Source organism: Glycine soja, chromosome 11, assembly GCF_004193775.1.
Source record: "Glycine soja cultivar W05 chromosome 11, ASM419377v2, whole genome shotgun sequence".
Taxonomy (NCBI): Eukaryota; Viridiplantae; Streptophyta; class Magnoliopsida; order Fabales; family Fabaceae; genus Glycine; species Glycine soja.
The window spans coordinates 3,055,467-3,127,555 of NC_041012.1; the positions used below are offsets into that span (position 1 = coordinate 3,055,467).

General features: G+C 30.8%; 5 protein-coding genes, 2 long non-coding RNA genes, 1 other non-coding gene and 1 pseudogene across 11 annotated transcripts; 5 read left to right on the plus strand and 4 right to left on the minus strand.

Annotated features, from left to right (window-relative positions):
- The first annotated feature begins 4,147 nt into the window (after nt 1-4,147).
- Nucleotides 4,148-9,111, plus strand: LOC114377517 (tobamovirus multiplication protein 2A-like). The gene is made up of 7 exons (XM_028336058.1): nt 4,148-4,329; nt 4,894-5,209; nt 6,145-6,244; nt 6,442-6,522; nt 6,614-6,718; nt 7,551-7,763; nt 8,669-9,111. Exons 2-7 carry the CDS (start codon nt 4,965-4,967, stop codon nt 8,774-8,776), a joined length of 852 nt encoding a protein of 283 aa, XP_028191859.1. The 5' UTR covers nt 4,148-4,329; nt 4,894-4,964; the 3' UTR covers nt 8,777-9,111.
- Nucleotides 9,112-19,281: 10,170 nt separating this feature from the next.
- LOC114376118 (type I inositol polyphosphate 5-phosphatase 2-like) lies at nt 19,282-25,177 on the plus strand. Its single transcript, XM_028334047.1, has 12 exons — nt 19,282-19,567; nt 20,028-20,384; nt 20,474-20,579; nt 20,682-20,780; nt 21,264-21,357; nt 21,449-21,553; nt 21,992-22,796; nt 22,997-23,184; nt 23,281-23,389; nt 23,751-23,899; nt 24,058-24,307; nt 24,694-25,177. Exons 2-11 carry the CDS (start codon nt 20,355-20,357, stop codon nt 24,263-24,265), a joined length of 1,893 nt encoding a protein of 630 aa, XP_028189848.1. The 5' UTR covers nt 19,282-19,567; nt 20,028-20,354; the 3' UTR covers nt 24,266-24,307; nt 24,694-25,177.
- Nucleotides 25,178-25,877: 700 nt separating this feature from the next.
- On the plus strand, nt 25,878-26,603 carry LOC114376119 (annotated as a pseudogene).
- A 1,230-nt stretch (nt 26,604-27,833) lies between these two features.
- On the minus strand, nt 27,834-27,925 carry LOC114377738. The gene has a single exon (XR_003659175.1). It is a non-coding gene; the product is annotated as a small nucleolar RNA Z101 (small nucleolar RNA).
- A 1,424-nt stretch (nt 27,926-29,349) lies between these two features.
- Nucleotides 29,350-31,787, minus strand: LOC114376300. 2 transcript variants are annotated; one of them, XM_028334366.1, is made up of 2 exons: nt 30,579-31,787; nt 29,350-29,679 (listed from the first exon to the last, which is right to left on the minus strand). In XM_028334366.1, exon 1 carries the CDS (start codon nt 31,696-31,698, stop codon nt 30,583-30,585), a length of 1,116 nt encoding a protein of 371 aa, XP_028190167.1. In that variant the 5' UTR covers nt 31,699-31,787; the 3' UTR covers nt 29,350-29,679; nt 30,579-30,582. The 2 variants fall into 2 exon arrangements, with proteins under 2 accessions (XP_028190167.1, XP_028190166.1); XM_028334365.1 differs by having other exon boundaries at nt 30,573-31,787.
- LOC114376301 lies at nt 31,663-36,812 on the plus strand. Of its 3 annotated transcripts, XR_003658940.1 has the most exons (5): nt 31,911-33,550; nt 33,907-33,969; nt 34,448-35,691; nt 36,320-36,428; nt 36,516-36,812. It is a non-coding gene; the product is annotated as an uncharacterized LOC114376301 (long non-coding RNA). The 3 variants fall into 3 exon arrangements; XR_003658938.1 differs by lacking the exon at nt 31,911-33,550 and adding an exon at nt 31,663-31,795 and having other exon boundaries at nt 33,907-35,691; XR_003658939.1 differs by having other exon boundaries at nt 31,906-33,550; nt 33,907-35,691.
- A 796-nt stretch (nt 36,813-37,608) lies between these two features.
- Nucleotides 37,609-44,340, minus strand: LOC114373096 (protein NRT1/ PTR FAMILY 7.3-like). Its single transcript, XM_028330640.1, has 5 exons — nt 44,180-44,340; nt 43,841-43,955; nt 39,668-39,885; nt 39,015-39,577; nt 37,609-38,807 (listed from the first exon to the last, which is right to left on the minus strand). Exons 1-5 carry the CDS (start codon nt 44,210-44,212, stop codon nt 37,946-37,948), a joined length of 1,791 nt encoding a protein of 596 aa, XP_028186441.1. The 5' UTR covers nt 44,213-44,340; the 3' UTR covers nt 37,609-37,945.
- An 18,099-nt stretch (nt 44,341-62,439) lies between these two features.
- LOC114375831 lies at nt 62,440-65,435 on the plus strand. The gene is made up of 2 exons (XR_003658856.1): nt 62,440-62,652; nt 64,979-65,435. It is a non-coding gene; the product is annotated as an uncharacterized LOC114375831 (long non-coding RNA).
- A 1,265-nt stretch (nt 65,436-66,700) lies between these two features.
- On the minus strand, nt 66,701-68,469 carry LOC114375832 (glycine cleavage system H protein, mitochondrial). Its single transcript, XM_028333693.1, has 4 exons — nt 68,257-68,469; nt 68,034-68,122; nt 67,442-67,612; nt 66,701-67,037 (listed from the first exon to the last, which is right to left on the minus strand). Exons 1-4 carry the CDS (start codon nt 68,363-68,365, stop codon nt 66,909-66,911), a joined length of 498 nt encoding a protein of 165 aa, XP_028189494.1. The 5' UTR covers nt 68,366-68,469; the 3' UTR covers nt 66,701-66,908.
- Between the last annotated feature and the right edge of the window lie 3,620 nt (nt 68,470-72,089).

Consider the following 72,089-nt stretch of genomic DNA (forward strand, 5'->3'; position numbering starts at 1 on the left):
ATATAGTTATATAATTTTTTTTTCTTTTAACTATAATTCTTATAATTTTGAAATGAAAGAGTTGGGTCTTAAAAGAACAGAAAATGTTTCGTACGCATAGAAAGAGAATTTGCAACTGATGGAAAAATATGATAAAAATATCTATTAATAATGAGTAGATAGGTATCCATCATTAAAAAATGGAAAATAATTTTGGACAAAAAGGTTTCTTTTGGGTCAACGGAAAGAAAAATTATTGCGGCTGAATTAACGGTCAAACAAAATGAACAGTATTACTTGTTACACACAAATTATGTGGGCCAATGATAATTGATAGCCCATACACCAAATTAGAAGGGAGTTCCAACTCGCAACTCCATTGCTATTGGTTCCTACAAGTGGTTGAAATCTTTTTGTTTTCCAAAAATACCCTTTCCACGGAATCACATTTCTATTGTAGTGTAGTGGGTGCGAATAAGATATAAAATGGAAATGTGATTCTAAAAATTGTGCGTGGATTGTGTATTTGTTTTGATTAAAAAAACAAAACAGAAATGTGATTCTATGTAAAAAATGATAGAATCATGATTTCGTTTCAAATTTTGTACGCAGAATCACTTTTCATTGTGTATTTGATTTGACTTAAAAAAAAAGAGAGGGTGTGGCGGATTTGAATTAAGGGATGAAATAGTCTTCTCCAGGATTTTAAAAATTGGTAGGGGTTAATAGTAATTCTTATATGGGTCAATGGCAACCCAACTACATGTATTGTCGGTTTAGACACCGGGTCCATATACGATACATGATGGATAACAGTTCTGTTTGGAATTTGATCTTGCAATTAGTGGGTGTTTGGAAAAAAAAATTCCACAGGATAAAAAACGTGAAGCAACAGCTAGCTTCTTCTGTGAATACGTTTTTCACGTTAAATGAGGGTAAAATATTGTTTCCAAACATGCTTTAATAGTTGTATTGATTTTACGTATATGCACGCATGCGTTGGAACTACTCGAGTCAAAACCACAGCTTAAGTCCTAATAATTAACAGCCATGCAGTATTGATTTAAATGATGAACAACTTTTACGTTTAGGAGTTGATAGGCGGCTTTTATATTCTAAAAAATGATTTTTATATATAGATAGTATTATAAAGCTTTTGTTAAACTAAAAAAAGTAAAATAACATAATAATGAAAGCTGACTAAATTATTAACTGAATCATTGTTAATTTTCATTACAGGCCATTCTGTTAAAAAAATCATTACAGGCCATAGGAAAAAATTAATGGTCCACGATTATTTCTGTCCACAAAAAATCGTGGACCATTGTCACTAGGTTGATTTGAACCATGTTTTTTTTTCGTTCCCCTCCTGAACTTCAACCTTAACAATAAGGTATCTCTTTTGCACTCAATCTTGCTATTTATTCTTTGTTTACATCATAGTACTGGTAACACTGGTGCGAATCCGCGAGGACGATGGTGCGGCGGCGATGCTGCTTCGCGACCTGATGCAACGCCGACGGTGCCACGACGAGCTTCGTAGCCAACACTATGATCATCATTGGATTCCCCCCCCCCCCCTTTCGTGACCATCATTGGATCTCTCTAACCCATTTGCTTTATTTATCTCAAAGATTGAAATTTTTTGTTGTGAGGGTTTTTTCCCTTGATGCCTTTGGGGCTTTTGGTTGATTTGGGGTTTGATGGATTCTTTTGGATCCCTGGATTTGGATCTGCGCTTTTTGATAATTTGTTTGGGTTTGTGGAAAGTTGTTGAAAATCTAAGATTTGGATCGCAAAGGTCACGTTGAATTTTTTGTTAGTTGTTTTTTAAAAATAAAAACAAAAATAATGGCGGTCCCTAATCGCGGCTACTTTACATTGATTATTTTGAAAGTTGAATGTTGAGGGAGTGTTAACATTTTGCATGGAAGAAGAAAAAATATCAAAAATGAAACTTTCAATAATATAAAGGTACAAAATTAAATGAATTATAATTTAATGTAGCAAAATGAAACAAATATAAAATTTAATGAACCAAAATTAACATTAATCCTTTAAATAAAATAGGTAACGACATGTACATAGATATATATTTCTGTCACCATTTAAAGAATCATGTACATAGATATATATTTGTGGATTCATGTGGTTTGTATTTTTTTTGTCATTCCTAATTGAAGAATATTTATATAATAAAAGAGAATTTAAAAACATTCAATTTATAATATTGTTGAAAAATAAATTTTAATAAATATATTTTTAATAAAATGCATTTGTGATCTTCGTTGTCAATAGTGATCTTGAACTTAATTGTCTTCTATAAATAATATTTGAGTTCCTTAGCATGTACTTATATGAATTATATGAAATATTGAAAAAGTATTTTTATTATAGATAATAGTCTAAAGTCGAATTGTCTTTTGTTAATGATAATTATGATATGTACAATAAAAAATTATAATTAATTTAATTATGATACCATGAATAAATTAATTTAAAGATAGAATCAATATATTACTTTATAATATATATATATATATATATATATATATATATATATATATATATATATAGTGCAACACTTTTATCGAAAATAAGATTAAAAATAAGTACAACACTTTTACAATCAAATTATTGATTCTGTAACTAATAACTGAAATGTTTATTTATCGAAAATTATATTAGAAATCTATTATGCATCTAAATACATAAATAAATTAATCACTAAAACTATAATTTTATTTATGTTAATAATAAAGATATGTTAAAATCCTTTTAGTATATTTCACCAACTAAAGTAATCTTTATACTAAAAATTTCCAAAAAAATAATTTAATTAAATAAATTTATATTTATAAACTAATTTGGTCCTATGATATTATTCATACAGTATTTTTTATAATTTTATGTTATTTATTAAATTATTATTAGAATTTAAATTATTTAACTATAAAACTAATCAATGTGTATTTTAAATTTTTTAGAAAATATAAAAATAAATTCTTATATATATATATATATATATAATATTTTTAAAAATCTTATGTATATATATACATGTATATTACATTATATTATATGCTTATATACAGGGACAGATCCGAGGGGTTTCCCTTTGTATAAAAATGATGAAAAAAAAATTAAAATTAAAGAATATTAATAAAATAAAATATATAAGAAAAATATTTTTTTGATTTAATGATTGCTTAAAATTTTAGTAGTTTTTGAATATTGAATTTTTTTAAAACTTATTATTTATTAGAAGTAAAATATTTAAATAATTATGTAAAAAAAATTGGTCCCCATTAATACACTCTTGGGTTATATATTTATATATTCTAAAAAAAATAAAATGTAAAAGAATAATAAGACAAAGACAGGTACGGGACAAATAATTGTATATACATTCTTGTTTAAGAAAATAAAATAATATTCGTACTTAATCAAACGATTATTCTCCTTCAAAGTCATAACAAGATCGATTGCGTACCTAAAGGTTCATAATTCTTTGCCATGCATATTTTAAAATCTCAGATATTATAACATCCAATGCTAAATTCAAAATAACAAAAATTTTACAATCAAATTATTGATTATATAATTAATAATTGAAATATTTATTTATTGAGAATAAGATTAATAAATATAATATTCATCAAAATACATTAATAAATTAATCACTAAAACTATAATTTTAATTATGTTAGGCCTTAAATAATCAAGTTATGTTAAAATTCTTTTATTATATTTCACCATTTAAACTAACCTTTATATTTCAAAATTTTTTAAAAATAATTTAATTACCAAATATATATTTATAAACAAATTTGGCCCTATGATATTATTCATATAGTAAAAAGACATTCAAATATTTTTAAAATAATTTTTATTATTTAAAATTAATAATCATTATTTTTCCATTTAAAAAAATATTAAATAGTTAAGCATTTATTGTTGTTCAAATATTTTTTTTAAAAAAAAACATGTGGTTAACAAATGCATTTAATTTTATTAAAATTATTTATTATATTTTGTCATTTTTTTGTTTCTCTTATTCATTCTTGCTGTCATTTTTGTTATTAAATATTAGTGATATATTTATGTTTGGCGTATGAGCTTTGTAGTCCAATGGTTAGTATTTATCCAATCTACTATTAAGCCATAGGATCAAATCCTTTGTGGCTGTGTGTCAGATTTAGAATTTGAATTTTTTTATAACACAAAGACACCCAGCGCGTCTCCCAAACTTGGAATAATTAAATTACTATTTTGGACAATTGTCATCAAACTGAAGAGGTTGGAAAGCCAACCTTGGCAAATTTCAACCCGAAATCGTCGATTTCTTCTGTATGTTCTGGCAGCTTAGACCCAATCACTCATCTCTACTCGTCATTTATTTGTTTGTTTATTTTTCGTTTAATTAATAGCCGAAGCTCTTGTTAATTTTCTGAACTACACTTTACTGTGTATAGGGTTCAATTGCATTCTAAGCAACGCCAGCATTTTTTTTCAGAAAAAAAGGAATTACGGATATAAATTTGCATTTATTACGTTTTAGAAATGGTTTTCCTTTTTTTGTCTTTTGGAAATCAAACATTTAAAGTTATGTTAGGATAAAAGTTAGAGAAATTGCTTTTGCGAATTCTAATTCATAATTCTGAATTCCAGTGCACAAAATGAAGAAGGAAAACATTGTTATTTTGGGAGTAGAAGTACTTTTGAGCTCTCTCAATTGAAATTCAAATATGCATATTAATTTCTGTCTTTTTGAGACAGTAAAGTGTAAACGGAGAAGTTGAAGTTATCATGTCTCTTAAAATTCTAATTGAACTGCAGGTGTTATCGTTGATGTTATAGTTTCTATTTATTTCTTATCTGATACTATAGAGATGTGCCTGTCTGTTTCTGCAGAAAATATATACAGGGCATTGGTCTCCTTTTTGAATTGTGGTTGAGGGATTAAAGTACTGTTATTGGTAGAGATGGCATGTAGGGGATGCTGGGAATGCCTTTTGAAGCTTTTTAACTTCATATTGACCCTCACTGGTCTTGCCATTGTGGGCTATGGAATCTATCTTTTTGTTGAATTCTCTAAAGCTTCAGATGATGACAACATGCCGGCAATTTCTCCTGTAAGCGATGATTCTTCTCTGATTCAACTTGGCCGGCCTGTGCTTATGGCCGTGTCTCTATCCAACGACTTTTTTGATAACTTGCCCCGTGCTTGGTATGTATGCTGCTCTCTCCTTGCTACTTTTGGGGCATATAGATTGATTTATGTTTATTCTTAACTAGCTAATGGTTTAGTTTTTGGTTATATTTGCTGCATCAGTTTGCTATCTGTTATCTAGTTTGGCTGCAGGTTGTATTCATGCTGACAAAGCTTTTTTTTTTCCCAAGGGTAGGGGGGAATTAGCTTGAATGACTCATAACCATGTAATAATCAGTATTGTATGAAATGCATAGTTAAGTTAAAACAAGTTTAGCTTGCTTTAGAAAAAATATGGTTAAAATGCATTCAGTACTTTATGCCAGAGATAACAGGGCTTTGGAGTTGGAATCGACCTCTTAATTAGATTTTAAGGCATGACCTCTAGTTTTAAGTGTGTACTTCTATATCATTATGTTTGAATTTGGTGACATTTAGTGAGATTGTCAAGGTGAAACTTTTGGAATGGTTGGTCAATAGACTGTGGACTTGTGGTTATGAAAGAATTGGAGCTTCAAAAGGTAAAGTTGAAGGCTAAGCATGCTTGACCTTTCATTGGCGTAATTGGTCCATCATTGATTATTCTTGCCATTGACTAAGAAAAGAAACTTCAATAAAATTTATGCACTTTTTAGAATGGTGCACAAAATGTGAATTTGAATTATCTTTTATTTTTTATGGTGTAGTATTTTTTTACTGACTAATCTATTTGTGTGAGAAAAAGAAAATGACCAATAAAATATCACATGTAGTATTTTGTCCTTTTATTTCTTCTATTATTTTGTTCGTTCTTGAGTTATGACTGATATATTACATTTATATATGATAAACTGCCCCATTTTTCACTCATAGTACATCACTAATCAGTTAGTGCACATGCTCAACACATTTCATTACTTTTGAAGTGGACAAAGACCAATCTCACTCTAATTCATTATTTCATTTTTTGGCAGGTTTATTTACTTATTTATTGGTATTGGAGTGGTTCTCTTTCTTATTTCTTGTTTTGGTTGTATTGGAGCTGCAGCACGAAATGGATGCTGCCTGAGCTGTGTATCCTATTAGCATGTCTTATGCTACAGTAAAAAATATTTCATGGTCTCATAAATTTGCACTCATATACAAAGAAAACATGAGTATTTGTTTATGCTCTTTTTTCCCTGTGTATATGTGCAGCTGTGTGTGCATATATATATGCATTAATCGTACTAATAAAAGGAATTGTTATTAAGTTCCTTAAGCCAATAAAGTATTCAATTTTGGTGGCATTATTGATCTTGGTAGAGCTGGGATGTGCAGCCTTTATATTCTTTGACAAAAACTGGAAAGAAGTAAGTAAAATTGTCTGTGGTAATATGTGATCTGAAATTAATGAAAGATGTATATATCATCTTATAATTATATTTCATAATTTTAATTCAGCAAATACCAACTGACAAAACTGGAGAGTTTGATGCGATATATGGATTTCTGATTGAGAATTGGAATATCATGAAATGGGTTGCTCTTGGAATTGTTATCTTTGAGGTAAGCTAAGAAGTTGTATGATTGGCAATTGAAAGAAAGCTATATTGTTTTGCAGTCATATATGTCTTTGTGCTTGTGCCCACAGATAAATAGTCTCTAGGATTATAATTCACTAATCAAACTATCCATTTTATAAAGGATTTAACTAGATTGGACCAATAACAAATTGAGAATGCTTGAACTCTTGATAAGGAGAATACACTGTTTATTTTATTGATAATTTGATATTTGATAGGAACATCTAGATACCAGGAAGACAAGGAAAATGAATTGATTATTACCACCATCCTGTTAATAATTTCATGGGAGTCACTCGTCATCGACATTCAACAATAGGATTCCCCTGCCCCCTATCTCCCCCTTTCTTTATTGACGAGAAATGAAGTGATAGGGGTATATCTAGGGACTTAATTTCTTGACCCAAAAAAATGAAGATGCAGTTTTGATACCAACATATTTAGCAGAGAAAGAGAAACCTGGAAGAGACAAAGTGAGAAAATATCACGGATTGAGAAGGTTGAAATATGCTTGTCAAGTAACAATCAACTTTGAAATTCAGGAATTTTGCAAACAATATGCCTGTGAGAAGCCTCACTTTGTTTGTTGTGATATAATACAATATTACTTCTAGTTCTCAAATGTACTTGAGTAGCTTATTGAAAATGTCTTATCCTATCCCCACTTACCTACCACCAGAAGAAGAGGGGAGGGGCCTATTATAATGAAAGCCTTATACGTGTGTGTGATGTAATTTTCCTATCATTATGTTTGTAGAACATAAAATTTGGTAGAATTCTTATCATATATCTAAGGAATGTGTATGAAATTGCAGGCCCTTCTTTTCCTGTTAGCCCTTATTGTTAGGGCTGCAAATAGGCCAGCAGATTATGATAGTGATGAGGAGTTCATTAATCCAAGGCAGCAAGTACAACAGCCATTGCTCAACAGACTACCAGCAGGCCCAGCAACAGGGATACCGGTTGCTGGAACAATTGACCAGCGTCCAAGCAGAAATGATGCATGGAGTACACGGATGAGGGAGAAGGTGCAATCCTTTTCTCTTTAGTTGACTTTATCTAATATTGTTATGCCGTTTTTTCATGTGAGGCTTTTGTCTTAACACACTTGAGTAATCCTGGATTGTGCTGGATAGTACCATACTTGTGTGTGTCTGGTGCAATCCTGACTTTTTAGCCTTGTGGTTGCCAAACCTTTCCCCCATACAAACACAGATATTTGGCTTCTCAGGGTTGAGGTCATAAGAGCCAATAGATATGATCTTTACCCAGGATGTTTATACATACATACATAGATATAAAGGAGCTATTTAGGTGATAGTAATTTAATATTATAAGAAATGAAAACAATGTATGAATATTAATCATTGGATATAATTTGAATGATCAAGTTTAAAAGATAAATTTACATGACTTTTTGAGTGGTCATTTGATTATGGAATAACTTTAATTTTGATCATCTATATATACAAGTTTCTTTCGGTCTATGAATTTGTTAAGCATTTTAATTTTAAAAGAGTTTTCTGATTATAATATTATTCCATTTTCAGAAGAATATTGAAGCATTAAAATAGCATTGTTATAGAATTTCATGTGATTCTATGTATGAAGTTTTCAATCTTCATCATTCTGTTAAATTCATGTCTTCAAAGATTGGCTAAACCTGTATATCTAATGTTTTTCTGATGTCACACAAAGTGCAAAGCGGGAAACCTCTTTTGCATAGGACATGTTTCAATAAACTCTGTTGGTTAGCAATCAGTGTTTTCAAATTATTCATTTAGTCTTCCTGTTTTAAGCTATCTCTTATTGTTTTTACTAGGATTCATTGAAAAATACACATGCATATACACACGTTATTATTAGTTTTGTTAGTTGATTATGGTGTTGTATGTGGTTTTTACTGTCTAACACTATTATTGTTGTTATTCAGTATGGGCTTGATACTTCAGAATTTACATACAACCCATCTGAGTCTAACAGGTTCCAACAAGTAAACTCACAGCCAACTGAAGAAAAGAGCCGCTGCGCTATAATGTGATCTCTTTCGCTGAGTTTGTGTACACAACTCGCACTGTACTGGTTCACTCTATGACATGGCCAACACCATCTTCATGTTAGTGTGCAGTATTGTGCTGAGACGTCAAAATTTACTGTGGTGTTGCTTATGTTCATAGTTAGGGGGAGTGAGTAGTGAAGTCGTTGATGCCCCCATATTGTTGCTTCAAAGCCAATGTCTTCTTTGGCCCATGTTTTGCCCGTGGTCATTACTCGCTTGTTGGGAAAACTATGATTTAGTCCTTAAAGGTTCTGATTGAGATTAACTTGATTTACATCATTATCACCATCAATTTAATTTTCTAAAAACATTGATTAGTTTAGTCTTTTAATATTAAAAAAATAGCATCAATTTAGTCCCTTAATTATAGAAAATTGGAATTGTCTATTTGAGAAAGGCTAGGAACATATTTTATAATTGAAGGGTTAAATTGTATCTTTTATAGGACAAAAAAAGTTAATCCAATCTTTTCAGAAGTTGCATTAATGTAAATGTTTATTTTTGGTTAGTGATTTTATGAGGGGATATTTGCAAATATGCCACCTGAATAGCTGTTTTATGTGTGGTGATAAAAAAAAATATCTTGTTTAGGATGACGTTTTAAAAAAAAATTATACATTGAGGTGCTTTAAAAAAGAATGTAGTATAGTTTTTTTTATTGGTAAAAATTGAAGATAAATATAAGAAATTTATAACAATGTATGTATTTACTAAATTAACTGAGTTAAATTCTGTTTTAGTACATAGTTACTCATAAAATAACTTATGATCATTTAACCAACAAAGTTTAGAACCGTTGATATTGATAGATAGTTAAGTTTTTTAAGCATGTGGATAGGAGTTTGATTTTCTGGTTGCATGTATGAAGATTTTATTGAGAGAGATAAAATTTACTTTGGTGATTTTTAAGTCTCAAGTTAGTCTCATGACTTTTGGCTGTGTGAATATTTTGTTTTTAGCAAAAAAAAAAGAAGAGATTTTTTAGAGATACATTACACCTCACTTGCTTAGGTTTTCTTATATGACATGAAACTTTTCATCTCACTTTGCGAAGATTATCTTTAAATGCAGTAGATAAAACCCTAAAAATGGTTACAGTTTTTTTTTTACAGAAAAAAGAATAAAAAAAAATATTTACGTTCGCATGTTGGTTGTTGATTTTCTGCCTTTTTTTTTTTTGCTGTGAAGGATTTTCTGCTTTATAACAGCACAATTTGGAGTAAACTGGCCTTGAATTACATTGCAATGCAATATGATCGAGTTGTAGGAGACTAGGTGAACTGTGATTGAATTACAATCTGGACAATTTTTAATTTATTGGATGGATTGATCTATTAAATTATTGAAGGAACAACTAGTTCTCCAAGAGTGGTAACGGTAAAGACTTGGGCTAGCTGTGTTGTCTCAATAATATTTCCCGTTTCTTTCTTGAAGGTGTGAATTGTGAGTATGAAAAAAAAAATAGTGGTAAGTATACTTTTCTTTCGTTATATATATGAGATTGAAAAATAAACACAAAGAAGTACCAAAAGAAAATAGTAATAATAATATGAGGTCGAAAATGAATGTCCAGGTAGAAGCAAATTGGTTTGAGTTTAGAAGTTCTGCCCTATGCCGCCAAATAAGTATTTTGGATTATGAATTAATTAAATATGTCTGAGGAGGCTCTGGAACGTTATTATTCTAAACATCTCATCTCTTTCCGCGTTCGTCTAGAAGAATCTTATGCACAAAACAGACAATTGCTCTTCATAGAGAAATTATCAAGTATGCTGAATGTTTACGTTATCACTTAATTTTTTAATTAATTTTTGCACGAAACATGCATCATATGTCCATGGCATGCATAATACAATATTTATTATGCTCCTTATGGACTCACTCACGTAACTCAAGCTACGAATCACATGGTAGCAATATACTATTTATTTTCTAGCTAGTCTACTGGTTTTCTCTTAGGTTTCTTTAATCCATTTTATGCGATTCTTCCTTGTAAGAGGAGGACATATGCTCAATTTTTATTGCGCGTGTAACGGTGAAGATGTTGACCCCTTATTTTTTCTTTCACGTGGTTTTGATTAGTGACAGGTTGGCTGAATAACACTTCCAAATTTATTTTTCATAGTCTTATATATCTTTTGTTGCTTTTTATATAATTTAAAATTTATTTCAGAGGATATTTTTATCCCGATATTCTTTATGTATGGGTTGCTAGCTAGCATCCAAAAACATAAACAAGTGGAAGACAACATTTTAAAAAAGGAAAAATAGAGAAGAGTTGAGAATGAGTCAAGTTTAATATTGCTAATGATGGTTGATTATGTTGTCAAGGTTGAGCTGTGTTTATGCAAAGATCTTGATTTGATTCATGTATTGTCAAGCATTCACTAATTGTATAGCCAGTCCTGTTTTAATGATACAGTAACCTATACATTTCCCCCAAAACAATTCGATTGCAGCCACACAGATATAAAATTTCCCTCTACATCCTTGATATTCTGACTAAACACTCTTTCAATCAAAGAAGTCAATTGTATAAGGAGAAGTTGAATGAAAAGATCTTACTCATGACATATAGAAGTATATAGACTAATGTAAATTGACCAGAACAAGTTATATTCAAAAGCTACATATAATTTTTTTTAGTGTTCTAAATTGTAATATCTATCTAATAAACTCCCACACGTGGTAACCAAGTTATATTAGATTTAGAATCCTTGATTTTAATTTTTTAATTCTTTTATTGATTGAAATTTGAAAATTTGGAATTTATAAAATTTTATTTTCGATAATAATATATTCAGTGATTTTGTTATGCTATTAACACTACAAGTCACACTGATAAAAAAATTATTACTTAAATTATAAGTAATTCCATTAATTTTTTTAAACAGTAATATCATTAAATACAACTATTATTTAAATCATTCATTCTATGTGTATTTTTTAAATTTAAATTTATGATATTATTAATTAAAATTAACTAACTTAACTACTCATATTGATATTAATAAATTAATGAGATATTTGTTTTTTTATGGGACTATAAGTAATATTATTTTGACAAGTGATATATATAAATATTAGAGTGACCTTGGCTTGGAAGGCATGTTTAAAGTCTGTGCATGTTTGGATCCACTTGAGTCTTGATATATGTAACTTTAAATTTGATGCTCATCCGACTTTATAAAAGTAAATCTAAATACATGTTAAGGGTTTGTTAGATAAACTTTTTTTATAAATACTATTAGAAGAAAAAAATAAGAATAAAAATGAAATGGATGTCTTTATAAATTTAAATTAATCTTTACATACTAATATAGTATGACATGATTGATATATAATTTAATTTTTTAAGCATGTGATCAATTGGTCAAGAATTCAATTCTTAATGTATGAAAAGTTCATATATTAGAAGAGATTAGTTTCTTAAATATATCTTAATACCTCAGTAAATTAGTCTTTAGCTCTTGAGTGAAGGGTATCCTAAATTCACAAAATAAAAAATAGTTTATGCAAGTTAATTTGTAGATCTCTCCCGTATTAACTTCTCTAAAATATAGTTTTTAAATCATGGAAAAAATCATTTTTTTATTTATTTCTCCTAAAAGTATTTATGAAATAGTTTATCTAAACAATCACAAAGGCTCGAAATGGGAAATCCTAATTTTTAATTTAAAAAACGGTATTTATTTTGTGTGAAGAAAATTTTAATTGGATTTCCCATTTCTCTGCACTGATCAAGCCATCGTCGCTCTCAGTAGCTTCCGCTTTCAAATAGAGTATTGTAGGTCATTGATTAACCTAGCTTGGTCGGTTATCAATATACACATTTATAGTCGAATTTAATTTGTTTCTTTCCGTTTTGTTCTATTTTGGCTGCAGGGCACTCTATAGGAATGACTTGAAGCAAATTACAATCACTAAAACGGACTAAGATTTTAAAAAGGAAAAAGGAAAAAGGAAAAAGGAAGTGCACCAGCCACAATGTCACATGACAAGTCCTTATCTTATACTTGACAACTACGATGCTACTTTGCTTATTGCACAATAACATCACATATTACATCTCACGAGTTCCATTTTTCCTTATCTACCCGTGATTCATATATAAGCCACTAATTAATGTCTAGTTTTAAGAGGAAAGTTATTTACTTAATTCATTGCGTTCATCTTATAACAAATTTGAAAGTGCCAGTAGCACTAATCGTAATTGAAAAAACCGAGTACAAATTTAAAATGAATAAACTGTAAATCATCAAAATAAAAAAAAATATTACAAAATAATTAATTTGGATTTTTTTAGATAATAAAATAAAAAGTTGATCCAATTTTTTTAAAAAAATAATGTATATATTGTTAAAACAAATTTTATTAAAAAGTTCATATTAAAATCATATATTTAGAAACTTCTATATTATATATGAAGTCAAACTCAATTTCTTCTCTTGAATCCGGATACGTATAGTAGGATTGAAAATAAATTTAAAATTTAGATTTGTCTTTAGATGTATTTTAACGAACTTTTCTCAAACTTGCAGTTTAATTTATGAGCTCTTTCTCCTTTTTAAATAAGAAACCTATTCATTTGTATTTTGCGCATGCCATTAATATTATCCGTGGGTCCAATACTCATCAAGTTGAGAAGCACGTAATTGACGATGGCTCTGTTTCATGCTTTCATTGATTATTTGGCATTTGCTTTGATCTTCAAACTTTATGCGTCGTTTCCCTACTTTCTCTATTTCTCTTTGATCGGTAGATATACAGAAAATGAAAAAAAAAAGGGGGGTATATACATTTTTTTTGTGTGTGTGTGTAAAAGGTAGAAAGAATAAATTAACAATAAAAAAATAAAGAGGGAGAGTGAAAAATGTTATAAAAAAATTAAAATAAAAAAGATAAGAATATTGTGTAAATGCTCGAATAATCATTATCGCTAGATATTATTTGTGTGGTTAAAATCATTGATTTTGACAAAAATATACATATTTGAACGTATTGATTCTTTTTTAAAAAAAGGAAACAAGACATTCATTTATAGGAATAATAAAATAAAAACCTTCGTATTCGAAAGGTTGCAAACGAATTTATTCTTAACAGAAGTTGCTATTTAACAAAATTAACGGATAAACTAGTTTAAAACTAAAAAAAATCAATTAAAATAAGTTAACTTATTAAACTATAAATTCTTAACAAAACTAGATGTTAAATTAATTAATAAATACGACAAAATATTACAAATGATATAAAAGAAAAAATATGATAAAATAATAAAGATATAACTGAAAAGACTAAAAAATTATAAATTCAAATATTACATAAAATAATGTTTCAAAAATATTAGAAATTACTAATTAAAATAAACTCCTTTATTAAACAAATATATTTTAATTAAATAAATAAATAAAGTTAAATAATGTTAACACATACAGAATACAGATCTAGGTTAGATTTTCTCAGCCATTATATTGCTGTGTAGACAGGAGGCATCAACAGGGTTGTCAATGCCATAAACCTCGTAGCTGAAGATGCTGTGACAGCTGCTTATTCGATCAGTAGCAATGGCATATACCACGCATGCATGCATGTGCTACTTGCTGCCTTTATTGTTGAATTTAGTGAAAATGTTTAACTAACTATGATATGATTTGATTTCATAATCTATTTTTCTTGGGTGAGTTCTGACTTGCTTGGAAGTCCACTTTATTTCATCAGAACAAAAGAGTTTTGTGAAAAAAGATATATTTTTCAGAAGATACCGTCTTGGGATACACTGTTTGATGTAACGAGACCACTTTATTTCACTGGACGACGCTGATCAATCATTTCAGCGGATGAAGAATAAAGTTTCTTTATAATTTTTTTAGTTGTAACAGTTTGAATTAATGTGCATTTTCAAAATAAAATAAAAATTAAGTCTACACCAATGCATATATTAAGTGATATAAAATTGTTTTAGTTAATGATTTCAAGTTCAAACCTAAAATACGTAATTATGTTAAATAATTAGAGAAAATCTTTTGATTACCCAAACAGTGAAATACTAATTTGGAATGATTTTGATTACATGACAATTATCTCGTTTTTATGCTTTGGCCACGGGGAAAAGGTGAAAGTGAAAGAGCTATGTGATTTCGTGTGGCCAAAGTCCTAATCCTAAAGATTTATATAAAATCTCACGTTTTAATCCTTTAAATCCCTATTAAGGGAGTCAATTCAAGCCAATCTGGTGTTTCAAAGGTCAAGCGTGAGTTGTATCCCAATGATTAATGAATCAAGTATATATTTGGGATTCGATTTAGTATATTGCTCAACTTACTTTAATTTATATTTTTATTAATAAATATTAATTATTAATTTTTATTTGTGAGAATTTAAACTTATTACTTATTTTTTTCTTCATCGTTTATCATCAAATCAATCTTATATCTACTTAGTTTATTGATCTTGAAATTCATTTACTTTTATATAAACTATATCTACTTTTTCAAATTTGATTAGTTAATTTAAAAATGAATTTATATTAAAAATTAAAATTAATTATCATTTAAAGTATATCAATATTTATTTTCCGTTAATATCAATACTTATATTATTTCGTCATGATGTTTATTGACTTTTGAGCTAATTCGGTCAACTGCGGGATGACTTGCTTTGAGCTAAGCCGAATGAAGTCAGGCCCAAACTAGTTTTATAAATTACAACTAAAGATTTTATACATTTAAGAGTCTATTTCACAGATGAAATTGGAATTGTAATTAATTTAAAATCAGAATTTTAATTTCATTTCTTTTAAAGTTGAAATTGGTTTCAAATATTTTTCACTTTAAACTTTGTAAAGAATTACAATATACATACATACATATATATATATATATATATATATATATATGTATTATAATGACAAGTTAAATTTTAATTTCATTTAGACACTAATAAAGGGATATACTTGCATGTCAAACTATGTATCATTTGAGTAGAAAGAAATTAATTTACAGGTGATTTTTTTTTTGTCATTATAATATTAGTTAGAAGTTTCTACTAGTTTTACTCAAGATTAACATTTGCTGGAGATTAATGATAACAGTAATAATACTAGTAAAAATTGAATGAGTTATAATGCCAGTGATAACAACAATAAATATAATAATGGTGATTAATAACAATGATAATATAATAACGGAATAAAAGATAATTATAGTAATAATAATGACGATGAATTTTAGTGATTGATGGAAATAATGGTGGGGAATGACGATTGTGGTTAGCAGTGACACCAATAACTAACGAAATGTAGTAGAATTGATAAGGAAAAAGATGAGTGGTTGTATTGGTGTTGACATTGATGGAGTGATCTCCAGTAGTAAAAATAGTGGTAGAATGAGTTTTTGTTTGTTTGTCAGCAATATTAGTAGTGAGTGGCGTTGACATTAATAAGTGATGAAAGCAATAAGAATAAATTTCAATGATCATTGTAAAAAAAAAAGAATGTCAATGATAGTAGATGGAGTATCACAAAATTAAATATAGTTGCATTTGAGGTTAATTAAGAATTATAATTTATAAAATATGGATAAAAATTGGAAATGTTAGTTTTAGTTATATTGAAATTCTATAAAATTAATCAGATCTTAAAGTTATGATTCTAATATTTATTTTAAAAAAACATAAAAACGTATAATTTCAATTTTAAGATCCAATTCTGTTTTAAACCTTAATTTCATGCCTAATTCTACGCATCAAACAAACAGTACTAATGATACATACAAAAATATAATATAAATTTAATTCCATAAATGAACCTAAATAACCTCAGATTAATTATAACTCAACAACAACCAGACACAGGCACAGCTTGCCGACAAGTCCATCTAGTAGAAAATTGTTCTTGCTCATACCATGGTGTTTTTTGTGTCGAAATTTGCAATTAATGCAGCGTGCCGTGATATAAACTACTGTTCAAAATATTCTTGCTCTGACTATCTGGGTTTGGTGGCATGTAATAAATAGTTCCTCAGATCAGAATCCTGTTCCATTTTGAGAGACGTAACTTAAACAATTGTCAATTTGTCATCCAAATAGAAGACTGCGTAAAGCTTGACGGTGGTTAATCTTTATCATATCCTGGTAAACTAGTCACTGACTTCAATAAAGTCATATCATCATTAAATTATTTACCGGTAACGCGATTTAATTAGAGTTGCCGTATTTCGAAGAATTTGAAGGCTCAATCTCAATCTATCTACCAAGTGGTATATAAAAAAGCGTACGCTTCAAAAAGAGTAGCCGTCTCGGGTTATACACACACTTGTGCCGGATATATCCTTTAAATAATTTTAGTTATCTGTTATAATTTTACTTTTAAACCTCTTTTTCATTATATATAGTGTTATAGATAAATAAGAATATCATAATAATTATAATGTTTTTAAGTGTTATTTTTATGCAATGTAAAAAAAAATTACACCAACCAATAAAAAATATACCACTAAAAATGGTAAAAAATTAACACATTTATTATACTTGACAATTTGTAAATACATGACTATAAAACAATAATTTTATTAGTGTGTAAACTATTTACTTATATTTTTTTATTATATTTATCATGACAAATTATCAAAACACTATTTTTCTTTTTTTAATTTTGGAATATATATATATATATATATATATATATATATATCAAGCATAAAAAAATTATATTAAGTAGCACCATTGTGATGCAAAAGAAAATTTTACAAAATAAAAATTTTGTCTCTTTAAAAATAATCTAAAAACAAACTTGCTAATATATTTAATAAAAGTCTCATCTAAAAAAGTATCAAGATAAATCATCATAATTGAAAAATAAATAAAAAATTGTTAATCCTAATCTATCTAAGTTCTTCCTCTTCCTTTTTGATCATCATCGTTGAAACACGCAATTTCTAATTATGGTTCATCAAGGGATAAATTAAGCAACTTCAAGAATCTTATTTTTATCAAGTGATCTAAACTCATCTCCTGTAATGTCCCACGTTTTAGTTTCTTCTTAATGATAATATGGGAAATTTCTTGAAAGAAGCGAAGATTATTATGAACAAATACTAGATCCTCTGCTCGATCAAGATTCATCTTGTTTCTTTTGATTGAATGAATGAAGGAGTAAGTACTCAAGTTTCTTTCACATCATAATAATGAATAAGGTTGCCCTAGTAACTTAAGAGCAATCTTTTGAAGTGTTGGTGCATGAGTACCATGAACTAGCCACCAAGACTTTGCCTCCATGAGATCTCTATCCCTTAAAGAGTCAATATCATCAAAGTCTTTTCTTTCACCATAAAAATTTACAAACTCTACATTCATTTACCTTCTTTCATTATCATCGTCAAAATACCTTATGAAGCATTTCAATTTTTCATGAGTAAGTTCTCCATCTTGGTGTGGAGGAATTCTATTTGAATTTTCACTTACGAGCCTATGAAAGATGAAGAAAAAATTATAAAAATTAGAAAATAAAGAAAAGGTGCAAACCTTACAAAGTTAATATGCACTCAACCAAAACCAAAATAGTAAGTCAGAATTCAACAATCATAAAGGACACAACAAACAAGAAGTCAGAGTAAGCAATTGTAAACCCTACGAAGATCATAAGTTGAACGAATGACAACAGTAACAAACTCAAATCAGTAACAAATAGACATGAACGATGTAACTAATAAAGATATACATAAATGAAGCAGTGACACGACTCATGTGAAGGTGAAACGTTGTTATTCTAATTTGATTTAATTTAAATTCTAATATGTTATTATAATTTAAAATATAATATTTTTATCTTTAAGATTTTAAAAAAAGGAAGCATAAAATATGTGAAGAGAAACCTGAATAATAAAAAATCTAATATATTATTATAATTTAAAATCTAATCTTTATCTTTCAAGATTAAAAAAAAATATGATTTTGAAAAAAATAAATAACAAAAGCCGTGATTTATCTGGTGGCTTCCCGTGTTCAAGGTAAAAAAGCTGGACATGGCAAATGCGTGTCCGACATGTTTCCTATTCCATGTCCGTATCTTCGGCCTATCGGAAACGAGAACACCGCGGCTGTTTGGGGTCGTGTCAGGAGTTTTATTCTTAATCAATTCTAGATGGTGTCCCTTTCGCCCTTCAAATCTCACAGGTTGATCATTAATGTAGTACTGTTGACGTTTCCATGTGGCCATGAACAAAAATGAAAGTTTTCTTTCTTTGTTTTTTTTTCTTGCTCGATTTCACACTTCCACTAGTGCGTGGTTGTACTTTTCCTATTACTCAAAAAAGTTTTTAATATTCTTTTCATTTAAGCAAATCATCATAGTCAAAGGCACGATTTATGAGAAGTAGTACTATTTTCTCTTCTCTTGTCTATTCTCACAACGCGTTGCTTCTTCATTTGCGTGGTTTTAACATTTGAAAACTCATAATTCTTTATCTTCACACATAGCGCTAGTGCGCTGGGCCTGCATCTGTGGCCTCTCTATTCCTCATCCTCATATTTCTTTCACTTTGTGGGTCAATGTCTTCTTTCTTCTTCTCTTATTTATTTATTTATTTTTATTAATTACAGAAATTGTCAGTTTCTAAATCGGTCCTAGCAGAGAGAGAGAGAGAGAGAGAGAGAGAGAATATAACTATATAAGGTGGATCACTCAGCAAATGAATGGGTCTACAGCTGTCCCCGACATGATGAAATCTTAGTTTACTAAGTTGTCCATTTGAGCTAAGCAATAAGCATTCATTTAATGTGAGTGTCAATTTCTGTTTTGTTTAATGATAAGGTTGTTCCATGTTACTGACACCTTCTCATGATGTGGGGTCACTTCCACATCTTGGCTATGATTCTATGTTTTACTTTTATCCATCTTTGGTTTCTTCATTGCAATTCTTTCATCACTTTTGGTGTCTGCTATATGCTAATGTGTACTGTATTCATTAGCTTATGCATTTGTAGTAGCATGGTAAATGATTTGTATTATTATTCCAAAATTTTTATTTTAAAAAAAAAGCATTCTGCTGTGATAATTTTCTGTTAGTTAATATGTAACATTAATATCCTATGTTTGTAGATGCTCTGCCCCCTCCTCATTTTATATTTTCATAAATTGCTACGTAAGTGTGGTGCTGAAAATGACATATGGTTTTATTGGTCTTGTAAAGAAATTTCAACTACGGGTGTTGTGTTTTATACTTTTTATTATTATCAGAAAATTGCGACGTGGTGTGAGGACCAGCAGTATAATTTTGCTTCATCAGCAAAGCAAGTTGCGGTTGTGGATGTGCTGCTGAGATGTTCACACATTTTCTGTCCTTTTCTGTTTGGTTCTAATAGGGAACTTCCTCCTCATCGACATTCAATTAATCCCCATTTTATGTATTGTTACAATAGCCTCATATTTTAAACATTAACTGCCAAATAGGGCCAAATAAATGTCAGTGACTGATTCCATATTTAAGAACTTGTGCTTCCATAGTCCAGCAAAATACGCAAGTGTGTTTTTGGATTCTGTTGTTGTGGTCTTTGACCTCAAACAATGAAAGCAAGGAGAGGAAAACGCTCAGAGGTAAGGATTTTAACATTAACATGCTTGAAACTTACTTTTGACTGGTTGGTTGTACTTGCACACTTTCTCATTTCGTTTTATTTATGCAGGCTTTCTGGCCTTCCATTGTGATGAAAAAATGGTTAAACATCAAGCCTAAGGTGAATGATTTTAGTGAAGATGAAGTTGACACTGAAACTGAAAGTGAAGATGATGGTATTATGCTATCAGATTTATTTTACCATATTCTTTTTCCTGTTTTAGCTGGATTGTTTTCAATTTTTTTTTACCTTATTGGTTCTTTCAATTTTCATCCAGCTTGCTCAATTAGAGGCTCAAGAATGTGTGTGCGTGAAGATAATCCACATCCACTTAGAACAGAAGGGGTTCAATCCATATTCTCAAGTCTAACATCAGGCAATTCTCCATTCCTTCTCAGCAATCTAGTTCTTTTTCCAAGACAAAAAAAAGGAAAAAGATTCAATTAGTCGTGGTTTTAAAATTGTTTGACCTTTTCATTGCTCTTATAGACCTTCTGCCATGGCTTACTGGTTAGAAATTTATAATAGTTGATTGTTATGAAATGAAGAATCTGAAAACTAATAACATCTGGTCATGGCGTGCATAACTTGTTTTTAACTGGAGTCAAACTTGGCCAAGCTAGTGCTACACATAACTTTTTTTATGTTTTCATGTTTTGGATGCAACTATGAGCTGAAAAAAGTTCCTTTGGCAGAAAGCCAGAAACGAAAGGTTGTCTGAACTCTGAAGCATATTTCCATGTGTTATATTATCAAGACAAAGAGACTTTAAGTCAATCATCTTAGTTAATTTTATGAATTCAAGTGATTGCTTTTATCACCTGACACCATCATCCGTGATTTGATATTTGTAATTCAGATGCATCATCTCCTTGTAAAGGCCGCAAGACAAGACATAGAAGAGGAAAGTCAGAAACTCTGCGTGCTCAGTACATAAACACGAAGGACGTGAGGTCTGGTGGTAACCTGTTATGAAGCATCGCATTTGAGTTATTAAATTTAATGATATCAATGAAATGCATCTTAAATTTGGTTATTCTTCAGGGTAACTATTGGCTCTTGGAATGTTGCTGGAAGACATCCATGTGAGGATCTTGAGATGGATGACTGGCTATGTACGGAAGACCCAGCTGATATTTACATTATTGGGTGAGTAGTTTTTGAAGTTTCCCATGCTTCATCATTTCTATTGAATCTTTATGTTTTCTTTACCAAAGTCACAGTAAATATCTTTCAATGGTATATTGTACCTTTGCCTGTTTTGTACTTTGATGACATTTGTGTGCCCTATTTTATTTCTGACTTCTGACTATCATGGTCTTGACTAATCTTCATATGATACGTAATGGTGTTATTAATTCTTTCTTGTAAATTGAAAAACTTGAATATGTCACAGAGAGATTTTCTGGTACCATAGATATGAGGTGGTTTAGGACTATCTAATAATTTCTCCTTACATTCGTTTTATGCATGGTATATGCATGTAATAGTACCTTTAGTGGCCACCTCTAATGATTGTAGTTGTCATTGCTTGTATCATCTATTGCATGGTCTTCTGATAACTGAAATCTTTGTGGTCATTCACAGTTTCCAGGAGGTAGTTCCATTGAATGCTGGAAATGTGCTAGGAGCAGAAGATAATACACCTATCCCAAAATGGGAGGCAATCATTCGAAGATGTCTAAACAAATCTTCTGAGCCTGACAGTAAACACAAAAGCTACAGTGCCCCTCCTTCTCCAGTGTTAAGAACCTCTTCTGCTGCTGATCTTCTAGCAGACACAATAGATGCTGATAATCCAATTCCAATAGATATGACGATTGAGGAGTATGTAGCAACAGTTGATAATAATGAGGTGGAGCAGCAGGAAGTGAAAAGCATAATTGACATAGAGAATAACTTACAGTTGAGGAGAGTATTTGGCATTGATATTGACTGGCCTGAACGTTCCTTAGATGCAATCCCCCAAATTGTTGATTCCAATTCAAAGTTGCGGAGAGTACTAAGCAGCTCAGCCAGAATTGGCTTTAACAGGACTGAGAGTAGTTTGGTATATGGTGTTGGATTGAAACGTTCACACCGCAGTTCTGGAAATTTGGGCTTGTTATGGCAACAACAACAAGTGATACCTGAAGTCGTTGATTCCTTAGAAGATGTCTCTGATGTGTTATCAGCTGAGGGTGGTGATACTTTTATTGTACCGAATGACGAAGATGAAGATGAATTTGGTACCACAGAATCTTGTCCAAGTACAAGGTATGTCCGAATTGTGAGCAAGCAAATGGTAGGGATATATGTATCTGTTTGGGTTCAGAGGAGGTTGAGAAGGCACATTAATAATTTAAAAGTTTCCCCGGTTGGAGTTGGACTTATGGGCTACATGGGAAACAAGGTAAGACATGTTTCACTCTGAATGTGACATCTTAAAGCATTCCTGGCCATGAGGAATTTCACGCCAAGTTTTACTCAACTAGGCTTCATAAACACTAGAGAATTAAGTACTAGTTAGTATAGTATTTGACACATGTATTAGCAAAGTCTGTTGTGTATTTTAACATGAATGGATGTGATGACACATTCTCACTAATGCAGGGGTCAGTTTCGATTAGTATGTCTCTCTTTCAGTCACGTATGTGCTTTGTTTGTTCCCATTTGACTTCTGGTCAGAAGGAAGGGGCTGAACATAGGCGAAACTCTGATGTTCATGAAATTCTAAGACGCACTTGCTTCTCATCATCTGTATTTGACGCAGATCAACCACAAACAATACCATCTCATGAGTAAGCTTTATTATATGATGAAAGATTTTCTTTTCAATTTATGGAAAGTTTTCCTTGAAGATTATGTGTTCGTTGAGTGTTGTTTCCTGCTAACAGCCAGATTTTCTGGTTCGGGGATTTGAATTATCGTATCAATATGTTGGATGCTGAGGTTAGAAAATTGGTGGCTCTAAGGAAGTGGGATGAGTTGAAGAATTATGATCAGGTGAGACTTGTGCCCGCAAAATATGCTTAGTTTTCAGTTTTTACATATAGCTGTTCTCTTTTTCTACAGTTTTTACAACTCCCTCCACAAACCACCTCTTATTATTTTTGACTTTATAAAATATGTCAGTTGTTGGTTGTTGATGATATGGTATTTTTATTAACTAAGCAGTGAAGGGTAAATGACCATTTTTTTAATCAATTAATTAATCAGTAATCACTGTTAGCTGCTTTCATCTTTCTGCTCTTTACAATGTTATTATGGGCAAGATAGGCAAGTGTACATTTGTATATTATGTTCTTTATAATTAATACAATTTATCCTATATAACTTCTAATTGGTTAACCTAATTTGTCTGTAGCTAAGCAAAGAATTGCGTATGGGGCATGTATTTGATGGATGGAAAGAGGGGTTGATAAACTTCCCACCCACTTACAAGTATGAATTTAACTCTGATAGATATGTCGGTGAGAGCCCAAAAGAAGGGGAAAAAAGAAGATCTCCAGCCTGGTAAGTGCAAGATAGTGTTACAAACCTATGAATATTAAAATTGGTGCATCATATATTATAATAACTATCTTTCCCTAATCTAAACTTTTCACCTGCCTAAAAAGCCACTATTGAATAGGCAATGTAATATGCAGTTTAATCTGAGTAAGATTATGCAGGTGCGATCGTATATTGTGGCTAGGAAAAGGAATAAAACAATTACAATATGGACGTGCAGAAATTAAGCTCTCAGATCATAGACCAGTTAGTTCAGCCTTCTTGGTTGAAGTTGAAGTATTCGATCATCGCAAACTAAAAAGAGCTCTAAATTTCACTAGGGCAGCAGTACACCCAGAGATCTTCCTTGATGAAGACGGCGAAATATAATCATGTTAGACATTCATCGTAGTACTATCATATTGAATACTGGTAAATGTAGTTTTCCATTTATTTACTACAATCCAATTCATGACACGCTGTATAGGATATGCTTTTGGATAGAAAAAGACTAACCATCAAAGCTGCATTTCTGTAATTCAATTCATTTCAACAACAGTTTGACATATTTTTCACAAGTAACGACCACTTAATTTATTTGACTCAATTTTTTGAGAATTCTGTGTATAAACTGAGGCTATAAGCTATAAGTAAAAATGACCATTCTCTTTTATATAGATAGAAAAATAAGAAATTACTTTACTTTCTAGCATTAGCTAATACTACAGACTTAACGCTTGCTAAAATGGTGTTGAAGTTTGTTTTAGTATCATGATTTAGTTTGCATGCATGTGTTAACATGGATTTATTCTCTGCAGAAAGTTTAAAGCTTGGCTGTCTTTGAAGTCATGTTGTGAATGAGAGACAATTGAACTTGTATACTCTTTTCTAAACTGAGCTTCAAGATGTCAAACTCAAGGAGCACTCTTCTCAAGTTAGCTCAGAGGGAAGCATCCATTGTGATTAACTGAGATATCAAAGCATTTTGCCAATCTATGTTGCATAGGAAGCCATTGAGATAGTTATAACAGTAAACTGTATATAGTCATACGAAAGGATGGTTTGTTCTTTTTTTTTATCCCTAGGAAACAATCATCATTCGATTTTGGCCTTATCAAACATGTGTGTCCCATATATTTTATATTTTTGGACAATAAACAATTGGGGTGGGTGGTTTTTCTGTAACAGTGCACAGGTTCTATGTAAACTAATATTGATTTGAGCATTGATTTTCATGTATTAATGACCTTGGCTGGTTTCAGCCCGATTGTTGCAAATTACATATTACCACTTTGCTTGACATATGCTATGCACATCAGGTTCTTGTTGCCTTTCGTTGTCCCCCAATCACAAAATTGTCCCTTAAAAATTATACACCAGAAACTTGAGAATTCATTCGCAAATGTACTAGTTAGTATACTCCTATAATATGTTCTCTGTTATGAAATAAACCGATCCAAGCTTCCATGTACCTTGAATAGGGTCCTTTTATTATTGTTATCTGGAAATAAGATTGAATTAACAGTACAAGGGGGAAGACATTTATGTCAGAGATCTTGCAGTACATGAAGTCACTGTTTCTAATGAATAATGATATACAAATCACTCTTTATTTTAAATATCACACCAATACTTTTCATTTTTCTTTATCCTACTTTTTCTATCACATTATAAACTCTATCATACCTATATTTTACTCTCTAGATGTTGCCATGTTGAATATCATATTCGGTGTCTATCAAACATTTTCTGATACTCAAGAACACTGTATAGCGCAGAACCAATCTGCCAAGTAACAACTTACGGGATTTCCCTTTTCTTCATTTGATTTTTTTTTTCACTAAAGTCATTACCAAAAGAAAGAATTTATCTCCAAAATAGAATTAATTAAAAAAAAAAGTCATGTTGGTTGCATCAACTCTTGGTGAAACGAAAGCACCTGGGAAAATTCTCCACCAAGGTTGGTTTGAAAATGTAGACAAAAACACTAACGAACGGTACAAGAAAACATCTTTATCAGAACTTTCAATTTACGCACATAGAGGATAATAAAGCTGCAGCATCCCGTCTCTCATTTTTTCATCATTTCCTTCAATGGAGCGTATGAGACTCTTAGTCATCTTTATTTCTATTTTGTTCAATGCTACAACTCTGAGTGGCGTTGAACTTCTTGTTCATGACTACTACAAGGAGAAGTGTCCCTTAGCTGAAGACATCGTTAGGCATAATGTGGAAATGGATGACAAGTGAAAAGCTTGCAGGACTAAATCTGAACTCTTTACGTGGATTTGAGGTCATAGACAAGATAAAGTTTTTGCTGGAAGAGGAATGTCCTATCACTGTTTCATGTGCTGACATCCTTGCCATGGCTGCTCGTGATGCAGTTGAATTGGTAAACACTGCTTTGTCACAGTTGAATTGGAAGAGTTATTTAATACTTATTATTTTGTTGCTTAAAAACAATTTCTATTGTTTGTTTTTGAAGAGAGGAGGACCAAGATGGGAAGTCTTGCTAGGAAGGAAGGATTCTCTGGAGTCAAGTTTCGGTGGAGCTAACATTCATTCCTGCTCCAAATTCATCTTCAGAGGTTTTCATAGATAATTTTAAGCAACAAGACCTTGACATAGAGGACTTGGTAACTCTATTAGGTATATTATTATTTTGACAAGTTACTTATGTGTTGTTTTGTTTCTATTATTCATCAATCAAAAGTGAAATTTCACCTCAGCAATATGCATAATCTTTTAATGCAATTGTTTTTTTTGAATGATTATCAAAATAATAATCCAATTTTAATTAGAGAATAATACAAAAAATATTAGAATTTTGAAAATGCTTAGGAGGAATTGTATTTTTAAATTTTTTTTAAATTACATTTCTTGTCACCGCATTTTTATTTTACTCAAAATGAGATTCTTGATTTCAACTAAAAACGAAATTTTATTGATTCCAATCTTTGGTTCGTTTAACAAAATATTTTCACTCAAAATATTTTTAATCAGCGAAAATGAAAACAGAAAACAGTTAAACTAAATATCCCTTAATAAACCTATATCTAAATCTTGTTTTATTACTTATTCAAACAAACAATTAAATTAATATTTCGGGGCACTGAAGAAGAAAATAACCTGGGTGTATTATATATCCAATAGGAATAAAAACAATAAAATTAAAAGATTGAATTGTCTAATAAAATAGCAGACATTAAAAAAATGGAAAAATTGAAAAACTCAAAATGTTGAAGGCGAATTGATTATCAAACATACAAAAAGTGATTATGTACTTAAATCTTGCGGTTCTCATCTGCCCTGTTGAGGGAAGGGACAACAAATTTGCACCCTTGGATTTTCAAACCACAAAAAGATTTGACAATCACTACTTCACAAACATTCTTAAAGAAGGGCTTGTTAGGTTCTGATAATGTTCTGATCAGCCAGGACTTGGGTGGAGAGATTACAGAGCCAGGACTTAAAGAAGGGCTTATGCCTCCAACGAAAAACTTTTCTTTGCTTCATTTGCTAAATCTATGATTAAGATGGGAAACATCAATGTTCTTACAGGAAGTGAGGGAGAAATTAGAAGGAATTGTAGGTTTGTCAATGCTTAGTTGTTATGTAATGCATATGGTTTGTAATGGACTCACTGGGACCTAATCTTATTGATTGGAATTGAGAATATAGATTATAAACGAAATTGATCACCTAACAAATGGAGGAAGCAAATGTTTATACTATATATTTTGGCAACTATACTAAATTGACATCAACATCAGGGTCCTCACATGGTTGCTAGAAGGAATGAAATTCTCCATTTCATTTCACATTGTACTCATAATGTCATTCTAGACAATTTCCTTATTGCATCCCTTTTCATCAAAAGGCATATTATGTTAATTCAGATAAAAATAACAAACAAAATAAAAAAACAGCACAGAAGAAAGAAAAAAGGAAGTAAAGATAAGGGCATCAGTTCTCCAAGGTGATATAGCATCAATGAATTTCAGACGCAAATTACCCATTTGTTAAGATGAGATTCATCACAAGCCCATTTCAAACTAGAAAACGAGTTGGCTTATCCCTCCCGAACAAACAAACAAACAAAAACACTACTCAACCCTCTTTGTTATTTGCATTACGTTAAACTGAAACAAGAAAGAAGGGGAAAAAAAACAAGAGCGGCTACGTATAAAAGTGCACTATCAATGACCATTATATGTTCGTCACAGAACAAACTCAACTCTTTTTCTAAGAATCATGCTGATAGTGAATACTGAAGCGTACCGAGAAACATAGATAGGACTTGCGAGTTGCGATGACATTTTATAGATACAGATTAGGGTTTCGTAGTTGGAAGTTGGAATTTTTTGGGGTTGCCGTTGGATACTCAGGCCCAAATGCCCAATCTATATATTCATCTAATAAAATAAAGGATTTCATTTTTCTTTTTACAATATTAATACCTTTGAATAATATTCCTATAATTATATGTAATTTTAAAATAAAATAAGTTTGTTTTAATTTAATTCTTTTGATTATATTTAATTCTTTTGGTATACAAATAAATTTATATTTTAATATACAATATGTTTGGTTTATTTTTTTTTTCAGTGGTTTTACTTTCTCCTAAATCTTAAGAGCCTTTTAATCAAGGAGATTCCCCCCTCCCTCTACTAAACTCTCGTTTGTGTTTGAATTAATTCTTGAAATTATAAATATCAATTAAAATTATAAACTCTTGCTTAGTTGTTATAAAATGATCATTAATGGGTTTATAATAATTTTATTCTTGAAAGAACAATATAAAGAATAAAATGATCTATGTATATAATAATTTGTTTGAATCAAATAATATTTTTATAATTTAAAAAAATAATTAACAAATACTTGTAATTTCAAGAATTAAGTTAACGTAAGACAAAATGTAAGTTCAGTATCTTAATTATTTTTTTTATTTTCTAATTAAAACTTGAATTTTACCACACAAAGTTTAGACATCACATATTATGTGAGTTATCGAAATAAATATCCATCTTCAATTAAAAAAACAATACTAAAAACATTTTAACGTGTGGATGTAGCGACTAAGTTTTGTACTTTTATGTGTACATGTATATTATTGACTGAGGATTCGAATCAAGAGTAAAAGGTACAGAGAGAGAGTTCACATTGAATATGAATTTAAAAATTTATTGAATTGAATTTTTTACTACAATGTGGTGAATTCTATTTATAGACTCAATCAATATAATAACTAAGTGAATTGCCTGTTCTGTCAAAAAAAAAAAAAGTGGATTGCATACCAGTAACACTTAAAAGTCATTTTATTATTTCCTACTTTAAGAGTTTAGGTTAACCAAAGCTATTCTAAATTACATTCTTTTACTAATTTACAATTAGTTGTGTACAATCAAAATTTGGAGTAAGTTCCGTTTGTCAGACTTTAGATTCGAGAATTATTTGTCAACCAACGGCTATTGAGTAATCTAACGACTGCTTTAAGACTGTCATGGTTCATTTGTCACTATTAGTTCAGGGCCATCTTATGTCAGGTAACCAACTATCCAAATGATTAGAAATGATAATGATAATTACCAACCGATCCATTAGAGTTTAGACCACGGCAATGATGGCATGGATAAAAAGGATAAACTACACCTTGGAGTAAGATAAATAGCATGTTTGGAGCTGTGTCTATCCTTCTATTTGGAGTAAGATAGATAGCATGTTTGGAGCTGTGTCGATCCTTCCATACGTGCGTCTTGGCCAATGCTATCCGGTGTAGCTTCCGCACAGCTAATTGCCAACTAGTATGCCAAAATTGATCAAACCATCATACCATATTGAACATTACAACATGATGAAAAAATAATGAGTGAGAAATCAATAAAATTTGTAAGAACTGAGAAGGAAAAAATAGGTCTAAAAGTAAAGCAGACACTCAAATTAAGACACTCAAATCAACAATTCATTAGTGATAAAAATACAACCAACAGGACTATCACTATCATCATGAATAGTCCAAATAGTTCCACTTTCACCCAACAGGTTTGCCAATTAACTGGAAAATAGTTCTTATCTGCAACTAGAATGGTGTCTGTAATAAATTGAAATAAGCCACAGGACAACCTCGAGGACTGATCTATCATTCAAAGAAAACAAAATAAGAGCTTGGCATAATTACAAACACCATTTATCGTAACACTTTTAACAAAATCAATTCAGATTCTCCATGTTGAAGGCAAAGCAATACAGAATTGCTTCCAATTTTTTCATGTTGCCATTGTAATTTTGGATTCATCACCGTGAATCCAACCACACTATTAATTATGCAATGAAGGTCTAGAGTAAGGCATGTAATATATATCAATTATTAAATATCACCCGATCATAGACAGTTATACTACATCCATCAAAATGCAATTATAATGATCATATTACAGAGTATAGCTACCAAAACACCAAAGATTCTTCCCATCCTTTGTCGTACACACAAATGATCATATTATAATTACACTTAAAACCAAAAGTGTAGCTAGTAACTACTGAAGATATCCTTCAACTAAAAAGTATAAGTAATCAACATTGTTAACATGAAACAAGGAAAATAAGCTGAGATTTTATACACATTTGCAAGGCAAGGCAAGGCAGACAAACTCAGAAAGCATTCAAAAAGTGGTAAGTGGTAACGACTAAGGACCTTTACTTTGCTAAGAGGTAGAGGTAGCAGCCTTAATGGCTTTCTCCAACTCAGATTCCACATCAGTAGTGGCTACACTTAGCGGCTTGTTTGGTTGTACTTTTTTCTCATCCTCTTGTCTTTCACTCTTGTAACTTCTCCAACGCTGAACCTCCCCATTGCTTTCACTCAACTTCCATCCACTTCCATTGCTCTCCTCACGGCTATTCCTCGTGCTAGAAATTCCCAATTTCATCTCATCCAACAAACGCTTCATCTCCCTATTTTCCTTTTCCATAATCTCCAAATCTCTACCCATCCAAAAACACATTCCCTTCAACAGCTTCAAATCAATTCCAGAACTATCCCTCATCTGTTTCTTATCATCGTTATTATTCTTCTTCTCTTTCCCTTCCTCAACCCTCTCTAACCCTATCTTATTAACGGTCAAACTCGGCATTTTGGAACCGAAATTCCGGGGAAAATTGACACCCCAGCGAAAGTTCAACAAGAAGCCTTTGGTGACAGGCATGACCGTCCGCGCCATAACCCTAACACCAGGAGAGAGAGCATTTTTGGCATCGTTCTTGAAGTTTTCGAAATAGGTGTTATTATTTGATTGGTCTGAGTTAGCAGAGGGTTCCAGTTTCAAATTGTGCCAACCCGTGGTGGAAGATCCATGGGGGACAATTTCGGGAGTGGGAGGGAAAGAAGTAGAAAGGGAATGGGTGTGGGTAATGGTGTCTGAAAAAACGGTTTTGTGGAGAGAGAAATGACCGAATCGGGGTTTAAAGTGGAGGAAAAAGGAAGGGGTTGGGGAGAGAGAGAAGTTGGCGGAGAAGACGAGAGGGGAGTGGGCAGGGGAGCCCAAGAGGCCCAGGCCCGATTTGAGGGAGAGGGAGAAGGGGGCAGAGGCGGTGGGGGAGTAAGAGAGTCTGAGGGAAGGACCTGATGGGAAATTTGTGGAGAGTGAGAAGGAAAACTCGGATGGTGAGTGGGTGCCGGTGGAGGCTGTTACGCCTGAGAGAAAGGGCTTGTTCAGTATAGAGATGGGTACCTTTGCTGTCATGATTTGGCTGCTGTGTTGCTGCTGTTGCAGGTTTTGCTTTTCATTCTCACCATCCAACTTCAGGGACAGCTTCATCATGCTCAAACTCAACTAGAACCAACGTACCAACGCCAGATACACACAACCCACTATCTATGGGAATTTCTTTCTTTCTTCTACATCCGATCATTTTTTGGTATCGTATAGATTACAGATTTTTATTTTTATTTCTTTTAGAAATTTAAATATTTTACAAATTAATGGTGCATTCATGCATGATTTAAATTTATAATTTTTATGTTATTAGTATACCACTTCAAACAATTAATAGGTTAATTAAATTTTTTAATATATATTTAATGCATATGTTAGATTATATAATAAATTTTTTGATAATTAATTTTAATTTAATAATTAATTTGTTTATACACAATCACACAAGGCCAAAGCCGAATCTAGGGTGGGAAAGTAGCATAAGTTTCCCATCAAGCATAAGGAGCCATGATCGTTGGATCTAAGCATTTTTGGAGATACATGTGAGTTTACCGTAAGAATGACTACATTGGAATATAGTTAGAAGAAGAAGAAAAAAAATCCCCTTCCTATATTTGAGACCCTGTCAATGAACGCACACGCGCCTCTTCCCCTTTTGTGCGTGAGCTTGTTCCCCTTCTACTTCCAATTCTTGACATTGAAATCGTGAGGGGTTCTGGAGGTAATGTTGTTGAGGTCCCCTTCCCTTTCCCCGTTAATTGGAACGATGAGATCTAAATGGGAGATTAATCCTTCAAAACAAAGTTTAAATGTACAATCACACGAGTAACAACTGTTGTGATGAACTCCACTATAGGAATTCGACTAGTCTAATCATTTGAGATACGACAAGTTAAAATGATTTTGAAAACAATTGAGTAGTATGTATTACATAACTCAAACTCCAATAACACATATATGATTATAAATGTTTGTTTTAATGATATGATTAATCATATAAAAATAACATATTTATATTATTATTGTGTGATATGTATATGATGCATGAGGCGTGATAACGTGTTATCTTGAAATTATAAAAGTGTGATGAACTATGTATAAATAAAGTTAAGTATTTGTTAAATTGTAAGATCACATGTGTATTGAGATGTTGTGTGTATTGAGTTATGAACTATGAATCATACAATCCTTTGAGGACGACGAGTTTTTGTACGACAAATATTGTGATGAGATCTACTGTAGGAAACTCGAGGCACGATAGGTTAAAATTATTTTGAGAATAATTGAGGAGTCATGCGTTTTGTATAGTTCATAGATAGAGTCTAGGTGTTAAAATGTTTCTTGGGTTGTACATGAATAGGAGAGAGAGACCCTGACAAACTCTTCGGATTCTAGGCCTTGGGAGTAAATACATGGTTTGAGTGCTCTTTAAGCTTGTGCTGATCTCACATGATTGGAGCATTTTCGCAAAATAATGTGATTCTGACTAGTTTCCCTATGATTTTGCCTAGTGAGATTGACCTGACTTACCAGTACATGATCTGTCTTGTCATGTACTCCTAAGCGCTCGATGAGGTTTTTCACTAACATGATATTACATCGCATCTAGGATTGAATCTTAGTATATCTATTATATAATGCTTGTATATTGATCATTATTGACTGGTTGACTGATATTGTGTTTTGATTTTTGAATACGTGAATGATGTGAAAATATGTGAGATGTGTTGTGTTGAGACGTGATGTTATACGATAAGTGATGTGGAATAACGTAAATTGTGTTTAAGTAAATTATATTTCATTTATATAATATGTATATTCATATGTTGTCTCGTTTCTCTTTATTAGCTAGGAATGTGATAAGTCACTCATTGTGTACTGTTTGTATTTGGATCTTGTGATATGTGGGAGTGGATGGTTAGATAGATGACTATGGAGAACCTCATACTAAAGGATGGTGAGACATCATACTCTGATAGGATGTGACATCAGAACTTAGGGTTTTATGTTGTTTTTATCATTTGCTAGTTTGAGATATGTAGTTGAACATGATTTACTTTTATGTTTTTCATTGAAATTTCAGTTATAATACCGGTATAGTCTTTATTTTTGTGTCAGAACATGTTTTTATATTCTTACCGATAAGTTTTAATTTGGTTAATTGGTAAATGTAAACTTTTTATTCTGTTGAGAAGTTTTATATTGATTTGTGAAGTAATTTTTTTTAAATTACTCTTGTTATTCTCTATTTTATTTCACTATATATATGTCTGGATAGAGAACGTCACATTGAGAGTTTTATTTATTTTGTAGGCCATGGTTACTTGTGGGGATCTTGGAGCTGAACTTCCAATAGAGGAAGTTCCTTTATTGCAGGTGATGTTATGCTCAGAGTAGCTAGCATGATATGTATGCCATTTTGTTCACAATGGGTGAGATGTATGCAAGTTCTTTCATGAGATGATCTACAAAATATGTTGATAATTATTGCTTTGGTACATCTAAGTTGGGAATAGTGTCAGGGAAAATCTGATAAAATAATAGGAACTTCATTAGCTGTTGTGAGTTTCACTTTGTAGGATCATCCTGATAGTTACATGCGTCAATTTCGTTGAAAACCCTTCTCTACCTGCTTGGACAGTGAACTCTCACTAATGTTCTTTATCAACTGTAATATTACCTTTTCATAAAGGGTGATGTAGAGCCTGTTAAACACAATTCAAATATAGGTCTGTGTTCATGCGCATTTAGTGTCTTTTTAAATTTCAAAACCAAAAAATTGTTTATGAAGGAGGAACTGGGACTAAGCTTAATTTTGTGTTCTACGTAGTTCATTCCCTTTTTAATCAAACAGGAGGACATCATTATAAGATATCAAAGTATGCAAACGCCGGTTATTGTGGCAACAAATATGCTTGAAAGCATGATTAATCATCCCACACCGAGGAGGGCAGAAGTCTCAGACATTGCAATTGCAGTAAGACAAGGTGCTGATGCTATCATGCTTTCAGGAGAAACTGCACATGGAAAGTGATTTTGCTGTTCCTTGGTGACCTTTGTTCTTATATTTTATTTTTGTTTTAGCTGTTCAAACTTTTTTTCAATATTCATTTTTTACTATTTGTAATGCATAAGCGATACTCTTTACCATTTTCAGATAAAAGAAGAAGCATCATTAGAGAAGGTAATGAAAGATGTAATGGGGAATAAGATATCCTTTTAGGGGAAATCTAAAAAATAAGAACAAATAGGAAGGAATGTTAACTAAACAAAGCTTAGGAATCTCCGCATGTCTAATAAAGGGGAATTAGTTACCTTGATTTACTATAACTGAAAACTGCCCGTTCCTTTTTTTTTGTTTGTTCAATAATTTGCATTAATTATATGATTTTCATCAGTTTATGATTAGTAGACTTATCTTTTTTTTTGGAGTGCAATGTTTTCAGGAAGAAAAACATCATTCATTATAAAAAGATACTCCTGTCCTAAATTGGCTACAAAACCCATTTTGTCAGACTTTTGTATGTGTAGATTATTGTATTTGCTGTAGAACTGCTTTTCATTTAAAGATGTATGTGATTCTTTTTTTTTATAAATTGATTACATAAGAATGTTTAACCATGTGTGTCTTGTGATAATGAATTGACAGAATTGTTTTCATGAACTTCTTTTCCAAGATTTTTAATCTAATAAATTTATCTTGAGGATTGCAACTGCTTTCCATTGAAAGCTGTTAATGTTATGCACACAGTGGCTCTTAGGAATGAATCTAGTGTTCAAAGTGATGTTGCTCATCCAAGTCAACTAAGTTCCCATGAAGTGTGTGCTTGATTAACAAATAAGGAAGTTTTGGAGTTTTGTTTCAAATGTTGTAGAGATTTGTTCCTATATTTTATTGATAATTGATGATATGCTAAAATCTAATTAATTTGTGTTTACTTGTTGACAGAGCCACATGGGAGAAATGTTTGCTTTCCATGCGACAACAACGTCTAACACTCTTAATACTCCTATTATTGTTTTCACCAGAACAGGATCCATGGCTATTCTTTTGAGCCATTATAGGCCTTACACAACAATCTTTGCATTCACAAATGAGTAAGCATTAGCAGGATGTATTGCTCAATAATGTTTGCATTTGCAAATGATTAATCGTTAACAGGATGAAATTAACCTGTGACCGTGTATTTTCTGTGTTGATTTTAATAAATAGCTAATTTCTGGGCTAGAGCATATGTATAATACTATCTTGGGAAAAGTCCAGCTTCTCTCTTGCCTACTCAAGTATTTTACAGATTATCTAATTAACTAAATTTAACATGCTGTATGTTTTGTGTATGAACTAAGGATAATTCTTCAGACATATTTTTCTCTTTTTCAAATTTAGTCTTCTATAATATATTTTTTCTTTAGCACTTTTGAATTGACCATTCTGGTTCAATTCTTTCAGGAATCCTGCTAGATGAATGTTTCTCCTATCCTAGATGGAGCCCCCTCCCCTTTTCTCTAAAATGATATTATTCTACTTACATCTATGGTGCTATACCCCCCTCCAAAAAAAAAAGTATACATGTAAAAGAAAAACATGAAGCATAGGACCCTGAAGGCCACCCAACATAGTGATTTTTTGTCTTTTTCTGCTTTCTAATGTTTGGAGGGTGTTAAGTATAGGTGCTTAAGTTAATGTTCTATTGCAACCACAAATTTATGATTTATCTATCTGCAGAGCAAGAATTAAGCAGAGATTGGTGCTTTACCATGGCGTTATGCCCATATATATGCAATTTTCAAATGATGCAGAAGAGACCTTCTCTAGAGCCCTCAAGCTACTATTGGTTAGTAATATCTCCATCACGTGCACAAATATTCCTTTTCTTGATATTTTTTCTTTTAAATGTTGCTGAAAAGTCTCCATATTTCAGAGTAAGGGCCATTTACACGAGGGACAGCATGTTACTCTTGTTCAAAGTGGAGCACAACCAATCTGGCGAGAGGAATCCACTCACCACATACAAGTTCGTAAGGTTCATGGATAAAATTCTACGAAGGATCTTTGTTCCTCATAAGTGTACATTTTTTTTTCCTTTCCCACTATCTTAGAACTAGTTATTCATATTTTATGGCTATTATGCACTTGAAACACCAAAGTTGGATAGTAAAAGAAATTTCATAATGCAAATAGTGATTTATTGATAAGGAATTGCCATAGCCTCGATGAAGTTCTTTCATAACCATATTTTTTTTAACATGTTATCTTGGCTAAAAGAAATCACATTGACCTTTTTCTGTTCATGCAATCACATCAGCGGGACTTACTGGGCCACCCTTTATAATTTACTTATATCTGTTTAGTTTTAACTTTTTTACCTTACCTTTCCCAACCTTTGATCTATACGTATGAAAGATGGCATTACATATCAAAATAAGATAAAAGAATGACAGAAGAAAAAGATAATTTATGCCATGCCCTACTTAATACCTTTCCTTTCACCTTATTCTTATTTTGATTATGCAAAATTTGATTCTGTGGACTATAAGTATTGCCTGTTAATTCCTCTGGTTGCTAAGACAAATCTTCCGAATATTGATTTACTGCTGGGTGAGTTGTTGGCACCCTTAAGTGCTTTTTGTAAATTTCTTAAATCAAGCTGTTTATGTTGTCTTTTTTTAGTTAGTGATATTATACATAAATTATTCTGTCAAATAATTGCCAGCAATAAGTTAATGTTTTGTGCTGTTCTTTATAAGCGATCCTATACAGAATTCTTTGCTTGTCCACATTGCTTAAGAATGGCATTTGGTCTGCCACTGCCAGTTCGGAATTTCTTTGGTTGATTGACTCAATCAGCTAAATCTAAATATATCAGAAATTCCTTACTAAAAATTTCTTTCTCCGCCCTTTTGAAATTATTGCCTTAATTACTGGATTGTCCATGATTGCATTGTTTGTTCACGAGAATATCAGACATTAAGGACAGAAGTTCTTGTGTTATCTCTGGGGACTGGGGATGGAAGTGAGGCTAAGTTCTGTGAATGGTCGGAACCATGTCACACTTGGAAATTCACATATCATACTTAAATTCAAATTTAACAATGGAACTTACAAATGAGAAAGAAAGGAGGTTTCTAGGGACCCTAAAACAGTCATTGTCTCGTCTAAGTTTAGTTTTACACAAATGGGCTTCAAGAACATATATTTGCCATAAAACCAATGAGTCAAGTTGTAACAGAGTCAGAAACTCGTGTAAGAAGGGCTTCATTCTGCAATCCAGCAAACTATTTCTTCCAACAGCAACTGTAACAAAGATTATTTTGTCCAATTGCTCCCTTCTTGAATGACGTCTCATGCAAATTATACTTGTGTCTCATCAATCTCTCCAGTTTTGGCCTCTAGCTGTATAGACTTGTACCATTTTGCACATGCAATATAAGCGATCAAGTCTATCGATGTCAAGGCAGCTAAGAGGAAGTAAAACCTATCTAAGTGGCCTTTGTTGAGGTGTCCAGGGATCCACCCCGGCATGTGATCTTCGGTGGATATCTTCATAACCACACTAACAAGTAAACTACTCACATAGTTCCCAAGGGAAATGGATGTCATGCAAAGAGCACTTCCAAAGCTCTTTAAGCCGTCTGGTGTCTGAGCGTTGAAGAACTCCAACTGACCTACGTACATAAAAACCTCAGAAGCTCCTATAAATGCATACTGAGGGATTTGCCAGAAGATGCTTAAAGTGCTCGAGTCATTGCAGTGTAGGCATCCTTGTTTTGCATACTTGAGCCTATAGCATTCAACTAATCCAGCCGAAACCATTGCCAGTACAGCTATAACAAGTCCAACTCCCATTCTCTGAAGCTCTGTAAGTCCCTTAGAATCTGTCTTTTTAAGTTTTCCCACAAATGGATCAAGAACTCGACGGTAAAAGAAAATGAAAACAGCCACACTGAGGATATCAAAGCTGGACATGCTAGCTGGTGGTATTCTGAAGTTGGAAACCTTGGTTTTCATGGCAGCACCTTGCTCCACAAAAAGTGAAGCCATTTGTGTGAAAACTACTGAGTATATTATGGTGCAGAGCCAGATTGGAAGAAGTCTCAGTATGCACTTCACTTCTTCAACTTGACTTACAGGACAGAGACGCCATGGGTTGTAACCGAGCCCTTTCTGGTCCCCTAGATCTCTTGAAGATATGAACGCTGCCCTATCCAAGAACCTGCAATGCATAACAAGTGGCAAATTGATCAAACCGTTATTACTCAGTGCAATCAAGAACGACCAATAATACTGGAAATATAGTAGTGTTTGATTTGTAGCAAAATGATCACATAAATAAAGGAAAAGCATTCCATGTAGCCTCAGCTACATATGAAAACATTTATTCATTGTGTGGTTTCAGCTGAAAGGAGCCTCCACAACTTACTTGAACCCGTGAGTGTGGAGAATCTTTCTGTTGGCATCGTTGGATGCCTCCTTTGCATCCATGTTGAATAAGTCCTCTCCGTTTGATGACATTTGAAGTTTGGATTTCCTTGATGCAGCCACTAGGACTTGGCTGAACCTGGAGATAGGGTTGCCACTGGGCTTGAAGTGTCTATACCTTGGGGTGCATATAAGAAACAAGACCAATGCAGCAAAGGCAGATCCTGCAGACAGCCAGAAACCAAGAGCCCACATTCCTTCGTCCTCAAAATAGACAAGAATGGTGTTTGAGAAGAGTTGGCCAATGTTAAAAGCTAGGTAGAAGTAGCTAAAGAAGGCCACCTTGTTGTGACCCTCCTTTGAGTGCTCCTCATCAAACTGATCAGCCCCAAATGTGGCAATATTTGGTTGATAACCTCCATTCCCCAAGGCAACAAGATAGATTGAGAGGTAGAACATCCCCATCTCCAATTTTGAATGTTTCCCACAACTAACTGTTTCATTCCCACAACCTTTAGGCTTAAGCAAGAATAGGTATGATGACAGGGATAAGGACATTAGACCCTGTTTTATCAAGCCAGAAAGACTCATTAGTCAGGGAGTTTATGTAACAGCTTGGAATTAAAGAGGAGAGAAAATAGAAGCATTACTTACTATAACAAAGATGACCTGAAAGACAGCACATGTTTTATATCTTCCCCAATAAGAATCACTGAGGAAAGCACCCACAAGAGAGAAGATGTAAACAGTTCCGGTCCACTTGCTCACATTGTTGGCTGCATCAGCATTGTTTTGTCCTACCACCCTTGTCAGAAACAACACTAGGTTCACGCCGATCCCAAAGAATGCAAGGGTTGCCAGAGCTTGGTTCACTGATTAATGCAATCAACAAATTACAGAACAAGAAGCATTAGCACCATGCTGTCAACATTGTGAACTACGTGAATCACACACTCACATGCATCATTGATCATTGTGCATTTATATCTACATACGCCCTTTTAAAAACCGATACCTTACAAATATATGAATTTGCGTTGGAAATAATAGTGTACACCAGGTGGTGGAATAAAAGGTGCAAAGGAGTTCTTTTTTTTTTTTTTTTTAAATCATGAAATGTTTTCAATGCATCGCTATGTTAGTAGTCTTCACTACTGTGGACCAAGGTTGGTTCTCTGCATGCGACCTGCAATCACCATTCATAGGTTCAAATTTGTCTAAATTATATTTTATTGTTATCTAATATATAAAAAATATTAATGATTAAGATTTTGTGCAATCACATAATCCACACGCCTCTACTATATCATGATTATTCATGAAGGATTTTTAATTGCTCGTACCCTGCTTTCTAAAATAGAATGAAGACCTCATGTCACCTTCATCGACTTGAGATAATTGCGTAGCTCCTTACATGCATTACAATAAAGAAATTTTCACACCCTCGAATGTTTATACACCCTTTACGAGGAGAGAAAACGAGAAATTATAGTAATATAATAAAAAATAAAGAAAAATTAAAAATTAAATATAAAAAATTAGGTTTATAAACATTATATGCCACTACCTTACATATGCATGCACAAGTTTTTTGGTGTATATTTTTTAAATTTTTTTATTTAGAAGTATATTTAAAAAGTTGCTTTATTATTTTTATGTTAAAAATAAGGCTTAAATATAAAAAATTTCCATGTAATTTAGCATTTTTTTTATTTTCGTGTTAGATAACACTTTAAATAATAAAAAATGTTTTAAATAGTAAAAAGGTATTATTTAAAACTCTTAAAGGACAAAAAATAAAACATTTTAAAAAAACTAAAATAAAGAAAAAATTACAGGGATGAAAATTAAAAAAAAATAAATTGCAGGACAAAAAATATATTTAATCCTAAAAATAATAATTATTAAAAAGTCTGAAAAATTACGTCATGTGATTATTTTCTAAAATTTTAAAAAAGGGTCCTATATTAACAAATTTATTTTATAGTATAGTGTTAGGTGCGTAGCATTTTCCTTTATAAAGCACGCCATCGAATTAGTATTGGTTTCACAGGTGAGATAACACTCTGAAAGACTTTCATAAAAGGAAATCATTTTTAAAAATTAAACTGTTATTTTAACTACTATTTTCTCAAAAGGGAATATCGTGATTCCTGAATTCACTTTTTGAGCTTTCGCTCCCGTGGTCGTGTTGCAGGCAAAAGTCACTTTTGCTGTTTTGCATGGTATTCTATTTTTTTTATTAATACAAATATCAATTTTTGAATACGACGATGCATCTATAAATAACACAATTTTTTTTTTCTTTGCACAAATCCCATATTAAACTTGGTTACTCTTCACACTTGCTTTAAACATATTTGTACCAAAAAAATATTTATTATTACAAATTATCTTTTTGCAACAATTAAATAATAGAAAACTTAAAATAAATAATATAATAAATATTTGAATATTATTTTAAATTTGAATTTAATTATACCTAAAAATATTATATTAGCATTAGAATTACAGTTTTCAATATTAATTATTTCACACAATTTTTTTACATTTACCTTTACACTCATTGAAAAAAAAAGAACCTTTATTATTCTTGCTTTTCTCTTTATACATCGACCAATTTGACAATTGATAAAGAGAGTAACAAAAGCAAAATTGAACAAACATTTTTCATCTTTTATAGCCCTTGGAGGGGAGGCTTTTATATCCATACACAAACAACAACTTCAATTGGCATGTTTTCTGTATCAGGTATTATTTAATTAACTATCCACTTTGCACAATCACAATACCATATATAGTTTTTTTTTAAAATCAGCAATACCATATATAGTACACGAGAAATATCTTTCCCCACCACAAAACTGAGATTAAAAGCAATATTATTATTTTCAAGATGTCAGTATTTTCTTTACGTTTCTTTTATGTTTCTAGTAAAATCTAAAGATACCTAACACACACAAAAAAAGAGGGGAAAAAGAATCTTTCTTAATATATAGGTTAAAAAATATAAAAAATCATCTAAACTAATCCAGAGCTCTATATATATTCTAAATAATTTGTTAATTATACCAATTTTTTGTGTGAAGAAATTGGAAACTGTTGGACTATTGAACTAAAACTCTTTTATCATGATGATATATATCAACCCCTAAAAAAGAAAATAATAAGATATTTTATTTCGCCACAAACATTTAGAGAAATCAATCTCTCTCACACACATGCAAGCATATCACTTGCTTACGTTCTTTAACACAGCACTACGCAGGACTTTCTAAATAATAATGATTGTGACCTATATCAGTTTTCCTTACTAAGAACGAACTATAGGGACGTGCATTAATCAAAACCCGAAACAGCTGGTTAGTAGTATTATTGATATACCTTGTAGCCATCATGCTCCTTTTCTATGCAGTAAATACTAATCAGTTAAATAAATAAATTTACACTTGCACTCGACCCGTGGTTAACGTGTTTAACTAATTTACATGTATATGTGTGTCTATTCTCGATGGCACGTGGCATGGCAGCAAGCCACGTCATGCAAATTCCTGTCACGGATTACGTGTCAGAAACGTATTTCTCTGAAATGCATGCTTATTTTCCTCACTTTAATTTTTCTCTTTTTCAAGTTATTTGCCACAGTTCCCGGCCTCATGTCGCTTATAAAGAAGGACAAAGCCAAAATCCTCATTCAGGCTTGATTCAGAATCTCTATCCTCTGTCAAATCTTAATTTTAGTATCATTCTTTGGAGTTTTGTTTTCTTATTTTAGTAAGAGATTGTTATTAAGAGTTCTAGTAGTAATTAGTACAATTGTTTTTCATCAATAGTTAAACAAGTTTAAACACATAATATATATAACAGAACTAAATTAAACTCTACACTTATTCAAAAGTATCACATGCATAATTACTCTTTTAATAAACAGCCTACCTTCACCTTTAATTAGAGAATTATACTAAAATGGTTTAAAGAGTTATTAGGGTAATTAATTTAATTTTGTCTCTATAGAAAGATATTTGCATGATTAGTTACAAGGCTGCAGCCAGCCAAGACTAGCTTGTAACTGGATGCCAAACACACTCATTACACAAGGAAGGCATGCAATAAAACTGACTGAAATGTTTAGTTTGGATTTTGTACACCAAATGGAACACGTTCCTGCATTTAAGTGTTGTCCTTTCTTTCTTATTATCTTTAACTGATAAGAAGGAAACTACATTGGTCTCATGTAGTTGCATATTCCACCATAAAAGCAACCACCCTTTACTCCTTCTATGATAAGCTATCTAAAATATATAACCGCATCGCATTAATGGTGAAAACTTCTGCAGAACACAAGACTCTTGAAACTTATACATATATACTATTATAATCATTTCATATACGTACACGTATCATATATCTCTATGTATTTACATGCGTTTTTGTTTTACAATCCTCGAGATTAATTAATCTGCTCAAAGAACAAGATCAATTAATATTTAGAGTATATTGTATAGTATAGTATACCTTGTAGTAATGGAGATTCAACCGTTCACTTCATAGAAAGTAAAAACTGGTGAAAGAATTCTCCCTCAACAAAAATAATTTCTTAGTTTAGGAAAATTGAAAGGGAATTAGTTATCACATAGTGCCATGTTCTATTTCCATATCACCATTTACCTGTTTGTAGAGACACAACACAAGCCATTGTAAATCAAAAGAGTACAGAAGGCACGCGCGGGTTATATGCATGTGATGTGATACGCATTACTCTTTACCGAGTTACACAAAATAAATTTTAAAAAAAAATGCTCTGCAGTTAATGTATTTGGAGCTTACAGAGTATGATAATTGCAGCCACCCATCTGCCAGATTTGGCTCTGATTGCAGGACGTCCATGGAAATCAACACTCCCATCAAGAGTGACTTCTTCTGACTCTTCTTCAAACTTTCTCTGTGGAGAGTTTTTTTAACATAAAATCAATGACAAGATTTTTAGTAATTCATTATTGATAAGCCTAAATATATGCATGTCACATTCATGTTTGGTATTTGTCACAAAATATATGAAGACTCTGACACAACCATAGACAAGAAGGAGTACTTGCAAGATTTTAAGAATTTATGAGGAAAACAAATAAAATATGTAATGTATATAGAGAACATGTTAACAATTACCTCTTTGTAGACATGAGACTCTAAGCAAGACATGAGTGATATGATATCAAAAGAAAAAGTTAGCTGAAAATGCAGGGGATGGCACTCAAGCAGAGGAAGGTTGTTTATTGAGGTGAAGAGAAGAGGCAAATTAATGTTACAGAATACAGAGGGGAGACTGGGAGAGCTCAATATATAGATGAATGAAGGTTGGCGTGAACGGTGAAGATATCAGACTAGGCCAAAAAGTGGGGTATACACATGGTATACACTGTGTAATGTGTATAACATGCACTTTTACAAAAGAGAAATATCTACAATAATTTTTAACAATCACAAGAGAAATAAAAAGAGTATAAAATATACCGAGTGATAAGATGAATACTACAAAAATACTATGTGAAAAGTACCTAATTCTTTACAAAATTATTGTTTCATGTACAAATAGTTACTACACGTAAGGAAAAAACCAAAGGAGTATTTGACAAGTAAAATCTTACACCTTAACTATTATAATATTCACATGTTTTGTATAAGAAAAAAGGAAACAAAAATACATTTTCTCTTCCTTTCTATCCGTAAATGCGTGAATTTTTAGAGTTTTTGAATGTGGAAGATTCAATAAGTAATTATCAAATTTATTTATTTTTAAATTTTAGTAAGTTAAATTTATAATGTATTTGAAATTAAATTAAAAATGAATATATTTACTCGTTGATTTTAAAAATAAGCTCATTTGGAAAGCTTCATTTTACATATAAGTTTGGTGATTGATGTAACATGTTTGATATTTTTAAGAATTGTACTATATATATCTTCTATCGGGACTATATAGGCTTATCAAATAATTATCGTGATACTAATTATAAAGGAATCAAATAAGAAAAAGTGCATTTAGATCTTGAGAATATAAAAATATTTAATACATATTTATTTAGAAATAACAAACAATGTAATTAATATTGGTTAATTTAGATTTAGTTTTTTTTTTTATAAAAAAAGACATCTTTTTAAGAGTTTTGTTAAAACAATGTAATACTTTACTATTTAAAAATAACAAACAATGTTTTTAACTATGAAATTATTCTCACGGGGAGGTAAGAATTTAAGTTTTCCCAACTAGGACGAATTAGTATTATATAATTAATTTTTCTGCCTTAATTAGGACAAAAGCCATCTTACCTTTTAATACCCATCATTGATCATCCAATACACCTCCGATCCATTAGCTAGCAGCCTGATATGGTTAAAATATATAAAATGTAAGAGCTTAACTTTTTAAAATAAGAGTTTCATTTTTATGCAGGAGGAATGATACTGATAACAAAAAAAAAAAAAATCTAAATATGACTTTCAATAGATTTATCATATATAACAATTACCAATTGAATGAGTGAATAACAGTGTAAACGATCATTATAGTTAGTGCATTCTAATTAAACTATTAAAATAATTAATTGTTGATATAATCTTAAAGCTTTTGTGATATTATTGATAAGTAGTTAAGAGGTATTTTCTCTCTCTCATTCTTTTAATAAAAAAATGAATTTCACCGCAATATAATTTCTCTCATTCTTTTTATTTGTTTATTTATTTATTTATTATTCGTGTTTTTTGTTATACTCTCATTTTTCTTCCTCCGCTCTTATTATCTAGAATTTAGTTTTATAAAATATTTTTTAAAACTAAAAATCAAAACTCGATCAAACACACCCTTGATAAGTTTTCAAACGAGTTGGGATTTGTTTGAAATGTTTTTTTTCAACACAGTTTAAAAAAATCAGTACAAATAAAAAAAGAGAAAAATTTGTTTGTGAAAAAAGTTTTAACAGTTAACTCTTTTTTAAAAAACAGAAGAAGAAGAAGGAAATATCTGTTAATTCTACATTGTACAATATTAAAAAAAAAAAAAAAACTAGCGTACTTATTACGGAGAATACCATGAGACTTGAGAACAAAGATATAAAAAATGCTCTAAACTATTTTTTAAAAAAAACTTAAAGTTTTAAAACCAGTTTTCAAAACACCTGTAAAAAATTAATCCAAACAGGTTTTTCTATCTTCTTTAAAAAAAATGATGATAAATTTTGGAAACCAGAATCAAATTAACAAATTGTCTTACTCAATACTCACATACGCAAGAATTAATACATTCATGTTCATGTACAGTACGTTTAATTAACTCTTGTTTGTAGAGTAGCCAATGAATTTGAAGATAGATGTAACAATTCTATAACGAAACAAATAGTTTCAGATAGAAAATACCATAGGCAGCTTCAAGTGATAATATTTCATCCATTATTGAATTCTTGGTTTAATTTGTTTCAAGGAATAATAATCTAATCAAAGAATATGTGAGACGGGATATAATTTGATCCTGTTTGATAGTAGCAGTACAATTTGCCCACCACAAAAGGAATGTTTATCAGTTTATGGGTACGTAATTGTATTATTTCAAGGAATATATCTAGGAACGTTAATTTCACATCCTATATTGGTAAGCTACTACACTAGTTGTGCTTATTCGGGTGAACGGTTACGAGAATCACATAAAAAAAAAAAAAAAAAAAACTAGCCAAGAGAAAATGAATGTTATCCCTCAGAATAAACATGATTACATTCCGTTATGTTTTCTTCTAAACTTTCGCTCAATTATTTCAGAGATATGATTCTATTATTCCGTAAATACATGCATGTTTACAATTCGAAGGTATCTCTTTCCCGAGTGGGAAACAACGCATATTTAACCACTTCTTTTATGTGAATGTTGATTAGTTATGAGCTAATAATTTTTTTATTGATTTTTTTTTACTTCAAGTTACTGAGACATTATTAATATCCCATGTATATTATGTATAAAAAAAAAAAAGAGACATTACTTAATATCCTTTTTTTAAAGAAACATTATCTAATATCCCTAGTACATAGTAAAATAAAGTTATGTGGCAAGTAGCAAACTTATCAGTTAAATTAAGGTAATCAATTATACACTTAACTATTTTCTTTTCTTTAATTAATTTACACATATTTATACATTTATTGCAAAGTGAAAAGAAAAAATATATAAAATAGAAAACTCAACAACTATTTTATTAGAATAAAAAAAATCATAACATTTCATAGCTTTTACCAAAAAAAAAACTTCAAAGGACAAATAAAAAAATAAAGATAATAAAAGAGTATCTAATGTGGTGTTAACTTTTGCGACAACATATAATTGAAAAAAAATCTCAAAAAGATCCAATAATTAAAAAGAATTGGATTGTCCAGGACGAAAATTTACATGACGTCCACGTGGCATCAAGACCATAATAATCCCTACAAACAACGATTAACACTATGATCCAACTATGATCCAACTAATACAGGTTTCTTTGAATCTTTTTACACGACTTGCTCACACACTAAGCACAAGACAACAAGTTTCGCTCATACCAGTTTCATTACAACACATGCTTATTTTATTCTTCTTACACATATTATTACATGAACGTAGTGGTCTTTTGTTTTATAGGTTCCTGTCAAAAACATTTCTTGTATGAAGTTTGAAACCGTCCAACCACATCCAGACTGATGTGAGATACGATTCCAAATTTTAATAAGAATAAAAATGAAGAAGTATTATTTAATTTTAATGAATCTCAAACGCATGTTTATTAATACCAAAACTTGAATCTGGAGAAACAATAATGGATAGAAATCTTGTATTCTAAACTAGTTGAATCTCATTTAGTCCCACTTGGCGGAATAATCTCCCAAGTTAACAAGAAAACCAACAATATATAAAGTTGGCATAGAGTATCATGGATCGATCCCTAACACCCTGCCGCAAGAAGCAACATTACCCGCATGAGATAAAACCGATTCGTCTCAATTTAAGGAAACCAGACCACCATATACATTTGGCCTTGGCGGACTCCAACTAACACTTTTTTGCTATACAGAACACGGTCTGCACTAGACTCCAAGCTGACCTTTGATGCCTTGAGAACTTCCAACATGTTAACTATTTTCATTATAGATTTATAGTTATAAGAACCTGCCAAACGTCCCCTCCAAAACACACCACATCACCTTTATATTCATGACATATTTCGAAACTGTATACTTTATAATTTTCTGTACAAATTATAATAAGGCTATATTAAAGGACTAGAGGTGGGGGGTATTCTTGGAGGATTATTCAGAAGCCATTAGTTGACCAAAAAGAAAGCTAGTAAAGACGAGAGTTCTCATCGATACCATAAGGAAGTTTCAAAATACTATACTTCGAGTATGCATATCCATCATTACAAAATGTGACTTTGTATAAATACAAGGCTGTACAGAGTTGACGTTGAGTCAAGTAGACAAGAATAAAAGTTGAAAGTATGTTATAATTAACGTGTGAGAGCTGCTATATAGTATTGAAAAACTTCGTACTTTCGTCACGAATCAACATAATTAAGAGAAAATTAAGTCCTCTAATGAATAAATGAAGGAACAAAAACAATCAATAAGCTTTGACAGAAATCAATCACATATTTCGTGTATGCTTCGTGCGATATTCTTTTTATTTCTTATCACTGAGCAATTTCCTTAACATGCTTACATCAAGGAGCTATTGACGTGCACACTACTCCAATATACACGATTTATATGAATATATATATATGCGGTTTATTAGTTTTTTATATTATAATCATGAGACTTTCCTTAAGGTAAATTTGATGCGTTATAAATTGTTTGGATCAACTCGATGATCCCTGGACCCTAGTCAAGTGTCTAAAATTAATCTTTTAAAATATAGAGATTTATTCAAGGAGGCAACATCTCAACATATATATATATTAAAAGATGAAACTCACTCTTAACCATATGTGTTTAAAAGATAAATTATTAAAAAAATCTAAATCTCACATTAATTAAACACAATATCAAAATAATGTATATAAATAAGAAATGACTTTTATCTTATGCACTAACTTTTGTGATTAATAGACTAAACCAATCTTATAAAAAAGTTAGACTCACTCATACTCTAAAACTAATCATTTCACATTTTATTGGTTTTAATATGTTATACATCAGAAGTGGATATCGGTACTCGATATATACACATGATTGTTGAAAGAATCCAAATAACTCTGATCCATTTTCAGCATAAACAATACAATTTTTTATTCAGTCGCATTAATGTAATTGAACCTACCTTAATTAAGAGCGCCACAAACATTTTATCTTAGATTCGTTAAATCAATTAGTCATTGAATCTATGCCTAGTGACCGATTGGATTCGTTGATTTCCCAGTAACTTTTCTATATATAAGTCCTAATCAGAAACCACTTATGCGGAAGATGTCAAAATTGCAAAGTAAAAGAAGCTCGTTACAATAAGGAATACACCTGTTAGGCACGAGTGCACGACCTAACATATATGCTTCATTTCAATCTCACCCTTTTATCTCAGAACCAGAAGGAAAAAGACAGAAAGGGAGAGCTGCTCGATCAAGATGACCATTCACACTAAGTGTGGGGTGCAAATTGAAATAGAGGTAATGAAATGACAAACCTAAAATGTAGTTATTCTGTGTTCAATTTTAGAGTGGAGTAACTGTGCAAAACAGTAAAACGTACCACAATAATTTATATGTTGACAGATAATTCACCAAATAGTTAATTTAAAGTCTTCGATCTATAATATTTTTTAATAAGTTTCTTGTTTTTTTTTATATTTTTAAAATAACATTAAATATTATCTACTTTTACACACACACACACACACATATAATATTTTCTTTTTATAAAGTATCAAAAGGTTAACAAAAAAGAGATGGGAGATCCTAACCAAGCCTCTATCGTGATTGCTCTAGACACATATCATTTTAGTATACAAGGCCAATGTTGTTGTATGTTTGGAGACAAATTTGTTCCAGTTGGGTCGGATATGTCCCTAAATTTTGCTCAGGCGAAATGAGTCATCAAGCGTTTGGTTCGGATTAAGTGTTTCATGTAGGTGTCTGAGTGAGAGACTCCATGTCGTGTTCTTGCTCGCTCACAAGGGAATGGTATATAACTTTGGTGTTGGCTTTGGGAATGAAATTAATATTGATTTTTTATACCACTTTCTCAAGTTAAAATTACATGGGGATAGAGTTATTGTAAAAGTTTTTATATTATTGAGAAATTATAAATTATTATTGGTATAATTATAATAATTTTTTAAGAGTAAAAAAACTTATAATACATTTGTCAATTGTGATTGATAACAAATATTGAAAACTTTGACACTTGATCCTTTAAAAAAAGTGTATTTTTTTTTTCTTTTTTATTACAAAGACACATAGACTTATTTTCAAATGTATTATTATTACATTTACAAAAAAAAATAGATAAATGCTAATTAATGCACTAGTTAAAATAGAAATATTTTTATTGAAAAACAAAAAATTGAATTGTTTGTGATTTTTTGTGTTCTCTTATAATTTTTCCACTAAATGTTTTCATCATTTAGTTCCTTAACTTAGAGCACTGGTTAATAAGATAAAAAAATTATATCGTTAATTTATTGTATAATTTATTAATGAGACACACACTTATTTTTCATGTAAATTAATATATTTATTGACCTATTAATAATGCAGTCACATTTATTAGTGAAAAAATCATCTCTTAAATTATGTGTAACATCATTGAATATAATTACTACTTAACTATTTAAATTTATGATGTCATTAATTAAAGTTAACTAACATAACTATTTATATTGATTTAGATGAATTAGTTATTTATTTTTTATATATAAAGTACTAGATGTAATATTATATATATATATATATATTAAATAAATGGAATTGATTAATATTTTTGAATAAAAAAAAGAGATATATGTATGTATAAGAATTCATATAATATGGTAATGTGAAAATTCTACTGGTAAGAATTTATTCCAAAATTCCGATAACAAACAATAACTTAAAAAAAAAAAAAAACCTTAGTTGAAACAACTCGTAGGCCCAATTGTTGGTCCAACAGCTTAGTGCCTTGGTCAGTAGGGTAGGGTGATGCAAAATTGCAAATGGATTGATTTGGTAGCGCTTTTCTTTTTTAATATGGATTATTTAGGTCATCCGGTCATGCTAAGCAAAATATATAGATCATTTAGCTCAAATTTATAAATCATTAATTGAAATTTAAAATCTTACAAGCATATTGAATTAAATTTTTTTTGGTAAAGTTAGCCATTGAAATAGTTAATAAATAAAAAATAACATAAAAAATATTTATATTTTTATATAAATTTATTTTTGGATTATAGAAAAAAAATAGAGTTGAAAATTATATTTTTTATCAGCTTTAATTTTTTATGAATTTCTTAAGCTTGAATATTTTATTAAAAAATAAAGTAGTAAAAGTGTATTAAAATATTTAGAGAGCATAATCTAAAAAGAGGGGGAATAAAAATAAAGCATGTTAAAATAATAAAGATATAAAATTGAAAAAAAAGGCTACATAGTTAAAAGATAACTTATTTAATATGTCAAGTACAATCGAAATAAGTGAATTTTTTAAATTAAAAAAGGATAAATGCATTAAATATCTTGAAAATATTTTTTTAAAAATATTTTATTTAATATTTTTTTAAAAAAAATGTGCCAATTAATTTAGTAATTTACCAGCATCTGCTTTTTTTATAAAACTATTGATCGATGTTGTCGAATCACATTTGAATTTTGCTATTGCGATTAACCAGTGTCAATTCACTTTTGACTGAAATGGAATTGCTCGTATTGCATTGCATGTATGTAACATGGTAACTGACTTATCAACAGTAACACCATAAAGCAGATTGTGGATTTTCTTACGCACTAGAGCACTAACAAACATCCCCAGCAATAAAATATACAAATAATTAAGTCCATAAAATCCATCCTTTTATGATCATCGCTGCCATGTTTCACTTTGATCTTTTCTGATCTCTTCTAAATTCTATATCAATATAGTCAGATCCCACCCATTATTCATACATAATAAACATCAACGTCGTGACCGAATTTCAATCAAAGAATCCATTTCACGAAACAATATTGATGATGCCATAATATATAATTGATGTGTTATGAAGAGGTGTGTTAGTGAGAGACAATGACCCGTTTTTAGTCCATGCTGATTGACACACTTGTGCACATTCATTGGTTTCCCTTACATGGTTTTTCTGTCTTAATTTCTCTGTGTATATTACCAAGAGAACAAATAATTAAATTTTGTGTTTCAATCTCTGAATTCCCTTATCACGTACTCTTCTTTTGTGTCGTCTCTCCTATCTGCAGTACCATGAGTGCTTCCAGGCTAATAACTGATCCTTCAGTGGATAATATCATAAAAGTATTTGGATTTTAGAATCATTTGTTAGTTTGTTACCATTGGTAAATCATGGCATTGTTAGGTCCTTAATTAGCCACTTATGTGAACCGCAAATATTTGATGTGAGGGCACTGCTTTTTTTAGTGTGATATACATTAATTTTCTTATTTTTTCTGATTCGGTAGGGTCCATATAGAAGCTTTCACTCCCATATTTGTCCAGGTGTATGAGTTGGATAATTAACTAGTTAGTGCACTAAACATCAGCGCACGCTTGCCCTTTTGATGTAAACATCTAATACAGGTTGAAGTTGAACACAGCAATCTGGAAGATGCAATTAATTATATCCCTATTAGATGCATGTATAATATAATCAACAATGGTTGGATATTAATGGTGGAAACTGACCTTCACATATATATAGCCACTCCTCTTTAAAATCATATTCTTTAAAATGTTTGCTTCACTCCTCTTTACTTGGTTATTTCTATATTTTATGGTATAAGGTGATAAACGTGTCTCTTAATTCATCTTTAAATATGCCCGATAACCCAATTACAGCTCAAGAAAAAATTTCAAAAACTATATATATATAAAGCAGTGGAAGAATATATTATTATGTATAATATAATTGACTTCTTGTTTTGGTCCCACTACTTGACAATTTTGAATTGTTATAGCCTCGAGTAGTGGAATTATATTTCAGGAAGATCTGGCAATATGGTGAGCACGAAATGTGTATTACTATTATGAAGAATGCCTTTCAAAAAAAAAAAACTATTGTGAAGAATGATTCACAGATACAACATGATGCATACCCCACACGCGCGCGCATATATATATATATATATATGGTACTTTTTTTTACTGCAATATGTATGATAATTAAGCATTAAAACATATTGAGATTCATTAATTTTTACATGAGAAGAACAAAAATAAATATTGATTAATTATTCAATGTTATATTAAATAATTAAAATTAAAAAATAAAAATAATGTGAATTTTTTAAAATGTCAAATGGAAATTCAGTCAAATATAATTTTAAATGACCTTTAATTAGTATTAATAGTTTATGTATGATTATATAATTTAGATTTATTTTTTAATTCTAATACATATAAGAATAGTTTTTTAATAATTAGGTACATTATATACTATATAATTGCACTTCTGCAAATCTAATTCACGGTTCTTAAACATTATTAAAGATAATAATGAATTTTATCGGCGTCTTAAATTACAACTTATTGCCTATTAACATGGTCAACAAAAACAAGTTTATGTATAAAGAAGTTACCTTAATTTTTCATACTTATGGACTAATTATGAGATTGAAACATTTCAGCGAAAATTGATTTTTTGTTTGTACTTAACATGGTGCACCCCACTCCATTGCCATCACTATACTTCAACATTCTCAATTATCATCAACCTAGCTTCAACCTTTTTGGTTAGTATCGTTTGTTCAAACAGGTTAGATCTTTCTCCCGTAGACATTATTGCTTAGCCTACATCATGCTCATGGTAAGCCCATTTTTTTTTTTAAGAAATAAGTTAGGTGAAGACATGTTAATTATGCAATGCATAGACTCTAGTTTCACCTTTATTCAAATATGATATTATTAATTTCTATATAATTATGTATAGATTCTATTAATTGCCAATTCCTTCTTTTCTTTTTACTCTATTATCAATTAATGGTCATAAATTACTAATATTCTTTTACCTAGTTAAGCTACCCACCCTGCTTCATGGTGCAAGGGATAAGTAAAGAATATATACAAACAGGCTTGATAATTTAATTTGGTTACTCAACAACCCAGAATTGGTGTATCCTATGATTTTATTATAGTGCAATCGTTGAACAATAAAAACAATATTAAAAATGACCAATTTATGACATGTAATAGTAATACGCACAATAGACAAAACTTAATTAAGAAAGGAATTGCAATAAAGACAGTAACAGCAACTGCAATGCTTTAAGTTCCTTTCATATCCTCTGCTATCACTTAAAAAAAAAGGAAAAGTAATATATTTTGATGTCTGGTTTAGATAAAAAGTAATTTTATTTTATGTATTAATTAATTTTTTATTTTGCTTGAAAAAAAATCCTATATAATTTTCATCATTTTTTTAATTTAATATTTAAACAAGTTATTTAATATATAATATTTCAAATTTATTTAAAATTTAATCATCTGTCATAAATTCCTATCCAAACACATCATAATTAAATAGGTCGTAACGGAAGACCGAAATCTAGCCACAACACAAGTATGGACGTGAGATTACCCACTATCTTATCAATTAATCAGGTCTCTTTTTTATCAATTATCAATTAGGTCTTTTATAAATTAGGTCTTCTATAAATAAATCAATAATAATTACACTTTTATTTTTATTTATATGTATTTTTTTTTTATCAAAATATTAATATGAACTAGCTCTCGTTGAAAATAATAACTAATCTTAATCAAAGATTATAAAAATATTTATAAAATAAATATTTCTACCTCAATTTCCATACGACTTATGTACATGTATTTAATTACTAGAATCTTAACCCATTCAGATAGGCAATGGAAAAATAGTATATATTATGGAGGAAAAAAAAATGTCATATACTGTATATGTTTCTTGGTATTTCTATATATTATGCTGCTGGCTGAGGAATGAAGTTCGTTAAAACACAACGTGATTCATATATATACTAGTTGCTTATTTACACGTTTCAAGTCTCAAATTGTTTGTATGAGGAAAAATGTATGTTTAACTAATTAATAAAATGGAATTTGACGCGAATTTAAAAATTAGGTTTATGAGGTGAAAAACGTAAAAAAAAAAAAAAAGTTTATTGCGTATAAGGCTGATCATTGTTTTCTAAATTTTCTTTTTTAGAAATATCAGCTAACTATTCCCAAAATATATTTTCTTTCTTTATTCTTAAATTTCTTATTATCTTAAAATTTCATCTACTTACTGTACTAAATTAATTCCTTTCAAATTTTTTACATTAAATTTGTTCCTTTTTTTCTCAAATCACACTGCTCGATCTACGATCTTATATAGCTCCTTTTATAATACTTGTCCTTTTTTCTGGTGAATTATATAGGACCCGTTTGTTAGAATTTCTTTTGTAAAAGAAATATTTTTTTAAAAAATAATAATCACTTTTTCCAAGTATTTGTTTCAGTTTTTTTTTAAAATAATCAGAAGTTGAAATCAGAAACTGTTTTGAATAACTTCTCATAAAATTAATTGGTTCTTTTAAAAAACTTATAATTATAGACAAACATAAATTGAATTATGCTATTTTAAAAATCTCTAAAAACTAATCACTAAATTATTTTATATCAGAATTACTTCTTTTTTTCTGACTCTTGAGATTATAAAAAAGAGAGATGGGAAAAGCTACGACTGATGAATACCGTTAATGTTGTCTCGATGCTATCTAGTTGAGGGAACATAAAAGGTATTAATGAAGTTGAGGGCCATTTAGGATCTAAAATTTGTGTGAAAAAGAGGAAGAAGGAGTGCCTAAAATGCTTGAAACTTCACTGAAACAAGTAAGCAAAGCTTTCTTCAATAAAGCTTTTTTGGTCATCCTTTTCCTTCTTCTTGATTTCTTGAATCATCATAGTCTATATGAAAAATTAGCTTGATAAAGGGACTGAATCAAATTCAGACGTAATGCCATGTGACCCTAACATTTTCTCTTATAATCATTGTTTAATGGAGAATTTTGAATTTTAGACTCCCAATCTATAAGTCAAATTGAACTTTGTCCAAAATTGAATTGAATTAGATAAATCTATTTAAGGATATAAAATCCTCACAATACTTTTTTTTTCATCCATAAATTTGAGACTTGAGAATTAAACTTGTCTCTTAAAGCATATAACAAAAAAAACTTCTTGTCTCTTAAATCAATAAACTTTTGTGTAAGGAATCCTAAACTTATTAGTAACTTTATAACTTGTGAATCATCTATTACTCATTAAATATATTTAGTAAATTTTAAAAAAAAATAACAAAGTTAATATATCAACAAATATTTCCTGTTTTTTTTTTTGTGTACCAAATACTTCCTATCTATCTTATCATGAGTTATATATGATTGAATAAAGGGACCGTATGATTTTTTAAATTTTAACTCCTTTTCCAAACAACAAAAAGTTTATTGAGTATAAGGATGAATGATGGCTGGGTGTCACTAGCTCAATGAGTTTATTTGGATATATCCCTCTCCAACAACTTTTGTAGAAATTATTTTCTATCAAAATTTCCACCGTATATTATTAACTTATTTCTCATCTGTTATTATAACACATTCAACGGTTCAGATTTGACTAGACGATGCCACCATGGATAGCAACACCAAAAGCCTGGGAGAGAGGATCCGAAATTCTTCGTTCATATTTTAGTTCCAAGCTTCCAATCTTGCTGTTTTTTCACTTTTTGCTTCTTATAATATATATAGCTGGAGCTGGTGCGGTGGCTTTAGGCCTTTAGATAAACAACGTAATCAAGCAAAGGATATAAACTAACACTTAGAAGGAACCTTCCCCAGTCCTTTTGATTTAAATTATGGGTGATTGAGATCGAAAACATTATTTTCTTCTTATTTGTTAAATTTTTTAAAATGTTGTCACGAAAAATAGATGTAAAATGAATCAGACACATTTTCGGTGGAGGATTAACCATTAAACCAACAAATCAAATCAAAAGATGTCTCACAAAAAGAATATTAAATTTTCAACATATTAATAAATATCTCATACATTGCATGGGTATTTTTAAATTGAAATGAAAATTTAAATTATAAAACATATTCAATTTAAATAAGTACAAGTAATTTAGTTTTAGAGGAAAATATGTAAATTAAAAAATTTAAAAGATTAATTACAAAGCATAATTAACTGCTTGATATTTGATAGGAGAAAGAAAATTTTAATAAAACAACAAAGGTAATTAAAATATGAGGTGGATTTTTTTAATGTAAAATGAAATTATAAATAATTAGTGATAAAAAAAACATCAAAAGAAATATTAAATAATAGTGAAAAAAAAAACCTATCATAAGAAAAAGAATTACAATAAGGTATCCTCTCTTTTTTTTGACAAATACAATATGATATCCTCTTGTTTATAAATGGTGACCCAGATTATTATTTTTTTAAAAAAGAGGTGACCCAGGTTTATAAATTATAAAGATTATGTGTATGTATTATGAATGTGTGTGTATGTCTTTCTCTTTATTAACCAACTTTTTTCTTGATAAAAAAAGTTTGAACTTATTGGATAAGTTATCCAAACTTACACACACACAAAAAAAGTAATCAAAACTTTCCACCACCAGACTAATCTTAGTTGTCTTCTAAATGAACTGACTTATTCAGTGTATAGTTGTTTCACCAATAATTTAACTATAAAGTTAATTAATGTTAACCAAATAAATGTTGGGCTCAAATTAGACTCGTTATGTCATCCAATCTTAATTAATACTTTTTGCGTGATGGGGTAATTTGGATGAAGCTATAGGTGGGGCTAGTGCAGTGACTTCCATGATTAAAGAACACAAGCAAACAAAAGTAGATAAATTTAACCTTAGAAGGAGCCTTCCTACTCACTAGTTTTGACAGATAAATTTACACTTGATAAATGGAAAGGACCCTTGATAAAAGGAAAGGACCCTTTACTTGTGGACAAAATTAATGAATAAGCAAAGCACTACATTTGCTTTCACACAATCTCCTCTCTGTTTTCCAATATTCGTTACCCTCCCTCAATTAGGATGTTCCACTAATTAAATTAGGTTGCCTAATAAGCTTGTTTGTTAAATAGATAATAGATTCCCAAATTAAAAAAAAAAAAAGGCAATAAAACTTACTCGCTCCCGCCGCTCTTTTTAAGTCCTTAGAGTTTAGACATATGATAATCATGGCGGCAATCAATCAAATATATATATATATATATATATATATATATATATATATATCATTTTAGACCTTTCTATCGATATAGTACTTTTGGATCGAAAGAGCCACCGAAATTTTTTTAAAAAAGAAACGAAGAATGAACACTTTGGGTTTCCAATGGAACGATAAGATTACCACATCTGAATATCGCCTCTCAAAGCATATGCTTATATCATTGGCTTTAGTGAGAAATTCTTGGTTGAACATAAACCCACTACTTCGTCCTTACATATAATCAATAAAAAATTTACAACTAATAAATAACATATTTTAAATCCAACCTGTAAAAAAAACAACTAACATTTAAAACAAAAAATGAAAACCCATATTTATTTATTTTAAATGTCAAATTTTATTAGACAAAATTCAAAAATATTATAGTGTTGATCTATAAAATTGGAGACACGTGTGACATTATTAACATTTCATTAATACTTATAATTTCTCTTTACTTCTTTTGAAAACATTAGATTATGTTAACTATCATACTTGTATATTTCTCTCTTTTTATTTTCCTAAGTATCATCTAACATAATAATTTTCTTATAATTGTATTATAAATTTTAGGGAGGCTATATTATTATTTTCATAATAATTTAGGTACATTTTGAAAAAAATTGGGGGGCCGTGGCCCCTACAGGACCCCCTCCCTCCGCCCCTGATTACTTGGAATATGAGAAATTCAATTTAAATCTTTTTGTTGCTCTTATGAAAGCTATAAAAATGAAAAGGATCCATTGAAAGAAGTCAAGTTCAAAAATTTATATGTAAGGAGTAGTTGCCAAACTATTATTAGATTTAAAGTAAAAAATGAACAATGACAAGTTATTCATCATGTGAAAGAGCATAATCATTATCTTACACACCCACCTGAGATATACTTGTTACATTATGCTAAAAAAATCACGAAGGATGAGGTAAATTGTATTAATGATATGCTTAATTCAAGCATAAAGTATAATTGATACTTTCAACTACATGTCACAATGTCACAATGTTGAATTCACACCGAGAGATTCTTACAATAATGTGAACAAGGCAAAAATTGATGATGATTAAAGTTAGAGATGCTTAGAGTCTAATAAATCTTTTCAAGTTTAAGTAAAAAAAAAAAAAGATTGTGTTTTCTACATAGAACAAGCAGACAATTATATTTTTTATTATTTATGTCAAAACCTTAAACATCATATAATTTGAAAAAAAAAAAGTATTATCCATTAATTTAGTAACAAAGGTTATTAAATTAGAAAGTTATAATCTCTTTGTGTGAGTTCGACTTTCCAAGAACCTCTTACTCCTTGTAAAATGTAGTTGAAAGTGTTAATTACACTTATGACTAAATTAACCTTATTATATTTGTCTTATACTTTGTGATCTTTTGAACAAAACGTAACAAGTGTTTCTTATGTGAAAGTGCAAAATAATGATTATGTTTTATCATATGATAAATGACCTACCATTGTTCATTTACCACTTTAAATCTAATCATTGTTTGACAACTACGATTTACATCTAACTTTTTTAACTAGATTTTTTTTCAATGAGTCCTTTTCATCTTCAGCCTTCACAAGAGCAACAAAATCAAATCTTTTAATTGAATCTCTCATGTTCTAGGTTAATACCCATGACAACAAAAGGAAAAAAATAACTATGATACATTTAATAAACAATGGGGCCTAGCTAGTTTTTTTTTAGAAGCAAAGTGTGTGTGTGTGTGTGAAACTGCTATATACCCAATTAATTACTTTGCCAAAAACAAATTAAGAAAGAACAACTAAACTATCAAAGTTATAGGCATATAATAATGTAGCAATAATGCACACTCATCACTCAGAAGGTGAACAAGCCTGAACATAATATTAGAAACTTAACTTTTAATAAGAAAAAAAAATAGAGAGAAAGAAATAAATGAACCATTACTGTACAAAAGGAAAAAAAATGTAATTTTACAGTCATAGCATAATACAAACATGTTTAGGGTTTAGTCTAACAAGATACTACAAAGAATTTTAAACTTAAGGCATAAAAACTACAAATTTAAATTAAGGATCAAAATTTTATTTTAGCCAATATTTTATTTGATCAATATAAATAAAATTTTATAATAAAAAAAGAAGTTGAATTAAAACTTATTCCCGTATCTAAACATACTGCTTAACAATAGAACTAGCCGAATTACAATTTTTTTAACAATGGACATAATAACAAGCACAGCAGTGGTCGATGCTAACCTGATAGAGTGAAGCTAAATAAGAGGGACAAAGAGGAGAGGACCGGTCCAGGCTAATTGGGCTTAAGACCAACGAAAACAGATTGGAAATTTAATGTGTGGACAATCACTTTTTGCACCTGTAAAATTGCTAACTGCACCCCATTCCAAAATTTAATTTGCATTCCAGATTTCTGTAATGTAAAAATTTGCATTTCGGATTAAGCGCTGGAAGTAATTGCCTTTGTCAATGATTTTATTATAAAATATTTATTTAATTTATTTCCAAAATTATCCTTTCAAACACTCTCACTCTACACTGTACCACACATCCTTCCACGACGTTGACACCGGTGAGACAAAGGATCTCTGGCGAAACGAGGCTTTGGCTCTGTGTCGCGGCAGCCATAGCATTCATCCTCCAATGGCGCGGGGATATCACCAATCTCGCGACCCTTTTTTCCCTTCGCAGATCCCATTCTGTTTGTCTTTTGCCTGTGACCCTGAGGACTTCAAATTGACATCTTCATGCTTACATTTCTATTGTTTAACGGTTTACATGATGTTCACAGTTTAATTCTGAATTTTGGTGACTAGCATCTCTTACTGAGTGGAGCAAGTGGCAACATTGTTATAAAGGTTGTTCCCTCTGCTATGTATTATTAGGTTTGATGTAAAAAGCTGATAAACAAAGTTATCTTTGGAACTTCTACTAACAGAAGCTCTATGTTTAATGTTTGAAGAATCACAAAATGATTTGCTGTCGAATATTACTTTAATTTTCTCAATTGTTACAAATATCAACAAGTCTTCATATTCTTCTCTGAAAGTGAAAGGCTATATCCATTGGTCATATTAAGAACCCGAACCAGCTAACTCCAATTCAACAACACTTTTTTTGAATGACTATGTACAACTTTCAGGACTTTGAAATCATCTTGCTCAACACTGCTGTCCTAAAAAAGACAAATACAGCAACACTAGTTAAAAAATTGAAGCAAACGATATAGTAAAATAATTTCCAGTACCATAAAATATACACGGATTAAGAATCCTGTCCGTACCAACATCTTGATTTTTGAATGAGCAGAACATTGGCTTGATGAATCAAGTTACACTAAACCATAAAAGGAGGAGGAAATAAGGATTTGTTCAACAAGACATTAGTCACAGATCAATGTTCATAATCAAAACATTTTGCTATAACAATAACCACAGACCAATGTTCCTAATCAATTTTCCCATACTCTTACAACAAAATAATTTGGTAGCTTCGTGATGAGGAAGCACCGGTTCCTGTTCCTGATCAATTCCCTTTAAGCAAAAGGTCATCGTCACAACAACCATAAAGTCGTGCAAACCACACTGATCAACTTTCTACATTCTATTACAATTTTAAATTGAAAAAGAAAAATCAATTGAACGTTGTGCTGCCAAGATTGACGCAATTAGAATGATGAAAGGGTTGCGGTTCGCCCGGTGTCGACATCGCAATTGACTTGGTCGTCTTGTACGAGTCCCCAAATACGTGCGTGAGAATGTGTGGGGAAGGGCTATTTCGGAAAGACATTAAATTGCAAAATGTTAATTTAAATTAATGTTTTAATGTAATTTCAATGACAGATGTCAAATTTTTAGTGGGTCTCGGGATTTTTCCGTCTCCTGGTTTTGGCCCCTATAGCATTTCTCGTGTATAAATTAAATATATCCAAACCCAAGTATACGTAATTGTATTGTAGAAATGTAAACCGCACAATTATATTGACCACTGCGTTGAAATAGAAAATAAAAATAAATAAATAGTATTATCTTACTATTAAATCTTATCGGCCACGAAAATTAGGAAAGAGTATTGAAAAATTGGGGTTAAGGAAAAGGTGAAGGGTGAAGAGCTGTTTATCTCTCGAGTGCTGAAAAAAAGGTGCCATTGTCCATTTCTCGATCCGTAAATTTTGCTGTGCGTTTTCGTTATTTTCGCATGTTCTGCACCGATCTTTTGTTTCGCATGAATATAATAAGCTCCTGATATTATTCGGAACTTTCTTCTTCGTTTTTCTTTTCTCGAACAATTTCGGAATTTCTGGTCTGAGTTTTTCTCGTTTCCCCAAATATTAGGGTTCCTTCAACGCTCTTTTCGAGATGTTGATCGCTGACTGAAACAAATCAATTGCATGATAATTAAATTGATTGATAATAATGGAATTGTCTTTATTGATGTTGATCCCGTGGATTCAAACCAGTTCCGTACACTTTGGTTTGAAGAGAAACAACGACAATAATAATAATAATAATTTCACGGTTATGAGTGAATAGTCCTGATGAAATAAGCCGAATCACTCGTAATTTAATTTAGTGCTGAAAATGATTTTGTAAGGATTCAAAATAGTTGATGGAGTAATAATATTAATATTTTGATCCAAAAAGAATGGAGCCATGTCACACACTTGCGGTCTTCTAGATATGAATAATTGTTGCTTCCTTTGCAAATCACTATTAATCTATTATTCGCGTTCTTTTGCTTTTTATATATTTGGCTGCAACTGAAGCAAATGTGGTTTTGTTGGAATGATGGAGATTTAATATTATGGTTTAGTGAAGCTTTGAATTTGGCTTGGGGAGAGGAGGGGGGAGAAGTTTGTTTAGAACTTTGCTAAAAGAAGGGAAGACTTTGAATTTAGGGTGAAAGAAGAGTAAAGGCTTTTAAACAAGTGAAGGCTTGATTTTGGGGTGGAAGAAGAATCGAAGGAATTTGGGTGGGGGTGCGGGACTTTGAAAGAACTTACAGAAGTGAAGGCATTGGAATTCCTTAGTTTTATACTGGGGTTAGCGCCGCTACACTAGTGCCCATTCTCAATTACCGAAACAACAGGAGTGGCAGCACTAGTTCAATCTCCAAAGCCCTCTTGCCAGCTTCAATCGGTGGCGCCATACCATCTCCAATTTTGGTGTTTCGGGTTTATGAATTCTATGGTAGTTAATAGGAAGAATCAGAATGGGTTTTGCTGTTTTGATTGAGTGAATATTTAGTGATGCCTTCCAAAAGAAATCAGATCTAGGCAGGTGTAGAGAATCAAAGACAGACATAAAACTGTGAAGAAAATAAAGTTAGACTGCGCACGTGGGACTCTGTAAGCATCCACCCAAGGCTTGATTATGTTTCGCAATTTCTTTGCTACCCCTTCTGCCTGAATTAGCTATTATAGTTCCTTTGCCTTTATAGCCTCAATGGAAGAAGAGGACTTTGAATGCTGCCTGAAAGCATTGAAAGGAATTAGGGTTATTGCTGCGGGTGATCTCATTCAGCCTCCTAGATGCTGTCTTCCCTACTTTTGACCAGAGTTTCTCAGTTGTTGGATATTCCAAGTACTCCTCCAAGTCAAGGACCACTTGGAATGCTTGCTCTAAAAGTCTATCCTTGCTTGATGCAATGATCTCTTTGGGTCTCTATTGTATATCTTCAACACCTGTCTACCAAACTTTAACTAAACCTAGGTTACATCCATGCTAATCGTTAGTCTTGTCAAACTACTCAAAATACACCATGGAATGTAGAACCCATCTTCACCACCTTAATAATGTCACCAGTTTTATGGATGTCTAAACTATTCAATTAGACAGCATCATCGTCATTTGTTGCTATCTTAGCCTTACCAACTCTCGTTTCTTGTTTCCTTTATACTTTCTCACCATTATTTGCTTCGTTATTGGTGTTACTGTGGCTGACCTAATTGCCCTTATTTGTAGTTTTATTTTTGCTGCATATATCGTTGTTACATGACTGTTCAATGTGTTGGGGTTGATCGTACTAGTGGAATGGCCCTGAAAATATTTTCTGAACACTGGATTTACAACATGTTGCTGCTGCTGTAATAATTTTTCTGTGGCTCTTCAAATATTAAAAAAAAAGGGTGATATGGAAGTGCCCATATGCCATTCAATGCTGCTAGTCCATTTTTTTAGTGTTTCGGTTAAATTACTGATTAGTTTGCTAATTTTTAATGATTTTCCTTTAGTATATGAATTCATTTTAGTAGTTATTTACGATATGGTTGCTGTGTGTGTGAGAGTGAGAGATATCCAAAACTGGTATGCTCCAGCAATGCACACGTACATGAAATGCACGCAATAATTTCAATCCCCTTATTACTGACATGAAAAAAAAAAGGAATAATGATGATAATGATAGTAATTGAGTGGAAAGAAATGAAGCACACACAATTATGTCGGAAACATCGATATCTGATTGTTTGGATGATCTCTCAAAAACAAATTTTGACTTGTAGGAAATAGCAGAAAGTTATATGGATAGCAAATCACCGAGCAATAAGGCATCTGAGGAGCTGTCACGTGAGTTGCTTATTGCTATATCTGATTCTTTACCAGATAAAATTCTGGATTCAGATTTTGTGCCTGAAAGCAAGGACACAGACGGATTTGCAAGACCAAAAGGTGATTGGCATGACAAATTTAGGTCTGAATTGATTTCAATCTCCTATGTTGAATCTCCTGATGTCGAAATCTGATAAATTACAAGGGAGTCCAGACTGTTGGTAACTTATGCTACCCTTCTGGTTTGTTATGTGGATGAATTTCTGCTGTGCCAATTGTTGTGAATTGGTTATACTAAGTGGGCCATCTTGCAACCCACATGTAGATACTCTCACCAGTCACATGCTTGGTTTGTTATGTGGATGAGCCTATTTGTTTCAATTCTTTTATAACAAAAAATATTTTGAAAAATATATTTAGAATTTTATTTAAGTTTTTTAAAAAATATAAAAAAAAATAGTATTTTCAGAAGATGATTGTTTGTTTTTTTAAAAGCTTTGTTTTACGTGTGAAGAAACCAAATGACGTAAAAGGAAACAAGATCTAGCCATACCAATCAGATATCATATATATATATATATATATATATATATATATATATATATGATATCTGATTGGTCTTAAACATTTTAACGGTGCAGGATGGAGAGAATTAATCCAGATTGCCCAGTCACTTACCTACCAGTTCCAAGGCCTTCAGACAACTGGTCTGCAAGAATTATAAAAGGCACACAATTAAATCATGGGATTCATTAGAGTCTTGTAATTAATCAAGGGCAAGAAACACGCGGCAATCTTGTATACTATTCTTGATAGTAGTATATATTTTGAATAAATTTTAAGTCATTGGGGTTGCGGCCAACAAATTTTGCATTAGCTTGGCAGTGTTTTTTTTTTTTTTTATTACTATTATTGAATTTTGATTAGTTTAGAGTTGGTCCACTTCGGCTTATGATTCGAAGAACAAGATATCTAAATATGAAACTTATAACACAATTAATAATTTGTTTTCCATAGTCTGACATGATTTTTCTCTATATATGAATCTTAAATGAGAAACTAAGCACACGTAAATTCCAATCAACATCAAATCACGTGCCTATTTCTTGATCTTTATTTTATACCAAGATTTAAAGTCAAACTACTTTTCTCTATCATTGATAGGTCTAATTTAATAATTATTTATAGCAAAAGAAAATGAGGAGCTAACGTAAATTAATTTTTTTATAAGTTAAAATCAACTTACAACTTTTTTTAGACTTAAAGTTCATGAAGTTAAAATCTCCTTTATTAAATTAGACCTTAATCTCTTTTATTTGATAAAGGAGCTTGTTTCGTATTTTACTTTGGTATTGTTCTCAGGGTGTAAATCTTGCTAAAGGTCCAAGAAAATCATAATTTATTGGTTTTCAAGTATTGCAACAATCTGTGTGTCCATTAAAACTACAATGTTGTATCTGTACTCCTCAAAGTGTCAATTAATGAGGGGAGAAATCATGAAATACTCTTAAAGCCTGCTTCAAACAGAATATTATGAGCTCTGTTGTTTCAAATGATGCATTTGGTTAAGCACTTCCTCTATTTCATTTTTCATATTAGTTTTCTTTTAAAGTAATACCTATTTCCTTACCCAAAAAAAAATAATATTAATCACAGTAATTATATTGACAAAATAGTTATCTTTAATAAAAATATTTTTATTAAAGAAATTAGAATGTAGACACACTGAAGTGTCGGTGACAAGAGACAATAGCAGGGGAAGGAAAAATGGAAAGAAACAGTTCTGTTGCATATTAAAAAACTGTTCAGAAGGTAATAAGATCATAAACATATGAAGAACAGTCAGTCCCACACATAACTGCAGGAGCCAATTCAATTCAAACTTTAATGACTTGCATCTTCTTCCTCACAAAATTTTGTGTACTCCTTTGGACCCATCAAGGAATCTAATTCAGATGGATCGCTTGGCTTTACTTTGATCATCCATCCATCTTCGTATGGGCTTGAGTTGACCTTAAAGTGGGAAAAGTAGAAAAATAAATATGAGCTGTATATAAACTGCGGATTAGAAGACAAGGCAAATCAACACTGTAATTCAATTCAATATCAAAATAAATAGTCATGCATAAGAGTAAATAGTATATGCACCCATAGTGTGAGATTTTTACAATGTCAATCAATTAAAAACTGATATGTACCATAATTTTTTTGACTCTTATAATTAATACTTTAAATGTTATACCTAAAATAATTTCTTATTTGTTGATAGTGTAAATATTGTTACCCTAACTGTGCATGGTAATAAGTAACCTCACGCAGGTCTTGAATTTTTTTTAGCTTTTTGCAACAAAAGTCCTCCTTAGACCAAATATATATATATAGTACAGAGATATAGGGTAAGGGTTAGAATTGATCACCAGGCCAGGCGTTTCTGTGAGCTTTTTGTTAACCTCAACGATCTCCCCCGAGATTGGAGAGTTTATATCACTTGTTGCTTTAACACTTTCAACGGCTCCGAAGCCAGACTTCTTGGAAACTGTGCCACCTGGTTCTGGCAGCTCCACATACACAACCTCTCCAAGATGGTCCTGCAATTCGACACCTTCAGTCTTCACTTTTGTGCTAACATTATTTAAGTATGTAGTTAAACTTTAATTCAGCACACTTGTATAGTTTTATACTGTATACATAGACCCTCCCAAAAACATGTGCAAATGTTTTCCATTAAATTGTAAAGAATAAAGTTCTAACCACTAACATAAGCAAACAGGAATTAGCAACCTTTGCCTACTAACCATGATGTTATTAAAAAGGATGTTACACAATAACATTTGATAGTTGATACTAGCACATAATAAGGACAAACAACCCAAAAACAAAAATATTGCTTTATTACTGGGTTAGCAAGCAGGAGCAAAACAATATATAGTCTTATCTCACTAAGTGAGGTGATGTGAATAAACTCGTAAAGGAACAAATTTTCACTTAAGAAGAGGTGCAAGCACCAACCTGGGCATGGTCAGTGATACCAATGGTGGCGACTGAGCCTTCGTGCTTGACCCATTCATGTGAATCAGCGTACTTAAGTCCATCCAAGACTGCGAAGCAAGCAAAAAGATGTGAGCAAAACAAGTGAATTAGGCCTCTGCTTCCACATGCAAATAGATAACAAAAATAAAGTGATATTTTGATATTCATATATTATGAACAAATAGATAGTGTGTGTAAATACCGGAAGATAAGCATCTGGAGAAAGAAAAAGGAGGCAAGAGATGAGGTCTGGAGACAGAAGAGAGTTTGAGTGCATTGGCAGTGGAAGAAGCCCACATCCTGAGTGCCATTAGAGATTGTGTTTGTGTAGCCCTTCTCTTCTCTCTGCTGTTTTGGTTATTATTAATATATCACTGAAACAATAAGATGGAGCTCTTCATATATGGTTTTTCAAAGTTTATCTTCGATGAATGGTGGGCAGCGAATGCCTCATCCTCTTTTTGTTCTGCCTTATGTTTTTTATTATCCTTCGCCTAACCTTACAAAAAAAATCAAGGCTAAACTTGTTGCTATTTCAATTAAACAATCCGCTAATGAATCAAAATCAGCACTCCCGTTTTTCTTTCTTTTCTAAAAGCTAATTAATTATTCTTTCGTGATCATCTCCTTTCCAGATTCGCCACACAAATATTTTAATGTTTGTCGGTGACTCCATATGTAGCTTTGCATGGGTTAATTACACATTTACACTTACTTTGTAACACGAGACCAAATGGATTTTAACGGGGGTTACCCCAACGAACAAATGAAGTGCGTGCACTTGATTGAAGAACTAGACAAAACCAAAATATTGAAGACGAAATCAAAATTAAAGTAGGCCTCATACGTTTTTGGGCTTTTTTATATGCTTTAGGCTCCTACTATTTACACCCCTTTCGCTAAGTACACCACTGCATCCCTTTCTACCTCCCAACTACCCAATATACCTTTTTACTTAAAGATGTATATCTTTTTTGCTTTCCAAAGATGTATTTTAAGAATTAAATATACCTATTCCAAAAATATATATCCAGAACTGTAATTTATAGTTCTAAAAATATACTTTCAGAATAGATATATATTTTTTTGATAAAATATCACTTAGGAATCAATATCGTTGACAAGAAATACAAAAAGAAAAATCATTGACAAGATAAACATTTATCTTATATTCATGTTTGTTAGTCTTATTTTTTATCTTATCATTAGGGTTCTTTGAATCTTATTTAAAATTTTTTTTTCATTCTATCTTATTATTCTTTAAATCTTAATTTTAAACCATATTCACCATATATATTCATCATATAATACTGTTTTCATCAACTACAGTATTTTATGTTTTCCTTCATGTAACATTATGTTTCAAGGTATGTTCTTGACTAACTTCATCTATTATACACTTTAATTATAAAGAAAAGCTTTTAACAATAATTTTTTTCCCTTTAAGTATGTTCATTCATCTTCTAATCAAAGTCTACGTCAACTATTCAGACCTCAATCCTCAACAACTCTTAAGTACTTTGATAGAGGAATGATTTGTTATTATTGAAAATATATTTCTGAAATAACGTATAGCATTCTAGAAGTATATTTCTGGAACTATAAATTATAGTTAGAGAGATATATCAAGAGCCCAGGCTTTACATAGTGCTTCAGTGTTCAAAAACCATACCCTGCATAGCCCAAAACATGTTGCGTGCATTGTATCTCAGGCCCGCCCAATTGATCGTGCACCCAAAAGAACATAAAATTTCTTTTGTGCCTAATATCTATCACCTCTATTTATGTACATACTTCATAATTGCAAGTCGCAAGTTGCAACGCACTTTTGTTGATCAAGTATTAACCAACATTAGTCCCACCTCAGGAGTTAATTTGGCGATAAATAAGCGTAAAATAGACATGTGATGATGTGAATACGAGTTTGAATCCTAAAGAGGCTAACTAATGTGAATGACCTGTTTCTGGTCTAACAAATGTGAATTAAGTCAACTGTACATCAGATTTATTTTTTTTTTATTTTTAAAAAAAAGAGTTAGCAAACATTAATTGTTGCGTATGTATGTTTTTGTTTGCATTTCGTTTGAATAACAGTTTGTCTCTTATTATGACTCTTCTTTAAATTGTGATTTGGAGGATTTTTATGACTAACCGACATTCTCTTTGTATGTCTCTCTTTACTAATAGACAGGTAGGTGTCTTTCTTTAATGGCTCTCTTTAATCTTTATCCTCAAAAGGAAGCAAATAACAAATAAAAGAAATGTGAAGCAAGAGAAAATGTTATATACTTATGTAACCTCCAGTTCTCCACTATATCTTTCACATTTTCCATCCATGGAAATGACACTTCTTTTTCGCCTATAAAAGACAAAAAGGAACGTATTGACAACAGATAATGTGATATATTATACACAAAATTATTAAGCAACATTAATTGTATACCTTTTAAATCAGACAATATAACATACCGGACTTTCAATCTGTCCTTAAATTTTATTTTGAATCGACAATTGAAAAATTGTTATATATAATAAGTTTATTTTTTATAATAATAATAACTTAAAATTTATATTAAAGATATTTTTTTATTAATTGCTAAATGTAAAAATTTTAAAATTAACAAAATGACGTTTAAATTTCTCAAAGAGAAATAAAAATTTACTCAAATGACAAAAGGCCCCGACAAGGATGACGTCGAAGTCCGAAATGGTGGACCTAAGTTTCAGCAACTCTGTCAAAGGTCGTTGACCAACTGATGCATGTCGTGGACCCCATGCCCGCCAAATAAACTCCACAATTCATAATTTCTCTTTCCCCATTTTAAGTCTATTTTTTTCTGAAAAAAAAGTCTAACTTTAAATTCTTGAAACAGTCACCGAAAAATATTGTTTTTTTATCATATTTAAGAAAATTCAATTGTTTTTTTTAAGAGAATTGAGCTTGAGTGAGTAAAATAGATGAATTATTATAAATTTTTATTCATTTTAATGAATAAAAATTTGTTATATAATTGAATTTTATTATTTTTTTCAATATTACTTTAAAACTATGTGTTATTTTTTAATTAATTAAAAATATAAAATATTTTATTAATAATTTATTAAAATTTAATTCTTATATATTTATTCTATATTATTTTCTTATAGTAGCTAAGTAGCTTATCTAAACTTTCGTAGAGTAGTTAGTTGGCAATTTGGCATCATTGTCCACCAGTTCATAAACCCATTGAAGTTATAAAAAAAAAAAGGCACGGATAAGAAAGAAAACGATGAAAAATGATACGAATTTTGTAACGTGTCACTCACTGACGTCTTGAACCATGGTGAAGACCCAAGTGGAATAGAAATCACACGCGTATGATAAAAGTGATAACATTAAAATATAGAATAGGACTAATTATGACTATATAATATATGCATAGTGTGTATAAACACGATTTTTCAACGGAACATGGCATATCATATTGATATCTGGTATCACGTTGACATTGTCTTTCGGATTTAGAAATTTGTCATGAAAACAACAATCATAGATGGAGGTAGATTGTATGAACCAGATGAAGTGATTCCTTTTTGTATACTATACTATATACGTTTGTTTATGTTAGGAGTTATTAAAATCTTTATTTCAACAAGAAAAATAGAAAAATAAAAAAGGTATTGCTCACAACAGTCGCGTGACTTTGAAGCTCCTCGTCGTTTAGCTCCATGCGTCTGTCCAACCAACAAACTCTTTGACTTGCAGACACCAGATAGAGACAGGTTTTGAATTTTATTTCATATTATTGGAGATTTCAGAGTCTAGCATTATTTCGATAATTCTTTTTTAACCAAATAACAAAATAAATTATATTATATGAGCAGATGTCTAGTTATTTAAGAATTTTTTTTATGCTTTACATTTTTATAAATTATAAATTCAACAAATTATACAATATTATTTTACTATAATGAACATTTATTTCTATTTTTTAAGAAAATTAATTAGATAAAATATCTTTTTAACTCCTAATCCTAATGATCTTGTGACATAAA

Coding starts and splice junctions, on each gene's coding strand:
- LOC114377517 (XM_028336058.1), top strand. CDS start 4,965: ATGGCATGTAGGGGATGCTGGGAATGCCTTTTGAAGCTTTTTAACTTC. Junction 6,523..6,613: donor TTGACAAAAACTGGAAAGAA/GTAAGTAAAATT, acceptor ATTTTAATTCAG/CAAATACCAACTGACAAAAC. Junction 7,764..8,668: donor GTACACGGATGAGGGAGAAG/GTGCAATCCTTT, acceptor GTTGTTATTCAG/TATGGGCTTGATACTTCAGA.
- LOC114376118 (XM_028334047.1), top strand. CDS start 20,355: ATGAAAGCAAGGAGAGGAAAACGCTCAGAG. Junction 20,385..20,473: donor GGAGAGGAAAACGCTCAGAG/GTAAGGATTTTA, acceptor TTATTTATGCAG/GCTTTCTGGCCTTCCATTGT. Junction 21,358..21,448: donor ATAAACACGAAGGACGTGAG/GTCTGGTGGTAA, acceptor GTTATTCTTCAG/GGTAACTATTGGCTCTTGGA.
- LOC114376300 (XM_028334366.1), bottom strand. CDS start 31,698: ATGATGAAGCTGTCCCTGAAGTTGGATGGTGAGAATGAAAAGCAAAAC.
- LOC114373096 (XM_028330640.1), bottom strand. CDS start 44,212: ATGTCTTGCTTAGAGTCTCATGTCTACAAAGAG. Junction 43,956..44,179: donor AGTCTCATGTCTACAAAGAG/GTAATTGTTAAC, acceptor AACTCTCCACAG/AGAAAGTTTGAAGAAGAGTC. Junction 39,886..43,840: donor GGCTGCAATTATCATACTCT/GTAAGCTCCAAA, acceptor TGCATTAATCAG/TGAACCAAGCTCTGGCAACC.
- LOC114375832 (XM_028333693.1), bottom strand. CDS start 68,365: ATGGCACTCAGGATGTGGGCTTCTTCCACTGCCAATGCACTCAAACTC. Junction 67,613..68,033: donor GTATCACTGACCATGCCCAG/GTTGGTGCTTGC, acceptor GTCGAATTGCAG/GACCATCTTGGAGAGGTTGT. Junction 67,038..67,441: donor TCACAGAAACGCCTGGCCTG/GTGATCAATTCT, acceptor TCCCACTTTAAG/GTCAACTCAAGCCCATACGA.